This window comes from Ammospiza caudacuta, chromosome 13 (genome assembly GCF_027887145.1).
Source record: "Ammospiza caudacuta isolate bAmmCau1 chromosome 13, bAmmCau1.pri, whole genome shotgun sequence".
NCBI classification, from domain to species: Eukaryota; Metazoa; Chordata; class Aves; order Passeriformes; family Passerellidae; genus Ammospiza; species Ammospiza caudacuta.
Genome location: NC_080605.1, coordinates 20105793 through 20166740, shown reverse-complemented (window position 1 = coordinate 20166740; position 60948 = coordinate 20105793). Strand labels below are relative to the sequence as shown.

The following is a 60948-nucleotide window of genomic DNA, read 5'->3' as shown; positions in this document are numbered from 1 at the left end:
AGCAGACCCAGGGAATTTAGCTTTGGGGTTTTTATCAGAACTGTGGGATTTTATCAGAGTTTTGGGGTTTTATCAGAGCTTTGGGGTTTTCATCAGAGCATTGGAGTTTTCATCAGAACTTTGGGTTTTTATCAGAACTTTGGGTTTTTCATCAGAGTTTTGGGGTTTTAAGCAGAACTTTGGGGTTTTTATTAAATGTGGGATGGAATGGGGATAATGTGTTCATTCCCTGAGCAGACCCAGGGAATTTAGCTTCGGGGTTTTCATCGGAGTTTTAGGGTTTTCATCAGAGTTTTGGGGTTTTCATCGGAACTGTGGGGTTTTCATCGGAACTTTGGGGTTTTCATCAGAGCTTTGGGGTTTTCATGGGAGCTTTGGGGTTTTTTATCATAGTTTTGAGGTTTTATAATAACTTTGGGGTTTTCATCAGAGTTTTGGGGTTTTTATTAGAACTTGGGGGTTTACATTAGAACTTTGGGGTTTTTATCAGAACCTTGGGGTTTTCATCAGAGCTTTGGGATTTTTTTATCAGAACTTTGATGTTTTATCAGAGTTTTGGCGTTTTCATCAGAAATTTGGGGCTGAGATAGGTTCGTGTTCCTCTTTGGGCTGCGGGATGCGTTCCCCCGTGTCCCCATCCCCTTGCCGTGCTCAGGGTGTGTGTGACAGCCCCGGAGGCGGTGACAGCAGCCCTGCTGGCCCGTGCCACACCCGTGCCACACCCGTGCCACACCTTTCCCGTGGGTGCCGTGCCCGGCGGCCCCGCAGGAGCCCGGACAGGTCCTTCCAGTCCCGCCGGAGCTGCGGGCGGCGCCCGGGGCCGGGGAAAGCAGCGAGCGGGGACAGCCCGGACAAACTCGCCTTGTTTGGCTTTCGCTTTGTCACCCGGAGCTGGAATTAATCATTGCTCGGCGGCAGGGCCGGCAGGAGTGTCCGTGCGTCTGTCCGTGCGTCTGTCCGTGCGTCTGTCCGTGTGTCTATCTGTGCGTCTGTCCGTGTGTCTATCTGTGCGTCTGTCCGTGCGTCTGTCCGTGTGTCTGTCCGTGTGTCTGTCCGTGCGTCTGTCCGTGTGTCTATCTGTGCGTCTGTCCGTGTGTCTATCTGTGCGTCTGTCCGTGCGTCTGTCCGTGCGTCTGTCCGTGTGTCTGTCCGTGTGTCTATCTGTGCGTCTGTCCGTGTGTCTGTCCGTGTGTCTGTCCGTGCGTCTGTCCGTGCGTCTGTCCGTGTGTCCGTCCCTGTCCGTGTGTCTGTCCCTCTCTCTGTCCCTGTCCCGCATCGCCGATGGAAGGAGCAGCCCCAGGGCCAGGAGGTAAAAAGAGAATTTTGGGGTCCCCCCGGGGCGGGCTGAGCTGCTGGGAGGGAATATCGGGGGCTGGGCTGCAGCAGGGAATGGCAAAAAGTTGTGAAATTTGCGGGTTTTGCACTGTTTTGGGTGGTGAGGAGGGCGAGCCTCAGAGATCCCAAATTGTGGCATCCCTGCTGCAATCGGCAATGGCAAAAAGTTGGAGTGGCAAAAGTTGGGAAATTTGCTGTAGTTTGGAAATTTTTTTGCATCACTTTGTGTGGCGAGGAGGGCAAACCTCAGTGAGCAGAGATCCTAAATTGTGGAATATCTGCTGCTCCTCTCCAGGGGCTCATCCATGGCCCTGTGTGACACATCCACGGCCCTGAGTGTCACATCCATGGCCCTGTGTGACACATCCATGGCCCTGAGTGTCACATCCATGGCACTGAGTGTCACATTCATGGCCCTGTGTGACACATCCACGGCCCTGAGTGTCACATCCATGGCCCTGTGTGACACATCCATGGCCCTGAGTGTCACATCCATGGCACTGAGTGTCACATTCATGGCCCTGAGTGTCACATCCACGGCCCTGAGTGTCACATCCATGGCCCTGTGTGACACATCCACGGCCCTGAGTGTCACATCCATGGCCCTGTGTGTCACATCCACGGCCCTGAGTGTCACATCCATGGCCCTGTGTGTCACATCCACGGCCCTGAGTGTCACATCCATGGCCCTGTGTGTCACATCCATGGCCCTGAGTGTCACATCCACGGCCCTGAGTGTCACATCCATGGCCCTGTGTGACACATCCATGGCCCTGTGTGTCACATCCACGGCCCTGAGTGTCACATCCATGGCACTGAGTGTCACATCCATGGCCCTGTGTGACACATCCATGGCCCTGTGTGACACATCCACGGCCCTGAGTGTCACATCCACGGCCCTGAGTGTCACATCCACGGCCCTGAGTGTCACATCCACGGCCCTGAGTGTCACATCCATCCCCTGCATTGTCCCTGCACTGCCTGGCTCCTGCTCTCGCAGATGGCTGCAGTGGCAATTGCTGCCTCCAAGGATGAGTTTGGGAATTCCTGGTTGGGGTTTTACCCAGCGTGGGGTGGAGTTTTACACACACACACACACAGAGAGCTCCAGGAGTCACTGCTGGGGCTGGAAGGGAAATTACAGCACACAAACACTGCAGAGAGCCCGGGGGCCTGGCCAGGGGAGCAGCTTGGGGTGTGAAATCAGAGAGTCATGGAATGGTTTGGGTTAGAAGGGACCTCAAAGAGCATCTTGTTCCACATCTCAGCTCAAAATGAGCTTGGTTTGGGTAGATTTGGGTGTGTGTTAAAAAGTAGTCATTTGGGGTGACTGGCACTGATATCCCATCCCATCCCATCCCATCCCATCCCATCCCATCCCATCCCTCTGATCCCACTGCAAGGAGCTCACCCCATCACAGAGCTGCAAGACCCTGAGCTGCTTTCCATGCCTGGAGTGAATTCAGTTATTTTGCTGTTATTTTTATTATTCTTGTTTATTTGCTCATGAATTTGGAAGGTCTTTGTGCAAACCAGTGAGGGATGGGATTCCCTGGGGATGAAGTCATTCCCTGCATGGAGGTTCTTCTCTCCTCCCTGTCCCTGTCCCTGTTCCTTGGTGATGCTGAATCCCTTGGGACTGCAGAGGTGACACCTCAGCAGGGGATGGGTCAGGTGGATCCAATCTTTGTCAGGATTTGGGAATAAAATCAGGAAAAGGACATTGATTGGATCCCGCTGGGGCTGGTTTGGCACGGGTTGGATCCCTCTGCGGCTGGTTTGGCACGGGTTGGATCCTGCTGGGGCTGGTTTGGCACGGGTTGGATCCTTCTGGGGCTGGTTTGGCACGGGTTGGATCCCCCTGGGGCTGGTTTGGCACGGGTTGGATCCTGCTGGGGCTGGTTTGGCACGGGTTGGATCCCTCTGGGGCTGGTTTGGCACGGGTTGGATCCCCCTGGGGCTGGTTTGGCACGGGTTGGATCCCTCTGGGGCTGGTTTGGCGCGGGTTGGGTCCTTCTGGGGCTGGTTTGGCACGGGTTGGATCCCCCTGGGGCTGGTTTGGCACAGGTTGGATCCTTCTGGGGCTGGTTTGGCACGGGTTGGATCCTGCTGGGGCTCCTCCCCAGCTCCATGGGGACTTGCAGGGTGCAGATCTCTGAGGATGTTCCTGCACTGAGCTGGATGAATCCAAACAAGACCCAGGATTATTTGGAGGAGAGGAGCCCCATTCCCACTGCTCCAGCCTGTGCCAGCCTCTCCACCTGTGTCTCCCTCTGTAAATACATTCAGCTTTCCTTTTAGGAAAGATAAAACACATTTCCTCCTCTGTGTCAGGACTTTGCTGCAGATTCCAGGCAGGCTGAGGGTAATTGTAGCATTTCCATCCTCCTGGCTGAGCTGCTCTGCTCTGTCACAGTGTGGTGCCAGATGTTTGCTGGCCCTGGGGACACAGGGCAGGGTTTTCCCTCCCTGAAGCAATCAGCATCACAGAGGCTGTGACAGCCTGGGGCAAACCCACGATTCTGTGTCCTCCCCACGTGGGATCCATCTGTGGGATGGCCCCGGGGAGGGCAGAGCATCCCCAGCCATGGTTTGGGGTGGGAATGTGGCTCTGGCACCTTCTGTGGGAATATCACACCAAAATAATTTGGCCTGGGGCCATTTTCCTAACCTGGATCCCAGCTGGGCTTTGTGGGGGAAGCTGCAGGTCAGAGCAGGGTTTGTCTCCTCCTGCTCTTCCCTTCTGTTGGGGTAAGGAGGAGAAATCTCTGCTTTAAACCATGAGAACCGAGCAAAGAGAACCCCTGGCTGTGCCAGGCTGGCACAGGGGGAGGGTTCCCATGCCCAGGTGGCACTCAGGGGATGTGGAGCTGGGAGTGCAGGTCCCCGTCCCCAAACACCTCCAGACATGAGGAGAAGGAAGCTCTGGGGTGTGACAGTGTTCACAGGGGTCTGAGGATGAGGGAAGAGACGAGGCTCTGACTCCATGCTTCAGAACATGGAGTTTCAGAAGGATATTATATTATATTATATTATATTATATTATATTATATTATATTATATTATATTATTTATACATTATACATTATACATTATGCATTATACATTATACATTATATAATACATAGTATCTCTTATATAATATATAATATTATATATTGTATATTATATAATATTATTTATATAATATAATATTATATATAATATATAATATATTATATATAATAATATATAATAATATATTATATTAGTTATATTGAAACTATACTAAAAGAATAGAAGAAAGGATTTTATCAGAAGGCTTATTAAGAACAGAAAAAGAAGGAATTATAACAAACACTTGTGAGTCTCAGAGAGCCCAAGCCAGCTGGGCTGTGGTTGGCCATTAATTAGAAACAACTCCATGAGACCAATCACAGATGCACCTGTTGCATTCCACAGCAGCAGATAATCATTGTTTAAATTTTGTTCCTGAGGCCTCTCAGGAGGAAAAAATCCCAAGGAAAGGATTTTCCATAAAAGATGTCTGCGACACTGGTGCCTCCTGCATCAGATCCCCACCCAGCACTGAGAAAATCCCAGGATTTCCCCAAGTGTGGAGCAAACTGGAGTGTCCAGCATGGGAGGGTCCAGCTTAAAGCCACAAACAGGATTGGATTAGGAGGGATTTGCAGAGGGTCAGCGTGCAGGAGCAGCTTACTCAGGTTTGCAGCAGCTGTGTCACAACCAGCCCTGGTGTGGCAACGCTGGGGTTGCGTTGTGCTGCTCTGGGTGCTGGGTTTGAGGGGCCAGGAGCTCAGAGCAGCACCAGGAACCTGAGATCTTCCTTGTCTTGGGAGGCTGAGCCAAATCTCTGAGCCCTGACATGGTGGAGGGTGAGTTGTTTTGGGGGGCTTGGGTGGTTTCCTGCTATTAATGCAAATTAATTCATCCTGGTGCAAATGAATCCATCCTGGGGCTGTGGCTGGGTGCTGTTGGAGCCTCTGGTTGTCCCTGTCCCTCTCCAGGAGCTTTGGCTCTGCTGGCACAGCCCTGCCCGAGGAGCTGCCCCTCTTTGTGCACAGGGCAGCCTGGCCTGGGGTGTTACAGAGCCTGGCATTTGGGGTTTTCATCAGAGATTTGGGGTTTTCATCAGAGTTTTGGGGTTTTATCAGAGTTTTGGGGGTTTTTATCAGAGCTTTAGGATTTTATCAGAGGTTTGGGGTTTTTATAAGAAGTTTGGGGTTTTCATCAGAGTTTTGGGGGTTTTATCAGAGGGTTTGAGGTTTTTATCAGAGCTGCTATCTCATTCCTCACAGCAGCATTTTACAGGCTCACTCAGGGGCTGGATGACCCCTGGGGTCATTCCCAGCTCAGGACATTTTGTGGTTCCGGGACCCTTCTGCCACCAAAGCCCTTCCTGGGTCTGCAGCTCCTCCCCTGGCCTTGCTGCTCAGGGCTGGGAGGCAAAAAATTACCCAATGCTTCAGGAACTTCCACAAAATCTGCTTCCCCTGAACGGTGGGGTGTCACCCTGATGGGGACATCACCCTGTCCCTAATGGGGACATCACCCTGTCCCTAATGGGGACATCACCTTCTCCCTGATGGAGCTGTCACCCTGATGGGGACATCACCTGGTCCCTGATGGGGACATCACCCTGTCCCTGGTAGGGGCCTCTCCTCCCCTTGCTCAGGTGAAGAATCCCCAGGCAGGGCTGCGAGCTGAGGTGGAGGAGACACAAAACCTCACACAACCATGGGAATTTTAGGTTTAGTTTGGAAGGGACCTTAAAGCTCTTCCCATTCCAGCCCTTTCCAGCACCCCAGGCTGCTCCAAGCCCTGTCCAGCCGGGCCTGGAGCATCTCCAGGTGCCAGAGATGTGTGAGCTCCCAGGATTTCCACCTGCCATGCTGCAAACCCAGGGTGAGGAGCAGAATAAACAGAATAAAACCAACCAAACAACAAGGACTGGTGAGGAGGAGGCACCGAACCCTCCCGTGGTGCCCTGTCAGAACTGGGGGTGTTTTTTCCCCTGTCACTTGCAATTCCTGAAGTCTGCCTTAATTACAACAATCACCCAGGGCAGGCAGGCAATTAGGGATGCTCCTGGGTTCCTGCTGAGCTGTGTCACAGGGAGCTGCTCCCTCTGTGGGTGGTGATGATGATGATGACGATGATGGGTGCGCAGCATCCCCGGTTGGGGATGGAGGGGACAAAGAGCAGTTTCACGCTAATTCCATCCTTTGACGAGGATGCTCCGTGGCAGCAGTGACTCACCCGCCTCCAGAGCACTGAACGCCACCCAGCTGAGGCTTGGGGTTCATTTCCAGGGGTGCCCTTGGGCAGCAGAGCTCAGCTTTGGCCGGGCTGTGCCAGGGGTGCTGCATTCCCCACCCCAGCAGGGTTTCCCTGGGATCACAATTCCCTGCTCCACAGGGGGAGGTTTTTGCTGGCTGCTTTTTCCTCTTCTTGGGGACCAGAGTGGGACTGCAGGGTGTGCTGGGGCAGCAGCTCCTGTGCCCTGTCCACGGGGGATGCTCTGATGCACAGAAAAGGGCTCTGCTCAGCGTTGGGGTGATGCTGGCGTGGGGAGGATGAGCAGGAGCAGGGATCCTGTGCTGATATGGGGGTTTCCAGCCTCCTCTGCTCCCCCAAATCCTCAGGGAGACTCCTCTGGATGAATCCAGCAGTGCCAGGGTCCTTTTGGGAGAGCTGGCACAGGCTGGCAAGGGCAGAGCTCCTCTTGGTGGCCTCCTCTCTAAACTCGTTTGTTTCTCTTTGTGTCAGAGACTCCCCTTTGCTGAGAGCACCCCAAAATTGCCTGGCCCAGAACATCCCTCCTAGGGGCTCAGCCTTGCCCTGTCCCCATGTCTGCCCATGAAACCCCTGCAGTTTTCCTCCCAAGGCTCAGGGAGAAGCCAGACCTGTCCTGGTGCTGCTCCCACCCAGTTCCTCCTCCCCACCTCTGCTCTCACCTGAGCCTTTTCCCCCGGAGTGGCTCAGCTGGGCAGGGGCAGAGCAGATAATTCCCAATCCTCAGGGAGCTGAGTGCTGGGGAGGCCTGAAAACCAGCTAAAGGTGAGGGAAAGGGTGAAGAATTCCCCTTTGATGGGGATCCTGCTTATTATGGTTTAATATTCCAGTTGTCAGGGTGCAGAGGGGCTTGGACAAGGAGTTTTGGGCTGGAGAATCCCCCTTTTGTGGGAACCCCACCTCATTCTGGTTAATGGTTGGGATATCTGCATGTGCAGGTAGTTAGGCTGGTTTGGGCTGGAGAATCTCTCTTTAATGGGGACCTCACCTTATTTTAGTCAATATTTGGGATATCTGCATGTGGTGGAACTTAGGCTGGTTTGGGCTGGAGAATTTGTCTTTGATGTGGATGTCTTTCCTGAATATCCCAGATATCAGGGTGCACAGGGGCTTGGATGGGCTGGTTTGGGCTGGAGAATCCCCCTTTAGTGGGAACCCCACCTTATTCTGGTTAATATTTGGGATGTCTGCAAGTGCAGGTAGTAAGGTTGTTTGGGGCTGGAAAATCTCCCTTTTCTGGGAACCCCACCTTATTCTTTTAAGATATTGGGTTAATATTTGGGATATCTGCATGTGCCAGCACTTTAGGCTGGTTTGGGCTGGAGAATCCCTTTTTAATGAACACCCCACCTCATTTTCCTCAATATTTTTTCCCATCTGCACCTGCAGGGACTTAAGATAATTTTGGCCCCCTTTTAATGGGGACCCCACAATATTTTGGTCCATATTTTCCATATTTGCCTGTGCAGCTACTTTAGGCTGGACAACTCCTCTCTGATGGGGATCCCACTTAATTTTCCTTAATATTTCTCAACATAGGGCTCACAGGGGCTGGTTTTGGGGGAGAATGGGGAATCCCTCCCTGAGTGGGAATCTCTCCCCAGGCTGTGAGCTGTGGGAAGGGTTCTGGGGAGCCAGCACAGCGTGGAGAACTCCTCTCTGATGGGGATCCCCCCTGATTCTTCTTAATATAGGGCACACAGGGGCTGGTTTTGGGGGAGGATGGGGATTCCCTCTCTGGGTGGGGATCGCTCCCTGGGTGAAACGCTGGCTCTGGGCAGCCAGCACAGCGTGGAGAACTCCTCTCTGATGGGGATCCCACCTAATTTTCCTTAATATTTCTCAATATAGGGCGTACAAGGGCCGGTTTTGGGGGAGGATGGGGATTCCCTCTCTGGATGGGGATCGCTCCCCGGGTGAAATGCTGGCTGTGTGCCACGGGAAGGGCTCTGGGGATCCACCACAGCGTGGAGAACTCCTCTCTGATGGGGGGGTCCCACCTAATTTTTCTCGACATAGGGTGCACAGGGGCCGGTTTTGGGGGAGGATGGGGATTCCCTCTCCGGGTGGGGCTCCCTCCCTGGGCCGTGTGCCGCAGGAAGGGCTCCGTGAGCCAGCGCAGCGTGCCCGGGTGGCACCGGGAGCTGCTCCCGGCGCTGAGCGCGCAGCCGCGCGTGGGCACCGGGAGCGCCGGAGCTCCGCACGGAGAGAGGGAGAGAGGGAGGGAAGGAAGGAGGGACAGCAGCGTCCCCGCGTCCCTGCATCGCCCGTCCCCGGCCTGCCGGATGCTGCCGGGGCAGCGGCGAGCCGAGGCGCTGCGGGGCTCCCGGCTGCAGGTAAGGGAGGAGGGAGGATGAGGATGAGGATGGCGCCGTGACCCCGCCTGGGGACAGGCCTGCGCTCGGCTGGGCTTTAATCCGTTTTTCTGAGCCCATATCCCGCTCGGGAGGGGGACACCCCGCTTTTTTTGCCCCAGCTGGTTTTGGGTTCAGCATCCAGGGGGTGCAGCCATCGTGCCCGGGGGCTCCCGGTGTTCCTGGGCTCCGTTTGCAGCTCCGGCTCCATCCCGGATCCCCCTCCGGCGCTGGAAACAGAATTCCCCATTTCCCATGGGAATGGGGGGCTGAGGGTGGTCGGGGCAGGGAACCCCCCCCCTCCATCCCCGCGTGTGCTTTTTGGGGAGATCATTTCCAAAACACAGCCTGGTACGGCCCCCCTGGTACGGGAGGAATTTTAGCCCGGTAAAAATGGGAATTGCGGAATAAATCGCCCCGGTTTGGGGTTCCCTGGGGATGTGGCCGTGGCTGTGTGGGAGCTGCGAGGCTGCGGAGTGTGAAAGGAGAAACCGCAGCTCGCACAAAAGCCCGGCTTGCGCAGCTCGGGTTTATTAAAGGGACATTTAATTCTCCTCGCAAGGCGGACGGGGAGCTGCCATCTGGTGTCTGATGGCAGCGGGGGAAAGGGAAAGGCGCTCGGGGAAGGGAAGCAGGGCAAGCTGGGAGCTCGCCGGGCTCGGGTGGCCGGGAAGTGGCTCCGCTTCGAGGGCTGGGTGATGGTTTGGGAGCGCTCCGAGCGAGCCAAAGCCGGGCTTGGGGAGGGGAAGGATCCGCCTGGATCTCCCAGCGCTGGGGTTGGGAGAGGAGGTGATGATGGGGAATAGATGCTATAAACCTACAGGTATCGCACGCCAAAATCCTCCCTTGTCAGGGATTGGGGTCCCGGTGCGGCTCGGGACGGGCTGGGAGCGGACCCTGGCATGCACCGAGCGTGTGCGGTCTCTGCCCCGCCTGGCACCGCTCTCAGGTACCCCCTGGCATGCAGGGCATTATTTTAGGGGGTCTCAGGGCTGCAGCAGGGTTGTGCCTTGGCCAGGGCACAGCCGGAGCCTCCCCGATAAAGCCGGGAGCGCATCCCGGCCCCGGGATCTGTGCCCAGCCCAGCCAGGGGAATTTCGGCTCTGCAAAGCGCCAGGATGAGTTTAAACGAGGAGGTTTGTGTGTTTAAATCCAGCGGGGCGCTGGGAGCGGGGTAAGCGCGGTACCCCCGGGTCTCGGGCGCGTTTGGGGCTCTGGCACGGAACGGGTCCGTGCCCCCGTGCCGGTGTGTTCTGCCCGGGGCAGGGACACGGGAACAGGACTGACCAGTTCCCGGCGGGACACACGCTGTTCCCGGCCGGCACACCGAGTTTCCCTTGGCAGGCGCTCACTCAGCCGTGCCCAGGGTGCCCTGCAGGGCCGGGCTGGCGCAGCGCGGGGCAGAGCGGCTGTCCCCGGCAGTGCCACTCCCGTGCCAGACCCGTGCCAGGGCACTGCGAGCCCCCGGGGTGGATGGGCCAAGGGAGGGTTTCCAGGGAGGGCCGCAGCGTGGAGAGATGCCAGCAGCGAGCAGTGGCGCTCTGCCAGCCCCCGAGCAGCGGTGACACCAAAAATCCCTCCCGGCCTGTCCCCGGGACTGCCTCCTCTGCAGGCATCAGCGTTCTGCCCCCTTTCCTGCAGGATGGGAAGGGTTTGTGCCTGGCACAGCTGGCACAGAGCCGTGAGATGCGTTGGCATCACCTGTGCAGCAGAACAGGGCACAAACCCTGCCCTGGCTGGGGCCGGGTGCTGCCCAGGTGAGCATCCCTCGCCCCCGCACAGCAGCGGGATGCAGGAACCCCTGGCATGGATACAGGAGCCCTGGCATGGATGCAGGAACCCCTGGCATGGATACAGGAACACTGGCATGGATGCAGGCAGCCCTTATCATGGACACAGTAGCAGGGCTCTCTGCAGAGCTCTGGCTCTGCCCAAACGAGCAGAGTTGTCCCGTCTGTGCTGCCAAATCGAGTCCTGCAGCAACATCAGTTGTGGATTTACCCCTTTCCATGAGCTGAGTGCCCACAGGGGCTCTCAGAGCTCCTGCACTCCGTGTCTGGGTGCCAGCCTGCAGGGATGAGGCCAGGAGGAGGCAGGCAGAGGTTTCTTTGCTTTAATTACAGTTTTTAGTCATCCCTGACAGCTCCAGTCTCCGTGCAGGATGCAGTGTGTGGGTTGGAGCAGTGTCACCGAGCTGATAACAGGGATTATTATCTCAGTTTGTCATCCAGCTCTGGGGACAGGCTGGGAGCAGAGCATTGGGCTGGAGAGAGAGGAGAGCTGGGGCACAGCTTGGCCAAGCCCTGCTCCCCACTGGGATTTCCATTGGATTGGATCCCAGTTCCCAGGTGTGAATCGCTGAGGCCCCACAGCAAACCTGACCTCAGCACCTGGAAAAATCCCCGAGGGGAAAACTTCAAACCTGACCTCAGCACCTGGAAAAAGCCCCCAGGGAAAACTCCATGCAGGGCTTAGGGATGCTGGGAGGTCCAGCCAGGAATGCCGGATTCAAGGGCAGGTCATGGATAAAAGCTGCTTGCACAATGTGCAGCTGTAGGTGAATCATTCACATTCACCCCAGCGTTCCTTTTTAGTAAAATCAGGCATTTCCCAAAGTTTCAGGGCACCATGGCTTTCCTGTGGCATTCACAGCATGGCTTCAGCACATTCATGGATTTTATTCCTGAGCTGATGCCTCCACTTGTCTGGTTGAGCTTCATGGTTAAAGTCAGAACTGCTGAATTTCAGGATGATGCTGGAGCTCATGATGTTGTATCAAGGCTGCCAAGCAGCCTAAAAATCCCTTTTTATTCCAGAGCCCTCATTTACTGTCAGACTTGACCCAGCCAGGCATGGAACCCCCTGGGCTGTGCTGGGATGTGCAGCTGAGCTGAGTCCATGAGTGCCAGCTGTGGGATCTGAGGCTCTCCTTTGGAATTTTGGCTACTCCTCCCCTGGATTTGTCCTGCTGGAGCAATGAGGTTGGGGAGTGGGGACAGGGCTGGTTCTACAGCTGGTTTTGGGTTTGAAGCTCTTCTGGGCTCTGTGCTGAGAACTTTTGGGGGAACCTGGGCGGCTGCCAACACCTTGGGACACCTTGGTGGCCTTCACTCAAGGGCAGGGCTTTAACATGAGCTGGGCAGTGAGGGGTTAAACCTTTCCCCTCCCCCTGTGAGCAGGATGCACTCCTGGGGCTGCTGGGCTGGACTCCAAGTCCTCCTTCCCATGTGCCAGGGCCTCACCACAAGAATTCCCTCCCAATGTCCCATCCAACCCTGTCCTCTGGCAGAGGGAGCCATTCCTTGTGTCCTGTCACTCCATGCCTTCATCCAAAATCTCTCTCCAGCTCTCCTGGAGCCCTTTAGGTACTGGAAGGGGCTCTGAGCTTTCCCTGGAACCTTCTCTCCATCAGTGCCAAAGGGACTTTGCAGCTGCTGTGGGAGTGGGAAGGGATGGAGGCGGATGGATGGATGGATGGATGGATGGATGGATGGATGGATGGATGGATGGATGGAGGGATGGATGGATGGATGGATGGAGGGATGGATGGAGGGAGGGAGGGAGGGAGGGAGGGAGGGAGGGAGGGAGGGAGGGAGGGAGGGAGGGAGGGAGGGATGGATGGATCCATGGATGGAGGGATGGATCCATGGATGGAGGGATGGATGGATCCATGGATGGAGGGATGGATCCATGGATGGATGGATGGATGCAGGTCCCTGCAGCTGGAGGGGTGCTTTGGGATTGGGTCACACTGCCAGGGCACGGAGCCAGGCTGCAGCTGGCTGGATCCCCATGGGAATGGGAACCCTGCCAGTCCCTGCTGTGCTGCAGCCTTGGGCTGCTCCTCTCCCAAGAGCCAAACTCTGCCCAGCTCCTGGGGCTCACCAGTGTCCCTGGGGCTCACCAGTGTCCCTGGGAGCAGCTTTAGGTGTGTGCCAGGGGCTCAGTGTGAGGGAAGCTGGCACAGAAGCTGCCAGCTGAGGTGGCTGCAGGGCTTCTGCCACCCCAGGTGACTTTTCTCTCTGTCCCTGCTGTCCCAGCCACTCAAGGAGCTGTGTTTCTCTCACTGTCCAGTGCCCACAGGGCCCCTGGAGGAGAGGAGGAGGGGGATGCTGCTGAAGAGCAGCTGCTCCTGCAGCCCAGGGGTTGTTTTCCCACTGTGCTGTGTTTGGTGAAACACGTCAGATCTGCTTTCAGCCTGATCTGTTTGTCTGATGAACTGGACATCGGTCCTTTGGGGGATTTCTGCTCTGGGGGTGCTTGCCTGTGTCCTGGGATCAGCTCCCTGGAAGGCATGGGGCTGTGTCTGTGCTGCTGTCGTGGTGCCCTGGGTTTGTCACTGTCACCTGTGCTGCTGTCCCTGCTCCTGTGCCCGGATGCTGCAGTGTGTGCTGGGTTTCAGACGCTACAATTCACCCCCTCCTGGGGCAGAAACACCCTCAGGGAGTTCTCTGTGACTCTCTGACACAGGGACAGCTTCAGGGTGGCCTCTTTTGCTGCAGCACTGTCCAGGATGGGCACATGCTGGAGCATCCCCATCCATCCCCATCCCCGTGCTCTCTGTACCTCCCTTGCAGGACCTTTGCAATCTGGGGTGTCAAACGCCTTAACTGCAGTCCAGAGCTTTGCATCCTCATCCCATTCCAGTTCCTGTGGTGTCCAACATCCCCCTTCCATTCCCAGCTCAATGTGTGTTAAATTCCAGGATGCTCCACCCCGGGATGATCCCATTTCCCAACGGGGTCAGACAGAGCCCTGAGCAGAGAGAGGCCGGGGACAGGAGGATGCCAGGGCTGCCCTGCAGAGCCACCAGTGTCCTGCCAGCTGCTGGCTCCTGCCAGCCCAGTTCTGCCCGTCAGGCCACGAGATGTCACATCCCAAATGTGACATGTGGAGCTGAGGCTCCGATTGTCCCTTTTCTGGGCTAAAGGATGGAAAACCCTCTCGAGCGGTGCCGGCAGCGTGTGAGCATTCCATGGGATTGCTGATTCACGTGGCTGCTGGAGAGGAGCCAGCTCTGTGTGTACCTCAGTGCTGGGGGACATCCTGGGGACACTGTGGGTGCTGGCCTTGCCCAAGCTCCATGGTGGTGGCTCCCCGGGGTCCTGTCCCCACTTTTGTCCCCCTTGTGCCTTTCAGATGTGCTGTGGTAACCCGTGCCCTGCCAGCAGCTCCTGCCTGCCTTAGCCAGCATCCTGCCAGCCATGGCCTCAACGCCCCAGTGAGGGACAAAAGGACGAGGAGAGAGTGTCCCCAACAGTGCCACATCCCCTGGGAGAGCCATGGAGGCCCCTCTGGATGTGCCTGTAGGGAACCTCATTGACTTTGACAGCGAAACGCCCGCCTGTGACCCCTCAGAGCCGGCTCCCGCTGCCCTCAGCGACAACGGCCACCGAGGGGATGACAACGGTGACACGGGGGATGACAATGGCCACCCGGGGGACACAGAGGACGTGGCTGCCGAGGAGAGCGATGCCACCGAGTCAGCAGACAGCGAGAACGACATGGGGGGCTCTCCCCAGCACTGGGGCGGCCCCCGGCGCTCCTCGTCCAACGAGTCCCTCTCGTCCGGCCAGAGCGCGGAGTCGGCGCCGCGGGACGAGCGCAGGGAGTTCATGCGGGGTTATGTGGAGAAGATCTTCACGGGGGGGTGAGTGAGCAGGGACAGGCACATCCCTCAGGACAGACAGGGATCTGGCTGCTGTCCCACCCCAGGAGCAGCAGTTTGTCCTTCCCCTTCATGGCTTTAGGGGGATGTGGTTTGTGATGGTGTTTGCAGGCGTCTGAGGATGAGGGAAGGGATGAGGATCTGACTCCATGTTTCAGAAGGCTTGATTTATTATTTTATGATATTTATTATATTAAAAGTATACTAAAAGAATAGAAGAAAGGGTTTCATCAGAAGGCTGGCTAAGAATAGAAAAAGAAGCAATGATAACAAAAGCTTCTGTCTTGGACAGAGAGCCCAAGCCAGCTGACTGTGATTGGCCATTAATTAGAAACAACTCCATGAGACCAATCACAGATGCACCTGTTGCATTCCACAGCAGCAGATAACCATTGTTTACATTTTGTTCCTGAGGCCTCTCAGCTTCTCAGGAGGAAAAATCCTAAGGAAAGAATTTTTCAGAAAATATCATGGCTGCAGTGGTTTTTGCCTTGCACTCCTCTCCTGGCCGCATCTCCCACCCCCAGCTTCCCTCCCTTCTCTGTCCCCATTCCCATGCCAGGGGCTCACTGTCCCCATCCCCTCTCCCCACTGATGCTCAGGGCAGTGCCAGTGGCCCACACGTGCCCAGGGACCCTGTGGCAGCCCCTGGCTGTGCCCCCAGCCCTGCATCCCTCAGCTCTCCGTGTCAGGCTGGATGCAGCAAATGGAGCGTGAGGAGCAGCAACAGGGCTTGGTTTTGCTCTGGGGCTCCCTGCCTGTCTCTGGAGCTCAGTTTCTGCTCACCCTGTCCTTGGCTCTTCCCTTCTCCCCCTGCCTTTGGTTTCCCTCCTGCCAGGGAGGGAGAAAAGAGCAGCACAAGGCGAGGGATGACAAAATGGATGCTGCTCTCCTCCTCTTCCCCTGCTTCCTCCAGCACCAGGATGCTGATGCCAAGGGGGGATACAGGTCACATCCTCGGCTTTAATGATGTTTTTTATTCTTTCCCTGTTGCAGAGAGGATCTGGACCAGGAGGAGAAGGCCAGGTTTGGGGAGCTGTGCAGCAGCGAGGACGGGAAGGGCAGGGAGTGGTTTGCGAGATACGTGAGCGCCCAGGTAAGGGGAGAACAGGGATCCTGCAACAGCCTCAGGGCAGGGGGATTGAATCATACCCCAGAGAAGTATTTTTGGAAGGCAGGAACTCAAGGAAAGTGAGGAACCACAGACAGGAGTGAATAAATGCATTTTGAGCAGTTAAATACACCCTTGGTGCAACGTGGGAGAGAATTCACTCGGTTTATTTAAAATTAAATCCCACCAGCACTCAGACACATCCCATTCCTTAAAAATAAATACCCCAAACCCAGACAGGCACAATGCTTAATCTGAGGGGAATCTCAGCCATGAGGGCTCTTTTCCCTGGCCATGGGGAGGGTCCTGGGCTCTGTCCCTGTGCTGTGTGATACCTGGGCTCTGTCCTGGGCTCTGTCCCTGCAGCGCTGCAACTCCAAGTGTGTCTCAGAGCAGACCTTCTACCGCCTGATGCAGTCCTTCGCCCTCGTGCTCTTTGAGTAAGTCCTGGGGTCACTCTGGGGCTTGGTGGGAACTGCAGACAAAACTGAAGGGTCCAAAAGGCCCTGAGGGCAGAGCTCTGTGGGCTCCCATCACGGGGCGTCCTCACTGAGGCCTCCCTCCGTGCCAGGTGTCACCAGATGGACGATTTCAGCCCTGCCAAGAACCTCATGACCATGTGCTTCACCTATTACTACATAGGTAAGGGAGCCTGCACCCCTGGGGAGGCTCTGCTGCTGTGAAATGTGTCCTGTGCATGGGAAAGGTGCTGGAGGGGTGGAAAAGAGCCCAGAATCCATGCAAACCTGGCAGAGCTCCTGCTGGGGTGGTGATGCTGCTTTGTGCTCACTTCCAGCCAGGAATATTTGTGTGTGACAGCCCCCAGGGTGGGATGTGAGCACCCCAGCCCAGAAACACCTTGGTTTATTGTTTGGTGTGCAATGGCTGCTCCTCCACAGGGGGGTTGGATTTTCTGTCCAAAATGGGAGTGGGGAGGATAAAAATAAAAACTTCCAGGAGCTGGGATGGGATCTGGGGTGTTCCCATCTCCTGGTGGTGCAGCCTGGAGCTGGATGCAGGTCCCCAGCAGCTGGCAGCACTCAGGGCCGTGTGCCCGCTGAGCTCCTGGCACATTTTCCCCAGGGAAGCCCCAGGCCCTGCCCCTGGAGGCCAAGGAGAAGCCCACGGGCAGCATCGACTCGTACCTGAAGTCAGCCAACACGTGGCTGGCTGAGAAGAAGGACATTGCAGAGAGGCTGCTGAAAAACACCTCAGCCAAGACAGAGAACGTCAAGGGCTTCTTCGGGGGCCTGGAGACCAAACTGAAGGGTCCTGGCAGCAAAAAGAGCGAGTGGGTACCACTCCCTTGGGGGGCTGGGCTGGCACCATGGGGTGTGAGGCCACCGTGGGGCTGCCATGGCCACCAGAGCCTGGTCCCGTCTTCAGTCACTGTCACCTCGTGGTCTGAGAGTCCTGCTTCCCTTGGCCATTGTCCTGATTGCTCCTGATTTGTCTCAAAACTGAGACAGCCACAGAATTATGTGGTTCCAAGCTTGTGCATCATCTCTGTGGTGAGGGGAGGGATGTCACTGTTTCACTGTCTCTTTGTCACTTTCTGGCCCTGGGGACGGTGGCATGGGATCAGGGGGTCTCTCAAATGAGGTTCCCACTGCCAGGGGGCCATGGGCTGTTGGGGGGGCAGGATTTTTGGGGCTGACATTGATTTCTTGTGCCACAGAGAAGGTGAAGACAAACCAAAGGAGAAGCTGAAGAAGACAGGTGAGTGCAGCCAGTGAAATAGGAATGGCCATGGCACCCCTGGGGAAGGAGAGAGGGGTGGAAAGGCTGGAATCCCTTGGGATTAGGTTTGAAATTCCAATCACAACTCTTGTCCTGTGAGGATCTTGTCCTCAGTGTCACAGGCTGCAGAGGTTTGGGCACCCACTGCCTTGAGCTTTGGTGGTGCAGCAGTCTCCCCCAGCACCTGTGAGTGCTCCCAAAGTGGTCCAGTCCCTCCAGGATCCTCCTGGGACATCCCTGCCATCCTCAGGGCTGATCCCTGCCCTCCAAGGGCACTCAGAGCTGCTCCCCCCATTGCAGGGATGTGTTTGGTTTGCAACCCATCCCATTGCTCAGCTACCAAACTGGGACAGAGCACAAAATCCACACGTGGGTGGGAAGCTGGGAGTCCCCCATGTGCTGGTGTGTGACTGTGTTGTCCCCACAGTGTCCCTGCAGAGCCCAGAGGAGGAGAAGAAAGGGGAGAAGATCTACCTGTACATGCACCTCAAGCAGCAGCCGATCTGGTAAAGCCCCTGGATGAGCTGGCCCTGCCTGGGGAGGGTCTGTCCTGCTGTCCATGTGTCCCCAGATGGTCACCAGTGCCCCTAACAGAGCTGGCCTTGGCTTTGGCACGTCCCTTGTGCTAATGAGAGAGCGTTTGCAGCCACCAAAGGGCTGGTGCAGAAATCTGCCAGGTTTGTTGGGCCCACCCTGACCCTTGGGAGGACTCAGGGACAGGATGGGTGAGACTGGGGAATCCTGGAGTGGTTTGGGTTAAATCCCATTATTCCATGCCATTATTCCATCCCATCCCATCCCACCCTGCCACGGCAGGGACACCTTCCACTGTCCCAGACTGCTCCAAACCTCATCCAGCCTGGCCTTGGGCACTGCCAGGGATGCAGGGGCAGCCACAGCTGCTCTGGGCACTCTGTGGTACCCAATTATCAATCCCAATTAGCCATTCCCAGCCTTCCCTCCCTCCCTGCAGGCACAACCTCCGTTTCTGGAACGCCGCCTTCTTCGACGCCGTGCACTGCGAGCGCAGGAAGAGATCCCCCACCACCAGGTAGGACACGTCCCTGTGGGAAAAGGACACCCTGTGTCCCCTCCAGCCCCTCAGGGAGCTCCCCCCAACAGCCCTGAGCTCGTCCAGCCCTGGGGAAATGCTCTGCTTTCCATCCCCACTGGAATCCTGCCGGGAGCACTGGGCAGTGCTGGTGAGATCTGCAGCCTGGCAGGGCTTTGGGAGCAGGAATGGGGTTTTTGCTTCTTGTGCAGCATTTCTGGGGGAACCAAACCCTAGAGATGTGCTCAGAAATCCCAGCCAGGGCTGAGGCTGCTGGTGCTGAGTTTGCCAGCAGGGAGGTGGCAAACTGGGTCTGGGAGGTGCTCGGTGCAGCCACCAGGATGGAGGGGATGTCCCAGCTGTCCCCAGCAGCAGCCAGCAAGGAGAGAAGCTGGGGAGCCCCCAAAACTGTGATAAACCTGCCAGGGATGGGGCTGCTCGCGTCAGGGGGTGCAGAAGTGGGTGAGACACTCACCAAGCTTGTGCCCATGTCTTGCTGCACCCGGAGCTGTGTGAGGGCTCCGGCCTCTCCCTCCTCTCCCGGCAGCAGTTTCCCACTCCCAGCCAGCCCCTCCTGCTGTCTGTGCAGTGCCTGAGGCTCTGAGCTCTCCCTGGAGCCCTGGAGCTGCCCCTTTCCCCACCTCAGAGCTCTGCCAGCCCCCTCTGTGTGCCCCAAACCCCGAGCTGAGCGCAGCAGCCCTGGCTCACGCCCCGGGATGCTGTGCCAGCCTCAGCTCTCGGATCAATCCCTGTTTTCCCCTTTATTGCTTTCCTTTTTCTCTCCCAAGCACGCAGGGAAGAGCCTGCAGAGCAGCAGCGTGGCCATAACTGCATTTGCTCTGATTAAGCCCCAAATTAGCAGCAGCAAGTGCCTCACAAGGACAGACGCCACCGGCAGCTGCTCCCTGCTCCCAGTGCCTCTCCCAATTAATCTGATGGCTGAGCTGGAGCAAGCCTGGCTGACAAAGGAGCTTTGGGAGCTGCAGCCTGGAGAATCCTGCGTGTCTCAGGGGGTTGGGAGGTGGTGGTGACCCCCCCGAGTCATTGGAGAGGATGCAGAGTCCTTACAGTGAGCTGAGGATTGAAATCCCTGCTGGGATTGGGGCTGGGTTTGGAATTCCAGATTTCCAGGTCGGAAATTGGCCGTGGCAGATGCCCAGAAGATCCATGAGGATGGGGCTGAGGCCACCTCTGTGCTGGGGTGGCCAGGACACCTCTGGGGTGGCCAGGACACCTCTGGGGTGCCCGAGCTTTGTCTTTTGCGAGACCTTTGGGGAGGATTTTCCTCCTCTGGGTGGGGAGGGCAGGGGAGGGGGGGAAGGAATCACAACTAAACTCCTCTTTTTTCTCTCTCTTTCCTCTCTCTCTCTCTGCCTCTAACAACCTTCTTCCATCTCCTCCTCTCTCCGTTCCCCCCGCCCCTGTGTCTTGCATGTCCTTTTCTCGCGCCACCTTTGTGGGCCCCGTTTCTGCCGCCGCTCCAGAGGGAACCCTGGGGAGGAAGAGGAGAAGAGGTGTGTCTGTCCCTGTCCTTCCTTAGTGTCCATGTGCTCCCTTCAGGTCCAGATCCTGCCCTGGGGACGGGGGGATGTGTTTTGGGGGGCTCTGCAAGGCCCTTTCTCCATGGAGGTTTGAGCGTGAGCATCGCCCTCCCCAAGGGCCTGAGGGGTTTAGATCGGCTCCTCTTTCATGTGGCTCTTAAAAAGGAGCCTGAATGGTTTCAAGCTGTGATATTTCTCTGGGAACATCCCTCTGGGCAGGTTTTTGGGCATGAACTGAGTCTCTTTGTGTAGAAAGCATCCCCCTCTCCTGTCCTTCCTGCTTGCTCCTGGCTTCTGCTGCCACTTAGAGGTGCTGGGGATCCTTTGCCAGCTGGAAAAGCTGCTCCTTTTCCATTTTTAATGCGCTTTTCTGCTGCCGTCCCTTAACAAAATTAAAACTGCAGATGGGGAGGGCTGCATGTCACAATTGGGAGCGTGTCCTTGGGGCCACGAGCTGGGAGCGGTCACTGCTCCCTTGGAGTGAGGGGAATGGGGCAAATCCCTCCAGGTGATGGCATCAGCAAGGGGATGAGGAGTTCTGGAAGCCTGGCAGTGAATTTTCTGTGTGGCTGAGGAATGTCCTGGCTGAGGGATGGTGTAAATGTCACTACTGGTGTTTGCTGCTGCTGCTGGAAGAGAAAGGAGTTGATGGAAACTTCTCAGCGCATCCAGGCACAGCAAGGCTTCCCTGGTACCCAAAATCAAACCCCACAGCCCAGGGGGTTCATCACCCCTGTTCCTGTCCTGCTGGTGAACATCAAAGGCTTTGAGTGGAGCCACATGTGGGTTTTCTCCCTTCCCAGGCATGTTACTCTCCAGTAATAAGCCAGAAACACGGCCAGATTTTTTGTTGAGTACTTTGATAATGTTTTTTCTCCCTTCTTCCTCCCTCCAAAACATAAAAAGGCAGGAAAAAAAGAGTTACAAACATGCCTCTTCTGTAAGTGAGCCAGTGGGGTCTGTGAAGTTCTGCTTCCAGATTTCAAAGCCCCTTAATTCAATTCTTCCCCTCTCCTTTCAGCCTCTGCATTTGGCTGTGTGTTTTATTTGTTATCCTAAGCTTTATCTGAGAGAAATTACACCTTCTTTTATTTAAAAAATTTCCCCTGAAACATGTTGTGTGCATTTCCAGAGCCCTGTAAACAATGAGCTGCTGGCTGCAGGCTCAGCTCAGCACTTTGCACATCTGGGTTGGGGTGATTTAGTGGGGACTGGTTCCCTTGGTGGGGTCAGCCTGTCTGACCACCCATTTTCTCCCAGTTCCAGGCCCACTGGGGCTGAGCCAGCCTCTCTGAATTTTGGGTGAGATCTCCTATATCTCAATTTCCCCCCCAGCACAGCTCTTTCCTTCTGCTTGCTGTTCTGGCCAGCTACAAGTGTCCCTTCTTCTCCTGGTGTTCTCCTCTTCCTTCTCCTCCATTTTTCTTCTGCCTGTCCCTGTTTCTCCTCACTTCTCCTCCTCCTATCCTTGGCTGTAACCTCACCTGGTTCTCGGGAAGGGGCTGCCTTCACATCCTGGAGCTGTAGATTCCCTGGCATGCGTGCACTGGGCCCTGCTGCCACCACCCCAGTGACATCCCTGTGGCACAGGCTTCATCCCCGGGGTGGGGACTCTGCCCCTGCCCAGAGCTGGCTGCAAACACCCAGAGCTTCAGCCCCCGCAGCCCTGAAGGTGCTGCTGCAGCTGCAGGGAGCCAGGGCAGCCTCAGGGCACTGCTGGCCTGCGGGGATGGGTGTGGGAGCTCCTGTCTGAGGGGGGGGTATGTTTGGGGAGCACCTTGGCAGGGATTTGGGGAGTTGGAGATGAGGGACAGCTGCCTGGTGTCCCCCTGTCACCATCCCAGGCTGGGGGGCTTCAGCAGAGCCATGCTGGGGTGGCCACCCCTGCTTCCTCCCCGTGGCCACGGTGAGCTCTGTGCTGGAGGGACCAATGCTCTTTTTAGCTCTTAATCAGGGCCTTTCCAGGCAAAGCCAAGGTTGGATAAGGTTTTTTTTTTCCCTGGGGCATCTCTTGCTTTGCTCCAGGGCAGGAGCTCTGCAGATGGATCCATGCTGTGAGCTCATCCAACACCCAGCACCTCACCCAGGGGCTCTCCCGTGCTCCAAGGGGCTCTTGGTGCCTTCCTGTCCTCCAGCAGCGTGGCCCAGGGTGGGAGGAAGCAGGCAGGGGGTGCTGAGGTGGCAGTGGTGCCAGAGTGGCCTGTTCCTTGCAGGGAGAAGTGGTGCCACATGACGCAGGAGGAGCGCGACGACAGCCTGCGCTTCAACGAGAACATCACCTTCGGGCAGCTGGGGTGAGCAGGGCATGGGGACCCCCCTGGGGACACCTCCAGCTGTTCCCCCTCTGGGCACATCCCTTATGGTGCAGAGCATCTTTGATGCTTCTCCCTGGGACCACTCCTGCCCTTTCTGTTGAACACCCAAAGGGACCAAGCCGAGCGTCATCCCATGCAAGGGGCTGTGGAGAGGAGGAGGAAGGTGGGGGGAAGAAGGGGCTTCCTGGCCATTCTCTCACCCAGAACCTCTCTCTCCTCCCTCAGCACCTTCATCCACAACATGCTGGCCTTTGGCCTCAACAAGAAGCTCTGCAGTGACTTCCTGAAGAAGCAGGCGACCATCGGCAACTTGGACGAAGGTAGGGCAGAGCCCGGGGCATGTGCAGCTGGAATTCCGGAATTCTGGGGGGATGCAGCATGGATGGGGTGGTTCAGCAGCCTCCCTGAGCCCTTCTCTCTCTCCTTCCCAGAGCAATACAAGCTGCTCAGTGACCACATCGAGCAGATGGCCCCGGAGTAGCTGCTGGGCAGAGGCGGAGACGGCGGCCGGCCAGGTGGGGAGGGAGAGGAGCCCACCCCGGGGCTACCTGAGACTGCAGCTGGGCTACCGGCAAACCAAACCACACCACGAGCTGCAATAAAACCTGCATGATCGTCCATCAAACTCTAGAGCTGCCCCAGGGCAGCCTGTAGACATAGGAGCCAAGCAGCCCCCGCCCTCGCCAGACCCTCCCGCCTCTGTTGTCGGAGTAGATGCTCCCAAAAGTGAATTTGGTTGGTTAAAAAGCAAAACAAAACACAAGGGGAAAGCAGGAAGAGCGTGGCAGTGCAGCCCCCAGGTGCTGAGTGAGCAGCACTCCCATGATGAGGGCTCTGGTGGTAAATCCAGAGGGATCCAAGGCTGCCTTTCCCTGCTGGAGCCCCCTCGCTGATGATGCTGGAGGTGATGGCAGGGACCACAGCCACCCCTCAGTCAGGTTCTGTGCTGTCTGCTGGGTGTCACCACTGCCTGGGGACATGGGCAGGGTGGCGCCTTGCTGGGGACAGAGGTGGGGATGGCAGAGCTCTGCTGCCACCCTCCCTGGGAGCTGGAGGGAAATCCTTCCCTTGGGAAGCCTTCACCGTGCTGCCCGTGTGGGTTTGCACCTCTGGGCAGAGGGACAGCACTTTGCTCCATATCATTAGCCTGGATCAGTAGGAAAAAAGCCATGGCCTTGGGCAGGATTGCAGGCAGAGGCAGAGGAGCTCTGCCTGCCTTGGGAGGAGATGACAAAACCTCATCCCTCTCCCTGCTGCCCTGTCAGGGCGGGGATGCTGCTGCATTGTGACATTTCCCAAAGCCTCCCGGCATCCTGTGGCAGTAGATTAATGTCCTCCTTCCCCAGGCTGCTCCTCTCTGCCCCCTCCTTTGCTCCAGCTGCTCATCCATCAAACCTGAAGCAGCCCTGTCCAAAGGACACCTCCTGCTCTGCTCCAGGGGCTGCAGATCTGTTTTATCCCTTGGACCTTGGCACGGTGTTTGCAGAGAGGCTGGGGACACGGGGACATCTCTGGGGACACAGGGACATCTCTGGGGACACAGGGACATCGCTGGGGACACAGGGACATCTCTGGGGACATCTCTGGGGACACAGGGACATTGCTGGGGACATCACTGCTCCCCTCTGCAAGGAGCAGAAACCCCCAGCCCTGCACAGCCAAGGGTCCAACAGTCTCACCCCAAAACCATCACCCTGAAACACGAGTCCAGGTTTCAAACAATCCCTTTTTCCCTGTGCTGCCAGCTGTATCCCATAGGAAATAGCATAAAAGGATAATTTTTCCACCTAGCTCTTGGCTTCTGGTGTCATTTCCAAGCATCAAAGTGATGCTTTTACCTAAGCTGGGCTTCCCTTGCTGCTGGGGATGGGATCTGTGCTGGGTCTTGTAGGAAGGACAAATCCAGCACCAATTTTAGCTTGGCCGTTCCCAAACCTGGGCAGAGTCACTGGAGAAGGGGTTTTGTTGGGATCAGGGGCTGATGTTGGTCCCTCATCCCAAAAACCCCTTCCTGCTGGATAAAATGTGCTGCACCATGAGCAGCTCCTGGAGCATCCCATCCCCGTGGCCTTCCCTGTCTCTGTCTCCACTCAGGTCTTTCCCAAATCCTCCTTCATTTCTTTATTATTATTATTATTTTTTTTTCCAACATGAAAAGAAATGTTCAGCGCTGAAGTATATATATATATTATTTGCATGTGTATTTTTCTATAAAAACAATTAAAATCCAATAAAAAATAGCCATAAACCCTCCCTGACTGGGACTGTGTGAAGGATGGGATGTGAGAGAGAGAGAGATTGGAATAAATTATCTTAGAAATGAATATTTTCTCTCAATTGTTGTTGTGTTTTTTAAGCAGATGGATTTTCTCTACATTGTTCAACCTCAGTGGTCCCTGGTGCCTCCACCAGCTTCTCCCTTTTGATGATCTATTTTTTAATAGAGAAAAATTGTTGTACCTTTTACGGAGATATTCACATTTGCCCCGGAGCCAGAGAGGCACTTGAAGGAGATTTCATTTTTATTTTCTTTTCCCTTGTGCTTTCCATCTCTGCCAGCAGCCTCGGAGCTGATGGCAGAGCTGGGATCCTGCTCTGGCCTTGGGACATTTGATTTCAGTGTATTTAAAAATCAATTACTCAGTATTATCTTATTAAAAGAAAAGCTGTTCCCTTAGGTTAGCAGGTGGGAATGTCACATTCCAGCCAGGATTCAGAGTCCACGTCCCCTCAGGTCTCTGTGTGGCCAAGCTGAGCCTGCTCCTTGTCCTGCAGGGCTGGTTTCTCTCTTGCTAGCCACGTTTTTCTTAGGAAGGAGCTTTCCCTGCTCCTTGTTTTTATTGAATTACCCCTGTGCAGGAGGGAAACCCACCAGCCCCAAGGCTTGGATGTTTTCCCTGGGCGTGGACTGCTCAGCTATGGAAAACAAAGAGCCTGGGATCAGTTCTGTTCCCTCCACCTGCTGAGTTCCTTATCAGCCGGCTGTGCCTGATAAGTTTGTGTGTATAGGAAGGGAGGGGCTTGTTCCTGGGGTATTTGCCCAGCTCCACGTGCCCTTTGCAGCAGGTGCCCCCTGGCACCTCCCTTTTCCTGGTTTTGCTGCCTGGGTGCTTAGAATTGTTTTGGGAGGCACTTTAGGAAGTGGGGATGAGATTTGGGGCTGCTGAATCCCAGCCTGGGAGGGTGGCAGATCCATGAATGACCAGTTACCCTGGAGCTGGGAGATCTGAGCTCTGGGAAGTGCCAAGGGACAGCATCCCTGTCCTGCTGGGGAAGTGCCAAGGGACGGTGTCCTGTCCTGCTTGTGAAGTGCCAAGGGACAGCGTCCTTGTCCTGCTCAGGTGGTGGCCATTGAGCCAATTTAGTCCTTACTGTTAAAAAGTTAAAAAAGTGGTGTCACCACACCCAAGAGGGTCAGCTGGAGCCAGCCTTGGTTTAAGTCCCTGCAGGTGGGCCAGGGCAGGTGGGAATGCAGGAGGAGCCCCTGGAGCAGGTACTGGATGTCACAGTAGGCACAGCCTGTCCCCTGTCCCCCTTCCCTGCACGGTGTTAATTACACCATTAATTACACCACGCAGCAGCTTTGGGAAAGCTGATCCAGCTCTGGGGTGATCCCACCCATCCGTTAAAGGCAGGGCCAGCCCAGAGGCTGCTGCAGCTCCGCTCCTTCGAGGCTGAGCCCAGGGAGCCGCTCCCAGCCCCTCTCCCTCCCTCGGGAGGGATCAAAGGACGGCTGCTCGCCCGGCTCTGGGGCTTTTATTGCCTCTCTATTAAAGCTGTTAAAAATCTTTCCATTGTGGCGGTGTCTGGGAGTGATAAGTATTCATAACAGAGGGGATTCAAGATGGGTTTGGTTGTAAAAACACCTCTAAGCTGGCTGGATTTATGGCTGTTAAATCATCCCTCCTCTCATCTGTCACAGCCTTTTCAGATGTTCATCACTGAACAATAGCGGAGCTGGGGCCATAATTTGTGCTGCAGTGTGGAGCAGGAGGAGGGGAGTCCTCTCCACCAGTAACTGCCTCAGGATTTATGGAGACTTCTCCCAATCTTTTTTTTTTTTTTTTTTTTCCCTCAGCAGAAGAGGCTTTTCCTCTCTTTCTGCTGTTGCCAGCTTGTTCAGCCAGCTGGAGCCAGGGAGGGCCGGGTGGATTTAGGGCCCTGCTGGGAGGGCTGGCAGCAGCTTGCAGGGAATTTGGGGCTGTGCCTCTGCTGTGGGGCTGCATCCTCCCATCCTCCCCAGTTTGGGGATGAAACTGGGAAAAAAACCCATTGATGCAGCCGGCAGAGAGTCCTGGGGTGGTTTAGGTGGGAAGGGAATTTAAAGATTTGCTGATTTTTGTAGGCTTGGAGGGGGCTGGTTCATCAGGCTGCAAAGCAGGGGTTCCCTGCCTGCTCTGGCAGGCTGGGGGGAAATTTCTGGCCAATGTCACATTCCTGGTGGTCCCACACACTGGGATTTGCTGGCTCGCTGGTACTGAGGTGAAAGTCTGGGCTTGGGGGGCTCATCAGGCTCTGTGCAGCTCCAGGCTGCAAACCAGGGGCTCCCTCCCTGCTCTGGCAGCCTCAAGGGAAATTTCTGGAGATCTGGGATGATATTTAGAGACCTTCTCACTCTCTGCACCTCCTGAAAGGCTGGAGCCAGCACAGCCCCCAAAATCAAGATGAGACAGAGCAGTCAGGGACGTCTCAGGGGTTTTGTCCCAGCAAAAAGCTTTGGCTTGGATATATTTTTATTTGGATTTTGCGAACATTTCCAGGAGTTGGGATTTATTTGGTCTGATACTTGCAAGGCTTTTTTAAATCTGTGTGAAAAATAAAGACTCCAAGCTGAGTTGAGGAGTTTGCTCCCACAAACAGAAGGCTGGGAAGGGAATTCCATAATCCCATGGAGGTTCCAATAGGATGCATTTACACCCCTGTGGCAGCTAATAATACATTGCTAAATGCCAATATTAATAAATCTACTTTATTATAAGAAATAATGATATAATATTAATACATTATATAACTATATATACTATATTAATATTATATAATTATTTTATGTAATATTGATTATAATATATAATATGTATAATATATAAAAAATAATATATATACTATATATAACTATGTATAATAATATATAAATATATATATAATTTTATAATAATATATTAATTTCTACAATACTTATATAATTTTTATAATATTAATAAATTTCTTTATTATAAAAATAATCACAGTTTTGGGTTGTAATAGGTGATTGTACTACTGGATCCTAAAAGATAATATTGCAAATAGAATTTAATAGATTTAATAGGTAATTTTTGATAATTTTAATAGATAATTTTTAGATAATAGATTTAATAGATAATTTAATAGATAATGTAATCTCAACAGTAGAATTTATTGATGATTGTATTAAGGGCTAACACCAATTCCATAGATGCTGCTGCTTACAGGAGATGATAATAAATACTAATACAATAAACAAATATTACTAATTAATAATAAATATTAATAAAGCTAATAACCAGCCTCTGTCAGAGAGGACAGAGGGCAGAGGATGGTGACATCACAGGCCATTGCTGTCACCTGAGCCCTTGGGGTCCCCTGGACTGGACTGGCACTGTTGGGTCCATTACACCAAAGTGTCCCTTCCCATTTGGCCACAGCTCAGAAGAATTAATCCCTGTGTCAACATTTGACCCCACAATCAATTAATGGGAACACAAATGACCCCAAGGAACCCCTGTGTCCACATTCGGACAACCAATTAATGGAGACACAAATCAATTAATGGAGACATAAATGACCTCAAGTAACCCCCAGATCAATTAAAAAAGACTCCAATGACCTCAAATGACCCCTGTGACCTGAAGTAACCCCGATCATGACCTCAAATGACCCCAGTGACCTCAAGTAACCCCAATCAGGGCCTCAAATGACCTCAAGTAACCCCAAAGAGGGACTCAAAATGACCTCAAGTAACCCCTGGATGAAGGAAAAATGATAAAATGACCTCAAGTAACCCCAATGACCTCAAATGACCCCTATGACCTGAAGTAACCTCAATCATGACCTCAAACGACCCCTATGACCTCAAGTAACCTCGACCATGACCTCAAATGACCCCTATGACCTAAAATAACCCTGATCAGGGCCTCAAATGACCCCAAGTAACCTCTGTGATCTCAGGAAAATATAACGAAGAGTTCAGTGCATAAAATCTCATTCCAGTGTTGTTGCTGAGGGAGGTTTGATAATAATTCTGCCATAAAGTCACTTTCTAGGCTGCCAAAGGGAGACCAGGTCCCTCCTTTCTCCAGCTTCTGCATTGGGCACTCCTCTGTAGAATTCCAAAGCAGTTCTTCCACGACAAAAGATGTGTTTTATTTGTTAGGATGCACCGGTGTTTTACTATTAAATCGAATGGGGAGTTTTGGGGGATCTTTATTTTCTGCAGACGCAGCCCACGTTTGCATTTCCAAACAGCAGACAAGCTGCCGAACAGCAGAGCCGGCAGCCTCTGGGTCCTGGCTGGGATTTGTTCTCGGGTTCTGCTCTCCAGGGAGGGCTCACCCTGCCCTGGGTCACCCTTCCAGGCAGGGGCAGCACCGGGGGTGAGCGGGGAAAACATCTGAGAAAAAACCGGCCCTGACCGGGACCGGGACTGCAGGCTCTGTATTGCAGGAGTAACACAAACCCTGCTGCTCGAGGGAGCAAACTCCGCAACACACCTTTGGACTCATACTTGATTTTCACTGGTTTTATTTTTGTATAGATTTAAAAAAAAATCACCCTTGCAAATATCAGACAAAAAACACCAACTCCTGGAAATGCAGACACACTGCAAGGAGTAACACTTAACCCTGGGCTTGACACTTAACACAGGCTGAGCTGTGCAGGGACAGGCTGAAGGCAGAGTGAGCTGGTCTTGGGCCTGGGGTCTTCAAGGAGAAATGAGCAGTTGTTGGTTGCCATAAAGTTGTTTATTGTAGGTTTTCTGTTTCTCCCGGCTGATTTATGACCGGAGATAGCTCAGGGATGCCACTTGTCGCTTTCTCGGCTGTTTAGGTGGCCTGGAAAGGCCCAGGGATGGCCTTGAAGAGCTGACGCTTCAAAGGACGAGGAGAGACTTCTGATCTCGTCTCGGTCTCGGTGTTTATTAATTGTTTATCTAAAAGATTTTCTTTCAGCCCGACAGAGGTCTGCACAGCAGCCAGCCATGAGCACACTGCGAGCCCCCGGGCGGTCACTTATCTTTATACCCAAAGTTACGTGTACAATATTTATCATTTTTCCCCAATACCTTCTACCCTTATTAACCGGTGCACTTCTAGTAATAACCAATCCCAAAGTGCCACCATCACCACAGAAGATGGAGGCCAAGAAGAAGAAGAACAGGACACGCCCCAATTCCTCCATCTTACTTCTTTAGACCCCCCTGTACCAAAATCCTAAACCCTGTGTTTTACACTCTAATTAACTTATCCCTTCACCATTCACCCAGTGAAACCTTCCCAGTCCTCATACGGGTGTCGTCTCCTGTGTAGGATCAAAGCCCAGCCACCAGACACTTCTGGCAACGTTCCAGGACTCCCGAGCCCCCCAAGGGTGATCTCGGCCACTCTGCACCTCCATCCTGAGGTGCTGAGATCCCACAGTTTATTATTAATTTTATATACTTATTTATTTATTTTAAATTTATTTTAATATACATATATACTTAATATATTATATATATTTATCTATATATAAAAAATATTACCTATATTATATGTATTATATACATTATATAATATATATTATAAATAAAGAATACATTATTATACATATATTTATATGCTTATTATTAATTCTATATTTATTTTAATATACATATATTATATATTTATATGTATAAATATAATATATATAATATATATATTAAGTAGTAAATAATATGTTACTATACATACACTTATATGTATATTATTAATTTTATATTTATTCATTTATTTTAAATTTATTTTAATATACATAAATATTTTTATGCATTATAGATTTATCTATATATAAAAATATTACATATAATACATGTATTGTATATAATAATATATATTATATAAGTAATATTCTATATAATTATATATTATTTAATTAATTTCTATATGTATATAAAATTTATTCTATAATATTTAATTTATTATGTAATATATATTTATATGTAATTTATATATTTTTTATATTGAAATTATTTTATATAATTTTATATATGTATATATTTTAGATATTATACAGTTCTATATTATTTATTATTTATTTTATTATACTATTTAATCTATTATATATTTATTATATATGAAGACAACAAGTTCTATGTTTAAAAGTCCATACTAAATATTAAAGTCTGTGCTAAAATCTTTCTGGCGTGGAGTCCCAAGCAGAAGCTGCAGCTGCAGCTGCTCTTTGCTGCAGAGCCCCAGGTTCTGTGAGGAGCAGCAGCAGAATTTATTCCCTGCACAGAGTCCAATGTCCTGAGCAGCAGCAGCAGGAACCACGGCCTTTTCTTCTCCTTTCTTCTTTGCTTCTTCTTGTTCCTCCATGCCAAACACCTCAATACACATAACAAACATAATTTATGCTTTTATTCATAAATTATCCAATAATCTAAAAGCACAATTCTAAAACATGCTTTCTAAACCAATCTAAATTAATTCTAATGTGCAAAAGTAATGTCAGTTCTTACCTAAAAACCTACATATAAAATTTTATCTATTTACACAAATATACTGTTTTCTTACTTAAAATTTCCATCTGTAAGTTTATCTATTCACGTGAACAGTTCTATTTAAACATACAGTTCTATCTATTCTAGAGAAACAAAGTTCTGCTATGTTTGTTAAGTCTGGAACTAAGTTACTGAACTTTAAACCAGGCCTTAGGGCCTTTCCTAGCTAACACTTAAGGCACTTAAAATGTATTTCTACTTACTTAAAACTATAACACACACTTCCACTTACTTCAAACTTAAACTTACACGTCTACTTCTTATCTATGTGGCTTAATATATCTTAATTTCTCTAAAGGCTTTAGTTCAACCCCTGCATTCATCCCTCTCTCTGAGGAACTCAGGCTGGCATTCCAACACTGAGGGAAGAACAAAAAACAGGGAATGAACAAACCCCCCCCTATGGACACCCCCTCTGCCCCTTTTCCACCCAAAAAAGACCTCACAAAAATCTCCAAATGCAAACCCACAAATGCTACCAACAAAATGCCTTTTGTTGTACCTCTACTCCAGTGCTGGATTCTGGAACTCCTGGAGCACCATGAAGAACCCACAATTTCTTTAAAAATTATGGATTGTAGGGGCAGGGTTTACCCCAGCCCAAGCAGCTGCATCACAAATCCTGGTGGAGTCACCAGGAACCAAAATATTTCCCCTGGTGCTAAAATTGTGAGCCAGACTGGGTTAGGTGATAAAAAGGGGTTCCCTCTGAAAGGATCCTTATGTGCACAACACACTGAACGAATATTTAAATATTTAAATATTAAATATTTAATATTTAAATATATGTAAATATTTACAATTTTGTATTTTTAGCAAATTAGCATGACTGACAAGAATCCCCAGTTAGTGAAAAAGGTGATGAGTTAATTCCTCTCTGGTTCTACCCTTTCTTGAAGTCCCTGAGAGGGGTTACTTGATGTCACAGGGGTTCTTTGAGGTCATTTCAGGCTCTGATCAAAAGACAATACAGGGTTAATAATTATGTGCCAAATGGTGCAATGGATCAAACACCACCAGTGCAGTCCAGGGGAGCCCAAGGCAGACAGAATTTGCTGTTAGGGGCAGGAAGGATGGGGAAGAATCTGAGCACTGTCCCCATCTGCATCCCCCAAAAGCTGTGGGGGATGAAAAATATTTACAATTTTGTATTTTTAGCAAATTAGCATGACTGACAAGAATCCCCAGTCAGTGATAAAGGTGATGAGTTAATTCCTCCCTGCTTCTGAAGTCCCAGAGAGGGGTTACTTGATGTCACTGGGTTCTTTCAGGTCATTTGCAGCTCTGATAATTGATCAATTAAAAGACAATAGAGGGTTAATAATTATGGGCCAAACAATAACAGGCACTTTGGTGTAATGGATCAAACAGCACCAGTGCAGTCCAGCGGAGCCCAAGGCAGGCAGAATTTGCTGCTAGGGGCAGGAAGGACGGGGAAGATTGGGCTGTCTGAGCACTGTCCCCATCTGCATCCCCCAAAGCTGTGGGGCAGAGCCTGTCCCGTGCCAGTGTCCCCATGACACCATGTCCCAGCCCAGCATCCCCAAAAGCTGAGGCAGAGCCTGTCCCATGTCCTGTGCCAGTGTCCCCAGGACACCGTGTCCCAGCCCAGCATCCCCAAAAGCTGAGCCTGTCTCATGTCCTGTGCCAGTGTCCCCATGACACCGTGTCCCAGCCCAGCATCCCCAAAAGCTGAGGCAGAGCCTGTCCCGTGCCAGTGTCCCCATGACACCGTGTCCCAGCAGCAGCATCCCCAAAAGCTGAGGCAGAGCCTGTCCCATGTCCTGTGCCAGTGTCCCCATGACACCGTGTCCCAGCCCAGCATCCCCCAAAGCTGTGGGGCAGAGCCTGTCCCATGCCAGTGTCCCCATGACACTGTGTCCCAGCAGCAGCATCCCCCAAAAGCTGAGGCAGAGCCATGTCCCATGCCAGTGTCCCCATGACACTGTGTCCCAGCCCAGCATCCCCAAAAACTGAGGCAGAGCCATGTCCCATGCCAGTGTCCCCAGGACACCGTGTCCCAGCAGCAGCATCCCCAAAAGCTGAGCCTGTCTCATGTCCTGTGCCAGTGTCCCCATGACACCGTGTCCCAGCAGCAGCATCCCCCAAAGCTGTGGGGCAGAGCCTGTCCCGTGCCAGTGTCCCCATGACACCGTGTCCCAGCCCAGCATCCCCCAAAGCTGAGGCAGATCCATGTCCCGTGCCAGTGTCCCCAGGACACCGTGTCCCAGCAGCAGCATCCCCAAAAGCTGAGCCTGTCTCATGTCCTGTGCCAGTGTCCCCATGACACCGTGTCCCAGCCCAGCATCCCCCAAAAGCTGAGGCAGAGCCTGTCCTGTGCCAGTGTCCCCATGACACCGTGTCCCAGCCCAGCATCCCCCAAAGCTGTGGGGCAGAGCCTGTCCCATGCCAGTGTCCCCATGACACCGTGTCCCAGCCCAGCATCCCCCAAAGCTGAGGCAGATCCATGTCCCGTGCCAGTGTCCCCAGGACACCGTGTCCCAGCCCAGCAGCAGTGGCAGCTCACTGTCACTCTGCTCTCAGCACCCACAGAGATCTCAGCATCCAGCCCAGGGGCTCAGGCCACTGACCCTGCTCCCAAAGAGGGCACAAAGCAACACACATGGTGCCCACACCAGCTGTCCCCAGGACGCCGTTGGGAGGCAGCACGTCCCTGAGCAGCACAGCACGGCACAGCCACGACTCCCAGGACACTGCACAAACCCCGATCCTGCTGCCCCAGCAGCCAAAGCCATCCCTGCAGCATTGCCATCCCTGCTGCTGCTCTGCTCCCTGCCCAGCTCTACCCACAGCACCCCTGGGAGCAGAGCTTGCCTGTCACCCTGTTCTTCTAAAGTTCCTCTGAGCCTCCTAATGTTTACACTTTTATAATGGAGTTTCTCACGCACTTTTCATGTAAATAATGATTGTTTTGCATTCCTTTCTGGAGGAAGGGAGAATTGACAGACTGTTAGCTTGATCCGTGTAGTTAGAGAAGTGGCAATTTCATCCTCCAATCCATAGTCACTTTTAGAATTCTAAACAATAAAATTCTAAAGAATAAAAATAATAATTCTAAATAATAAATTCTAAATAATAAAATTCTAAAAAATAAAACCAATAATTCTAAATAATAAAATTCTAAATAATAAAATTCTAAATAATAAATATCGAGGTCCAGAAATAAACACAATTTTTTGCCCTAGACATCGCAGTATGTGAGTGTCGTTCATTTCGTGTCCTGTTGTGACACTTGCCCATCCCTGCACCCCTTCCTCCCAGCCCAGCTGCCTGCAGCAGTAATGAAAGGATGGAAAGGAAATGGTTAATGATGCAGGACAGGGCACGGAGCAGCTTCCCAAGGGACTGGGGACAGAGCAGAGACAAGGGTGGCATCACAGCAAGGCTGGGAGTGTCGCTGCCACCCTCCCTGCCACAGCAAAGGGGCCTCTGCACACCCTGGGCTGGCACAGGGCCCTGCAGAGGGGACAGCTCTGTGTCCCCAAGCAACAGAGCCAGCCCAGCCGGGGGACACGAAGTGATTGCATCAACAAATCCCTGATAGCACCTGCTTGGTAACAGCCACCACTGAGACTTCAAAGGGCAGCGCCGTGCCCACAAAGTGCTCTCCGTTTGAGGGTTTGTGGTGGCACAATGCCAAAATACAGACAGGAGCCCTTCTGCCACAGCAAAGGCCCCAACTCGCAGGATCAGCCAGCTCAGAAGTCCCCAAACCCAGGTCCTGGCCCTCACCCATCCCCTCAGCACATTACAGCTGGCACCAAGCAAAGAGGGGTGAGCAAAGCACAGCACAGCAAAGAAGGTGCTGGAAAACCAGGTGAGAGTCTCAGAGATAAACACACAGCGTCCAACCTGGCCTCAGACACCTGCAGGGATCCAGCGGCAGCCACAGCTGCTCTGTGGGGCCACCCCACCCTCACAGGAAGGGTTTCTACCCGATATTCCATCTCACCCTGCCCTCTGACAATGCGAAGCCATTCCCTCTGGTCCTGCCACTCTGTGCCCTTGTACAAAGTCCTCGAAGAGCTGGGATTCAGGCAGGTGGGAGAAGGAAACTCACCTCACCTTGTCACTGCAGCAGAAATCTTCATCAGCGCTTTGCAAGGCAGGAACTCCCGCTCTCCCTTCCCATCTCCGTGCTCAGAACACGGAAAAGCTTTGGGAGGTGAAGCCCCCAGCTCTCCCCAGGTGCTGCCAGGTGCTCACTCAGCATCCCGGAGAGGAGGAGCCCCGATTGAAGGCACCTGGTGCCCGGCGCAGCGAGTGGTGCCAGCTGTGACCCGGCCAGCCTGGCACCCGCCAAGAGGGACCCCAAAACATCTGGCAGGGGCCGCGGTGCCCCCCGGCCGTGCCAGCTGTGCCGTGACCGGTTTCGCAGCCCCATCCAGCGTCTGCCAGGCGAACTGCACCGCTGGCCCCGGGGGCGTCACGGAGCCTGGGCTCCCGGGGCCGTCCAGGCCGGGATGTGGCTGGAAAAGCCGCCGGGCGATGTGGTCCAGCTGTTCTCCCTCCGGGAAAAGCACAGCTGGGAAGGGGGGTCTGGGCAGGGCTGTCACCCGTGTGTCCCTCGGTACCTGGTAAATAGTGCGGGTGAGTGTGCCAAAGGCTCTTTGGGGGCTGGTGTGGCAAGGGAGGCCCTTCCCAAGGTGGGGGAGCTGTGTTGGGGATCTCAGGAAGGGCCAGAAAGGATGAGCAGAACCCAGCTGGCTGCAGAGCTCCCCTCTTTACATCACCTGATGTCCAACACATGGTGGCTCTGCCTGGTCTCAGGGCTTTGGGGCTCTCTCCACTAAATGCTGCTGAGTTTCCTCAGGATTGCGGTAAGGAGATGTGCTGAAATCCCCCCATTCCTCCCTCCAGACATGGAACATCTCCAGATGTTTCCTCTTGTCCTGTGGGACGTGTCCAATAAAACCCAGGGGATTCCTCACTGGCCTTCCCACTGGGACTGGGGCATGTTTAGCTTTAAAGTCTCCAAAGAGATGAATCCTGCCACTAAAACATCTGATTTCATCCTTCTCTGAATGATTTACCACTGAAATTGGAAGATTCCCATGCAGAAACATAACTTTGATTTGTTTTCATTTATTTTTTCCCCTTCACAGGAGCCCGAACTCCCCAAATCAGTTTTGCTGCAGCAGAGGGAAGCTGCTGGGAAGGGCTGTGCTGTGGCTCCTTTAGGAAGGGCCTGCAGGCAAGGCTGAGTCACTGAGACAGAGCTGCAGAGAGGGGCTGGACAGTAATAAAACACATCTGTCCTCTGTGGCCACATCCCAGATGTGAGTCACATCCTCTCCTTCCTCGCTTCCAACTCCAGGCCGTGTTTGGACAAGGTCACTGCAGCTCCTTGTCCAGCTGGGAGACACAGGGGGTGTCTTGGCTGAGCTGGATTTTCCCCTGCTGGTTTCCCCAAAGGGCTCTGAGCTCATCTGCCAGCAGCCCTCAGCCAAATTTGCCCCTCCACGAGCAAAGAGGGATGGACAGCTCTGTAAACACAGGATAAGCTGGAAAATCCCAGGAAATCAGCATGATTCCTCTGCCTGCGGAGCTGGCTGGGGATGGAGCTCAGGGATGGAGCAGGATGCAGGACTGAGGGGCCCAAACCCACCAGGCAGTTCCCTTCTCTCCTGGTGCTGTTTCTGACAGCACTGCAGACGCTTTTTTGTGGTTTTATTCCAGCCCTCAGGCTTTTCCATGCACTGTGACTTCCCAAGGAAGAGGAGGAATGCTGAGCTGGCTGCCTGGGGACCAGCAGGCTCTGGAGGCACCACCAGCAAGAAATGCCAGCCCTGATCCTGGGCAGCTCCTGCAAAAGGTGAAAGCCTTGTGTGTGTGTGTGTCCTTGCTGGGAATGGAGGCTGAAGGGAGATTTTCCTCCTCCTTTTCCAGCCAGGATGGAGGCAGGTGTGTTTTCCCTCAGAGCACGCTGTCTTCACCTGGCAGCTGATCTGCTCAGCTGCACCCCCGAGCTTGTGCTTTATGAGCCATTTCTGCACTTTCTCCACGAAATGGGACATTTTTGGCTGCAGCCCTGGGATAAAAATCCCATGGGGCGAGGTGGGACATGAATTCTCTTGTGTCACCTCTGCTCAAGGTCACCTTCTCCAGCCTTTAGCTTTTAATGAGGGACGAACACCTTTCCTTCTCCCTGGGGATTGGGCATTCAGGGTGTGAGCATCCCTTTCAGCAAGAAACCCAGGGATGTGGCTCAAAAATAAAGGCAAAGGCTGAGGTTCTCAGGGGATTGCTGTGGGGCTGGCAGCCAGCAAAGCTCCTTCCCTGCCGAAGGGAGGCAAAATTGAGCAGTTTTCCTTGGCTGGCCTCTGCTGCCGCTGCGTGTGCCGCTTCCAGGCAGGATGCTCGGGGACACGAGGGGACAGCAGGGCCACTGCTTGCTTCCCGCAGGCTCCCAGCTTCGCTGTCACTCAGGCTGTGCTGGAAGTGGGTCTGAAATGACCTTTTCCTGCTGCAGCCCCGTGGGTTGTTGCTTTAGCCTGTGGGTTTTGGCATCCAGCCCCTCCATCCCTCACAGAGGGGATGCCTGATGGAAGAGGAGCCGGTCCCTGGAGCAGGCGAGCAAAAGGATGCTGGAGCTGCTTAGCTGGGAGGTCAAGTTTCCCAAGATGGCACTGTGGTGGCTTTTTTGAAGCTGTCACTGCCAGCAGAAAGGAAAAAAAAAAACCCTCCTGGATAACGTGGGTCTGTGCAGGGCAAATATTTGACGTGCTGAATAAATGAGCAGGGGGGAGACGTCAGGGAGAGCAGGGAGCTGTGACTCATGTTCCCACTGCACAGACACCTTCCCGGCAGGCAGCTGCCAACTGTCCCTGTCCCTGCAGCATGGCAGGCACAGGAGAGCGTTCCCACAGCCCTGCTGGCAGCCAGGGATCTTTGCAGATCTCCAGGGGTGCTGTGGCTACCCCCAAATGGGCTGGGACAGCCCCAGGAGTGATGCAGAGGCAGCAGCAAGGGGGTGTCTGGGATTTTGTGCTGGCCCTGCTGGTTCTGCTCCCCCTTCCCTCCCTTTCTTGGGGGTGCTGAGTGCAATCCAGCCCTGTTCCCACTCAGGATGCTCCTGTTGAACAAACAGCCTGGGGATGCTGCGGCCATTTCACTGTCAGCGTGATGGGCTTCACCTCCTGGCTCCACCGCAGCTTTGGGGTGAAAATAGTGGCCAATTTCCTCCCTCCCAACATGCAATTTAAGCATGTGGTGAAGCAGCAGCAGCGTTTCTCTGGCTGGAAAGCTGCTCGGTGCGAGCGTTAGAGTAGAGCTCTGTGGTTTTCCTGCCTGTCCGCCTGCAGCTGCAGGGGAAAAGCGGAAGATCTCGGCTGAACTCTCGCTTCCCATCAGGGCAGCGCTTGTGCACAGCGGGGAGGGCCAACCTGCAATTCAATCTCCAGCTCTGGGGACAATACAGCCTGTGTCCTGCTGCTGACAGCCATCCTGTGCAGGGACAGCCTGTCCCAGCCTCGTGCTCACGCTGGTGGCACCGGTGCCTGCAGGGACAGCTTGTGCCTCTGAGGACACGGAGTGTTTGTGATGTGAGTCGGCTCTGCTGCCTGTGTGTGACTGGGAAACGCTCTCTCCCCCACCGGCTGCGTCCTGAGGTTTGTGGATATGAAAGTCCACATGCCTCTTTCTTCTTTTTAATTGCTATAATTTGTCTGCCTCTTACCCGTGGTCAGGAGCAAGGCTTGGCTCTGAGCTCCCTCCGCGGATTTATTTTGGTTTCGATGCTGGGCAAAAAAAACCAAACCACCCCAGCCCCTCGCCCGGTGCCCTGGGTGTGCATCCCGTGCCCGGGTAATTTTCCTCGCTGGAGTAATTTCCTTGCCCCCAGTGGGACTTCTCTTGTGAATAAAGCTATGCGGGATAAGAGGCTGAAACCCACAGCCTGGGAAATTTATGCAGAGGAGGGAAGGAGGGAGATTGTTCCTAGCAGGCGAGCGGTGGCTCTGATTGCTGTTCTCATGGCAGGCGGAGCGGGCTGGGGCTCATTAGCAGGCGGCGGGAGGCAGGGCAGGGTTCGGAGCTCACAAATTGCCTCGGGGCAGAGGTTGGTGCCTCCTGCCCTGGATGCAGCGAGGATGGGTGCCCATGGGGACGAGGGTGGGCTGGGAGTGCTCCCCTGTACCTGTGCCAGGTGTGGGGTGCTCGGTCGTGCCCCCATCTTCCAGCAGCCTGGAGTCTGTGATGCTGTTTCCTCTCTGGAGCAGGAGGGGAGCCTGGATGTGCTGCAGTTCTGGGGCTCTCTGTTTGTGGTGTCCAGGGTGGGGCGAAAACAAGGGCTTGAAAGATCGGGAAAGGGAATAGTTGAGAAAAAAACAGCGGGTCCCAAGCTGAGAGAGGTGAAATTTGAAGTATCATGGGCAGGAAAAGGTAAATGCTGACGTTTTTCATGGGGAGAGTGCCAGGGCTGAGCAGAGGACATGGAGCAGGGCAAGGGCAGAGCTGTGATGGGACGCATCCCCTGGGATGTGTCTCATGGTCCTTCTCCTGCAGACACAAGCAATGTCCCCATCCCTGTGGGATCTCCCAGGAACAGCTCCCACACCTGCACCCATCCCTGTGCACCGGGTGCCCCCAGCCCCTTGGCAGAGGAGATCAGCACGATCCCCCCAGACCCTGCTGTCACAGCGAGCTGCGTGTCCCCACGCCGGCACTGCCGCCCCAGGTGGCCTTGTTTTCCTCGGCAAAGGCGGATGGGAGCCACCATCTTCTGAGCAAAGAGCATTTTTAATCTCCTGCTCCCGCTCCATGCAATTAACTTGATTCCCTCCCCTCGTTTCCTGCAGAGGTTTAATTAAAATGCATTGTTCGCCTCGCCAATTATTTGCTCTGTCCCCCGGATAACCTCTGTGCAGCGGCTGCTTCTTGGGGCTTTTTTATTTTTTTCCCTTCCTTTCTTTCTCTCTTTTTTTTTTTTTTTTTTTCCCTTGCTGTTATTTCTCTCCGCTCCCCCCTCGGCAGCTCCAGCAGGGTTTACCTGCCCTGAGAGCGGGATGGGGAATGGTGGAAGCGCCGGGGCGAGCGGGGGCCGCCGCATCCCCGCGGAGCCGGGCGGGGGCAGCGGGCGCACGGAGCTCCGTGCCCCGAGCAGCTGAAACAACAAGACCTTGTTGACTCGCTCCGAGTTCCCGGCACTCGGCAGCTGCTGCTCCAGCAGGTGATAATTGAAATCGGGAGCGAACCTGGATGGCGGCAGGGGTTGAGATGTAGTTCAGCCTTCATCCCTCCCTCTCCATCCTCGCCCTGGATTCGCACAGGGGGCGGTGGGTGACGGTCCCTAAGGAGAGGGTGGTGCTGGAGCAGGGAGCGAGCGGCTGCAGCTCCGCAAGGTCATCCCTGGAGGAGCCGTTTGGGAGAAGGGGTGTTCAGCGCTTTCTAAAAATAACCCCGGAGCAGGACCGAAATAACAAGCTGCTCCCGAGCGGTGCCGGGCTTGAAGGCGGGCCAAGGCAGCTGCAGCCGGGCCGGCGGCGGCCCCTCGGGTGTGCCGTGCAGCTGGGCCGGAGGGGGGGCACGGGAGTCCCCCACACCGGCCAGGGGGCGAGCATCGCATACGGGATGGCTCCGAGAGACGCTGATGCTCAGGCTGAAAGTGCGGGAGGAAGGGCAGGGTCTGCTCGTGGGAAGGTCCCTTAGGAAATTGGGTTGATCCCCCCGGAGGAGCTGGGTGTTGGAGGACAGACACGGCCATGTGGTTTCCTCCTTTTCCACGGGGTCCAGTTTGGACAGCAGGACTCGTGTCTGGGTCTGTTGGAAAACGCTGGGTGTCTGCAAATTGTCAGCATCATCTCCTCCTGCAAAGTCTCCTTAATGTGTCCCCAAAGGCTTCCCTGCTCCTGCCTTTTGCAGATCCTGCCCCAGTTCTTGGCTTTCCTTGCAGGGACTCTGGCAAATGTCACATTCCTGGTGGTCCCACACACTGGGATTTGCTGGCTCGCTGGTACTGAGGTGAAAGTCTGGGCTTGGGGGGCTCATCAGGCTCTGTGCAGCTCCAGGCTGCAAACCAGGGGCTCCCTGCCTGCTCTGGCAGCCTCAAGGGAAATTTCTGGAGATCTGAGATGATATTTAGGGACCTTCTCACTCTCTGCACCTCCTGAAAGGCTGGAGCCAGGTGGGGACGGTCTCTCCTCTCAAGGACAAGGAATTGTGAGATGCTGGAGCTGGGGAGGCCAGGCTGTGTTTTCTTGCTCCCTGGGATGATTTTGGGGACCAGCACTGCTCTTCCCTTGGTGCTGGGGTTTATTGGGATGTACGAGGGGTTGCTGGGGATGGGATTCAGCTGTTCATGGACCTCTGCTCCTTGAAGTTCCAACCCAGCAGGCTGGCTGGATCTCAGAGAGCCATCCCTGAGAGATGCAGGTGGAAATTCCTCCTACAGGACATTGGGGTGAGCTGCTCTTGGGGCTCCAGGCCGAGCAGACATCCCTCAGGGGGTGTTGGCTAGGCACTGCATTCAAGCCTAGCAGTGCCAAGCTCCTCTCTTCTCCCACCCACCTTTCCAAATCCATTGATGAAACTTGGAGCAGTTTCCAGTCTAACTGCAGCTTCGGAGTGGGAATCCCCAGCCCTTCAGGGAGGATAAATCCTCTTTTATCCCTCTGGAAGAGGGTATAGCAATAGCCTGGGGAAGGCAGCCCCACTCACGCATCCTTCTGGGGAAAGGTCCAAACCTGCCTCACGTTCCTGCCTCAATCCTGGCTCGAGTTCAGCCCTGGCAGCTCCCAGCCAGACCTGCAGGGCTGATTTTGGGGAGAGAAGGGCCCAGCTCTGTGTCACAAGCTGTTGGCACTGAGACTGGGACAAGCACATCCATGGGCTGACAGTGGTGGCCCTGCTCCACCCGGCCAAGCAGCAGCTGGTCCCTCCTGGGGCAGCGTGTCCTTCCCAGTGCCTCTCATTTTGTTTTTATTTTGATGTTTTTTAGGCTTCAAATCCATACTCCTGGCTGTTTCTGCCCTTATATGCAAGTGCTCTATAATTGAAAACTCTCAGTTGTGCGCTTCTCCCATGCAAAGCGAAGGCTTCAGAGCAGCAGGTGGAAATTGAGCCGATATCTTGGCTGCCAAAGTGAAAATTTGAATGAAAATTTAATTTTTCCTTCACAAAGCAGGGAATTGGGTTCCTGGGGCCCTGGCCAGAAGCCTGATGTGACCCTGACTTGCAGGGGCAGTGAGGGGAGCAAACCCCAGCTCTGTCCCAGGGATACGGGAGATGCAGTGAAGGAGATTTTTCTGGAAATTCTTTTGGCCAGATGGAGTTTCACCTTCTGTGAACAATAATGTGATTTCCTGGTGGTTTTATGGGTTTAGTGGGGTGAAGAGAGGGGACTGAGCATCTCCTGGGTTTTGAGCATCACCTGTGGGGACCAGTCCTTTCCTACAAGAACACTCAGCAGCCTCGGAGCCTGTTGATGGCATTGAGTGGTGCTCCCAGACTCCAGGTGTGCTTCCTCCAGGTGCTTTTCTCCAACATCCAGCTGTCCCCCATCCTCTCTGGCACGCTGCTTTTCATCCCCACCCACCTGGTGGCCCAGGACCCTGTCCTTTCCGCCGTTGTCCCCTGCAGAAAGCAGCGATGACACCGGCATTGTGCAGGAGGTAAAACACCCCCACGAGCATCTCCTCCTGGGCTGGGGGCAGCCAAAGCCTGCTGGGGGGTGCCAGGGGCTGGATCCACTGCGGAGGGTGCAGGGCAGGAGCTCCCCATGCCCACATTTGGGGACCGGAGGGATGGCAGGAGGGAGGGAAGAGAGCAGGGGGAATGTGCCGGAGCTGGAGCTGTGTCTCTGCGAGGGAGGAGTGTTCCCCCGGGGGCCGGGGGCTTTCAGGGGGGCGTGTGGCCCCTTAGGAGCGTTCTCTCCATCCCACGTGGATTTGATTTCCCAGCCCGCGGATTCCTTTGGGCTGAGGAAAGCCGGCGGGGCCGCAGCGGGCGGGTCCCTCCCGGCTCTTGTTTTGTGTTTGTTTTTAATTGAAAGACAAAAGGCCGCGTGCTAGAGGCAGCCTGCCTCTCCCTTTGTCCTGCGTCTTCACGGGATGAGGAGAGGGAGGCGAAGGGAGCGCGGCAGTCGCGATGTTATCCATTCCTGTTCCAGCATTCCCTGTTCCCATGGGACCCCCGGACCCCAGCGAGCAGCAGCTGCCCCTTTCCCGGGGCTGAAGGGGGAGCAGCTGCGGGGTGATGCCACAGGCAGGTGTGTCCATCGCTCCTGCTCTCCTGGGCTTTAGTCCTTTCTTCTTTTTTTTTTTTTTTTTTTCCCTTTTAATCCCTGGAAACAAAGCCAGAGGGCAGCTGCGCCTGGCAGCACACCCCGCTGCAGGCAGCGCCGGGGCTCTGCTCGCCTGCGGGTCTCGGTTTGCAGGTGATTCCCGAAAATCCCTTTGCCAAAGGGAACCCTCTGCCTGCCGGGGGGTCGGGCAGGTCAGGGTGTTGGATGGAGCAGGGATATTTGGGAGTCAGGAGAGGAGCCCACCTCGCAGCACCAGGGCTGCCCAGTGAAGGGGTGGCTATTTCTGGGCTACAAAAGGAAAATTGTCCAACTGCTGAAATTGGCAGTGAACCCCAGGACTATAATAAACAACTTCCCGGCCAAGGTCCCTGGCTATTTTCTCTCTGTTTTGGCTTGGAGAGGAAGATTTATTTTGTTTGCTGCTTGGAATTTTTTTCCCCTGTCTTTTTTTCCCCTCTTCCTTTGGAGGTATTTAAAGCCAACAACCCCCCCGAGGCCAGGCTGGGGTTGCTGCTCTCCTGGATGTCCCTGGGTCCATGGAGGTGTCAGTGCCACCAGCTCCCACGGTGGCACTCCAAGCAGAACTTTTTGGGATGTGTTCAAAGCCCATCCCTTACAGACCTGCAGGGCATTTGTAGCCTCCAGATGGGCCTTGATAGTAAAAAAAAAAAAAAAAAAGAAATCATAAAAACCAAAGAAACGAGCAGAAAATAATTCCACTGGCTTCCAGGAAGGGTTTTCCTGGCTGTGGGACTGACCAGTCAAGCAGGGAGATGGATTCCCTGCGCAACCTTTTCCATCCTCATTCTCCTTGGGGAGGTGTGGGCTGCCAAACCTGCTTTGGGAGCTCCCACACGGCTGTGCAGTCCCTGGGTGCCCCTTTCCCCATGCTGCAGAGAGCTCCCAGCTGCCACAGCTCATTCCTGTGGGATGCAAAGGGCATCAAGCTGGATAAATCATGCATTGGTGACGGGGTGTGCAGCATCTCTGCAGGGTGACAGCTCCAGTGGTGCTGCAGCTTCCCAATCCCTGTGCCTGCAGCAGGCTGGGGCACTGCAGGTGGGATATCAGGAGTTCAGATCCATGTTTTGGGACAGCCCTGGCTTTGCACAAGTGATGGAGCAGCGAAGGGAGGCACCACCGGCACCCAAACCCTCTGGGAACAGGGGGAGCTCTTGGCACAGGGCTTCCTTTGCAGGTGGAGGGGGAGGATGCAGTTGGAAGTTTGTTGTGGATGGGGTTTGGTAAGAGGCTGCTCCCCTCTGTTTATTGATGTAAACTCTCTTGGAATGACGTTTTCCCCCTCAGTTTTCCTGAGGCAGGACTCACTTTGCTCTCCAGCCAGGAGCAGGGTAAGTCCAGCTGTGTTTTCCCTGATACTGAGTCCTCAAGGTGCTGCCAAGGACGTGAGGATTTGGGCAGAGTGTGATGCTTCAGCCAGCTCTGGTCCCACAAAGCTGTGGCAGAGGGGACTCCCAGGAGGGATCCTTTAGGATTTTGCATGGAATTCTTCCTTTTCCCACAGAGCCAAGCTGGCTGGTTGTTGTCAAGCTGAGTGTGGGCATATCTAAGTTCTCTTCCCAAGGGAGGAGCAGTGTTTGGCCACCAATTCTGTTCCTCTGTGATGTCTGGGCTGGTGCATCCTGGATTTACTGGGGGTCATTCCCCACTGGAGGGGAAGGGCAGGGCAGGATGGGGCAGGTGGGGTTGGCAGCACTCCCACGGGTGCAGCACCTCCCTGCAGAGGCCCTGTGGAATATGAGGTGCTATCCACAGCAGGGTCTGTTGGCATGAGCCACATCTGGCAGGAATTTCTGGGATGCTGGGAGCCAGCTGGGAGATACAGAGTGGGGCCAGGATGGAGCTGTGTAGAGCACATGGAATAAGGGGCCAGGTCTGAGCACAACCATGGGAAAGGCTCCTGAGGCAGAACTTTCGGAGCTGGGTGAGCTCAGAGCTCTGTTTTCACCTCTATTCCAAGTGGATTTGCTGTATTTATATGGACAACTATCCCTCAGCACCCCAATAGTGTATCTTCTATCCCTATAGCTGGAACTGGGAAATGGATGGGGATCTTGGATGGATTTCCACTAGGGGTGAATGGGGGACTCCCCTCATGGGAGCGGGATGAGAGCTGGGGCTTGGCTGTGCCCTTGCTGCCTTTTCCCAATGAAAAGGAGGTGCTGCCCTATCCTGACCCCACATGCCTGTGTCTGTGTGACCTGGGGAGGCTTTGCAGCACCTCCTGGGCGAGCTGCAGCCCCGGGAGCTGACGCTGACACGAGCCAGATTTCGGAGCCGGGCGCAGGAGGCTGGCGAGGCCTCGCCTCGGCAGAGCAGCCAGGGGAACAGCTTGTGACAGCCTCTCTCCCTCTCCGAGCGCCTGCTGGGGTGCGTTCCCTAACCTTTCCTGCCTCGTTCCACTCCTGTGTTTCTCTCTCTCTCCTCTTTTTTTTTTTTTTTTTTTCTCCCTTCCCTTTCCCCTAACTGTAAATGCGCCATAAAAATGGATCAAATTGCTTAAATCACTGTCATTAAATCAGTGTGAGTCCCCCCTCCGCCCCTGTGCTCGAAGCCTGGCAGAGAACATTTGTTCCAAAGGCTGAACAGCCGTCTTATTGCTCTGAAAGCATATTTGCTGCTTGATGGAAGGAGGAGAGGAGGAGAAAAACAGCCTGCAAGGGAAGGAGGGGGGGTGAAACCACCGGGGGCTGGCTCTCCTTGGACACAGAGGGGGGAGCAGGGGCTGTATCCTGCAGGCTGGGCCCATGGGAGGTGATGGGGTGACAGAGATGAGGGCACTGGGGCACCCCTGAGGTTGGCTTTGATGGTGAAGTTGGGGTTTAATGGTACAGGGGTGGTGTGGATCCCAGTGCCGGCACAGACCACACAGCCCCATCCTGCAATCCTCCAGAATGCTCTCCAGTGAAGCCCAGCAGTGATGCTGTGGAACAGCTCGCCCTGGTGCAGCACAGGAGAGCAATGAATTCCCAGTAAACAGGGCAGGCTGGGCTGGTGAACCTTCCTGAGGCCCTGGGTTGATAAAGCCCTGCCAGTCCCAGCTTAAAGAGCGGCTTTAGACCCGCTGGTGTTTGCACATCCGAATAAAAAGCTTTTGCAAACGCTCACCACAGGCCCAGGGGAGCTGGGGAAAAGTGATTGCTCTGTGAATTCGGAGTATTTTGGGAGCCTGGGTTTTGGCACGGCAGCGATGGAGGCAGAGACAAGGCTGGCTCCAGGAGCTGACGCCGGCACGGGGCCACACGGGGGAATGCAGGAATGCTCCTACCCAGGTGGTCTGGAAAATCCCTAGAGAGAGCAACGCGAACGCCGGGGAGAGCCGGGAGCTGGAGGCGGATCAAAGGGCTGGGGAAGGGGCTGCCACAGGTGGCAGGTGCTGGCAGGGAGAGCACATCCCAAAGGCACCGCTGTGCCGAGCCCTCCTGCTTTTCCAGAGCTCTGGGCTCTTGCAAAACCTTGCACTCACCAGCGGCTTTCTGGTGCTCTGTCCCCAGGAGGGTTCCTCAGAAGAAGCTGGTTAGGGTTCCTCAGAGGATGCTGGTTAGGGTTCCTCAGGGGATGCTGGTTAGGGTTCCTCAGGGGATGCTGGTTAGGGTTTCTCAGGGGATGCTGGTTAGGGTTCCTCAGGGGATGCTGGTTAGGGTTCCTCAGGGGATGCTGGTTAGGGTTCCTCAGGGGATGCTGGTTAGGGTTCCTCATGGGATGCTGGTTAGGGTTTCTCAGGGGATGCTGGTTAGGGTTCCTCATGGGATGCTGGTTAGGGTTCCTCAGGGGATGCTGGTTAGGGTTCCTCAGAGGATGCTGGTTAGGGTTCCTCAGAGGATGCTGGTTAGGGTTCTTCAGGGGATGCTGGTTAGGGTTCCTCAGGGGATGCTGGTTAGGGTTCCTCAGGGGATGCTGGTTAGGGTTTCTCAGGGGATGCTGGTTAGGGTTCCTCAGGGGATGCTGGTTAGGGTTCCTCAGAGGAAGCTGCTTCCCCCTGCATCCATGAGCCAGGACATCACCTCCTGCCCTGGAGCTGCCTCTGGGCTCTGCCTGAGCACTGAGGATGGGACTGAAGTTGTCTCCAGGACCAAAACCTGACCCCGGGGGTGCTGTGCTGCCCATGGACCACGGCAGGGCTGGTTGTAACCTCCTGCTGCAGCGATCCCAGCTCCAAAGCCCTGAGGAAAGCAGGAAGATCATTTATACCAATGAGATGTGCTGGAGCAGATCCCCTTGTGTGGGGCAGAGCTGGGGGGCACAGCCCTGCTCCTGCCTCTGCCCTGGGTGCAGGAGCTACAAACCAAACTGCACAAGAGCTCTGAGGGCTGGAGAGCTGCCTGAATTTCCACAGATTAAAAACGCACCAGCTCGGAAAGGCTGCCCTGAGGCTGGGGAAAGGCTCAGCACGCTGGGGATGCCTCTGGGCACTGCTTTAGGGAGCCAAGGTGGCCCTGCCCAGCCCTTTGGATGTTCCAGGCTGGCAGGGACTCCCATGCCCTTGAAGACCCCGCGGATGGTGAGCAGGGACCCCCTACCACGAGATGGGATCTGACTGGAACCTTTCCAGGCTCCCCCTTGGAAATGGGAGCACGGAGAGGGCAACGCAGCCGTTCCCTCCTCGTGAGCTTTGCAGATTAATTATTCCCAGGGTAAGGAGCTGCTTAATGGCTCTCCCCCTCCACCCCCCCTTCCCATGGGAAACGGCAGGGACAGCTTCTCCTTGTCCCTCAGGGGTGATGCATGTCAGGCTTAATCCCTGAGCATCCTGCTGCTTTACTGGGGACACTCAGAGCTGATCCTTGGCCCTGGTCTGAATCAGGAACAGCTCCCTTAAGGGCAGCAGCAGTGGGTTAGCATCTCCTGATGCTGTGGAACAGGAATGCTCCATGGAGGAAAGCAGGATTGATTGGAATAATCAGGTTTTGTTTAACCATATTGAACTTTAGGGTGAGGGGCAACTCCCCCGTTCCCAGCTTTTGGTCTTTACTTTGGTTTCTGAGTGCCTGAGGGCAGCAAATCTGTCTTGATAGAAGTGCTAATGGAGAAAAAAATGGATATTAATTCAGGGGAAGTGTTTCCAGACAGGGATTCATCTTTGTAAGCACCACTGAAGCTGCTCTGCTCAAAGCAGGAGCAATGATTTTTTCCAGCTGCATCCCACAAGGATGCTGAGGGACAAAGCTCATTTTGGGCTCTTTTGGACCAGATACAGACCTGGGGATCTCACAGCTGGTGGTGGCAGACCATCCAAAAATCCACTTTACCTCCAGGTTATACATGCCATGAGGCAGTACAGAGGAGAGGGGGTGACTTTCCTTCTTTCCTCCCCAAAAACCCTCTGAGAAGCAGAGATGTGTCATCACCCCAGGCATGGTCCAGCCCTTGGCTTGATTTCTTTCAGCCAGGCATCCCAGGATCAGGAATTTCTGCCCAGGGATGGAGGGGAGGAGGGAGCAGATCCCTCCTGGCAAAGGCAGTGGCTGTCATGGAGCCCTCACAGCTCCCTTCAGACCAGGTGTGTGTTCATTGCTTCCTGCTGGGAAGGGCGACAGCTGGGATCTGTTTGCTCAGGAACTTGTCAGGACCTTGTGGGCTCAGCCACCCTCTGCCCCTGCCTGCCTGGAACCCTGCAGAAGGGATAAATCCCGGCAAACCTGGCCTGGCACAGGGCTGTGAGCTGCTTCACCAGGAGATCCACCTTGTTCTGGGGGCTGGTCACCTTCTGAGGTTAGGAAGCCATCAAAGACCTCTTTGCATTGGCCAAACACTCAAAGAAATTCATCCAGATGTGCCTAGGAGTGACTAGAATTGCCAACGATGGCCTGAAAAATTGAGCCATGATGTTCCTCAACATAGAGAACCAACTTTCTCACCTCCTCAATGGCTGGACTGTCTTTCTCCTTGAGCATTGTTTTAAAAATTGAACCATGATGTTCCTCAACATAAAGAACCCCCTTTCTCACCTCCTCAATGGCTGGACTGTCCTTCTCCTTGAGCACTTGTTTTCTGTTGGGAGTTAGGATTTTTCCTTCTCTCGTGGAATTTTGTCCCATCTGTTGCTAAGAGAAAATAACGACCGGTATTTAAGAGACAAAGGAAATGGCCAAGATGGGTGAAGGGTGCAGCTGGCTACTCTCTTACCTGAGTGGTTTTCTCTTTGGAAGGGCAAAGATACCTCGAGATTTTGGTGGGGGCTGAGGGGCTGGACTTGGCTCCTCTTGCTCTTGGCATCTGAGGGGAGACAGGCAGGGGTTGCTATTGGGAGAATTCACCACCATTGCAGGGTTCTGTCTCCTGCTGCAAACGAAGTTCTGCTCATGGGAGCAACCATTGCACTGGGACTTTATAACACTCAACCTCAGTGGGAGGTGCCCTCACCATCTTTATGGTGAGGGGCAACTACCCCGTTCCCAGCTTTTGGTCTTTGGTTTCTGAGTGCCTGAGGGCAGCAAATCTATCTTGACAGAAGTTTGTGCCTTAGGGGAGAACCCAGAACCCTGGGCCCTTTCCCCCTCCAGACGAGCCTATTTCAGCCGCGTTCCCAACCCGGCTGCCGCTGCCCTGAGTTTTTTGCTACACTGCCTGCCGGGACACCCTGTGGCTCATTCTACGTTTGCAGAGTTTCAGATACATCTTTAACTCCTGTGGGATCTGCTCCTCCCTGCCCCTCCAGCTGCCGTTCCTGCTGCGGCCTGCCCTTGCCATCTATCCTGCCCGCCAGCCCCGCGTGAGGGAGCCCTGCGGCACCACAGCGCCCCTGGCGGCTCGGAGGAACCCGCGCCACAGCGCCCCTGGTGGCTCGGAGGAACCAGCGCCACAGCGCCCCGGTGGCTCGGAGGAACCGCACCACAGCGCCCCTGGCGGCTCGGAGGAACCAGCGCCACAGCGCCCCTGGTGGCTGGGAGGAACCCGCGCCACCGCCCCGGTGGCTCGGAGGAACCAGCGCCACAGCGCCCCTGGTGGCTCGGAGGAACCGCACCACAGCGCCCCTGGCGGCTCGGAGGAACCAGCGCCACAGCGCCCCTGGCGGCTCGGAGGAACCCGCGCCACAGCGCCCCGGTGGCTCGGAGGAACCGCGCTCACCCTGCCCGGCCGGCAGCCAGCAGCGCCCCTGGTGGCCGTGCTGGGAACTGCAGTGCAGGGGACGTGCCCCCTGGCGGGAGAGGCGGCGCTTGGGTTTTTGCTTTTTTTGTTGTTTGTTTGCCTTTTTATACATCCTATCAAAGCAATGTTGTTCTTTTCCCCTTAATGTCACCTGAAAGCATCTTAATTTCAAAGTTATAATAATTTGGAGGGAAGGGGGTCATATTTTTTTGCCGTTCCAAGGGTGGTTCCCGCCTTCCTTGGCAGACACCTGTCTTTCAAACCAAGATGCTTTTCCAGGAGTGGTGTCCACCTGTCAGATGGACCCCGAGGCCAAGAATCTGGCAGAACACAGCTAGACAAGGCTGGCGGGAGCTGTGCTTGCTCCTCCAGCCTCTCCGTGGTTCCTGCCCTTCCCAGTGCTGGTGGTGCTGGTGGGCTCTGGGTTGATATCTGGGAGCACCTTGAGTTTCTCTGCTCCAGTGAACTTCTGCTTCCCACTCCTCTGCCAAAACCAAAGCATTTCCAAGCCACTCTGGTGCTCCTAAGCCATGTGGGGTCACATCTATTCCTTCACCCTAATGAGAGAAGGGAACTGGGACCAGTAAGGAAAAAATGGGAAGAGCTGACATGAAAGTGAAGAGTGAGGGAAAGCTGTGAGGGCTGAGGACACATCTGGGGATGCTTTTCTCCAGACACAAAGAGGATGCTGGGTGGATTGGGATGCACAGCTTGAATCCATGGACTCTTGGGAACACCAGATCTACCTGGGAGGTGGGACAGTGGTGGGAATGAAAGGGACGTCTCTGCTGGGAGGAACACCTGGGGCAGGGAGGAGGATGCAGCCTGGTTGTAGCTGCCTGGGAACCTCTTGAGCTCTGGAGCTTTTTCCTGAGGAGGCCCCACAAATCCCACGGTGGGATCTTGGCTCGGATTGCACAGAACAGCGTATGGATCCAATAGAGCACAACCCCTGCTTGTCAGAGCTGCCGCCGAGCTCCAGCAGATGCAAAGTTTCGAGGAAATTGTGGTTTCTCCATGTGTCTCTGAACCAAACAGGATCCAAACAGGGTCCTTCTCCTCCACCTCCTGCTCTCGCTGGGAGGTAGCAGGACAGCAGGATGCTTCTCTCCCTGCTTTCCTCTCCTGAAGGGATGCAGGAGGGGATGTGATTCCCTGCACATGGCTTTCCCTGGGGAGCTGTGCTGGTGGAAGAATAATCCCTTATGTATTTGGAGAGCAAAGCTGTTGGTGGCAGCCTGCTCCAGCATCCCCACGCAGGTAACAGCGCCCAGGCGTCATTGCTGGGCTCGTTTTCAATTAAAAACTGATTTGCTACAGCACTTTGCTGACCTTCAGCCTGGCAGGCTGCTGCTCTGCAGGAGAAATCAGCCCCACTCCCCACCTCCCTCCCTCCCTCCCTCCCTCCCTCCCTGCTCTTGTTTCCTTCCCCCATGCCCGAGATAACTCTCTGTCTTGCTCTGTCATCATGTCTTTATCTTAACCCTACAGATTTTTCCCTTCCCCAGCGAGCTGGATGATTTCTTAATGCTTATTGACAGGGGTTTGTGAGCATGATATAGGACCGGGGAGCAGGACACAGAGGAACCTGGGGGAGGTCCGTGCTCCTGGTGCCAGGAGGGGCTACGCTCAGACAACACCCTCGGCTCGCCTGACAGACCCATGGCTGTGCCCACACCCTGCAGCTGATGCTGCTGCATAACCAGGATCCCACTGGATTCTCCTTCCCCAGGGTGCTGAGACATCTCCCATCCCAAATTTGTGCCAGCACTGCTGCTGCATAACCAGGATCCCAAGGAATTCTCCGTCCCCAGGGTCCTGAGACATCTCCCATCCCCAATTTGTGCCTGATACTGCTGCATAACCAGGCTCCCACGAGATTCCCTTTTCCTGGGCCTCTTGAGGCACCTCCCCACTGCTCACAGAGCACCATCCCTCCCTCCTCCCCGTGTGCCTTGGAGCTTTCAAGGCCGTGCTGTGGGCAGGAATTGCCAGGCAGGCTCTGGCTCAGCAGCTCTGGTGCCAAGCCTGGGGACCCGCAGGCAGGGCAGCTTTGGCCGGGCCCTCTGCCAGTGCTGGGACTGCAACGACAGCTTTGGATTTAGCAATCTGCAGACTTTGCCTTCCGGATGCCAGCCTCCCCGTACCTCCTGTGGATTTGCTTATGAGAGGGAAAATTACGGAGCTTTGGAGGGAGGGAGGAGGGAGTTACCTGTTGGGATGGGCACTTTTCTCCTGGGGATGGAGATGGGGGTGGGAGGAAGCGTGACTCCAGGGTAGGCTGCAATCCCCTGGGGGTGGAGATTGGATCTCTGCCCCGGGAGATTTGATTTATTTCCTGGAGATTTGATTTATTTCCTGCGTGGAAGGCATTGCCCAGCTCGGCTGAGTGTCTCTGCAGGCTCAGCTAGCAGCAGTGCCTGTAAGGAAAAGCCTTAAGTGAGAGATAACAGGGACATGGGACCAGAAGGGCTCTTTGCCAGCCAGGGGGGTGGCACAGGCACACTCTGCTTTGCCGAGGCGGTGGCAGCCGGGCTGAGCACGGGCACACTCAGCACACAGTGGCATCAAGGGACAGCGGTGACCCGGCCAGCCCGGGTGAGCCCCCGCGGTGGGAGCCGGGCTGTCCCCGCTCTCCCCGTCCCTGGACCAGCAGAGGGCAACAGTGACCTTTGCAACCGCCTTGTCCCCAAAAAATCCCCCTCCCTGCACCTGGGAGGCTCGGCCGGTGCATCCCGGCTGCGGGGGACACGGGGACCCTGGGTGGGCCCATGGTTCTGTCCTGAGAGCACTCAGCATCTGCTGTGCAGAGTGGTGGCACCTGGACTGGTGACCCCATCGGTGCAGTGACAGTTGCCACCTTGGAGCCCATCCATGGGAAGGAGTAATCACCCCAAAGTGGGAATGAGTGATCGTCTCAGTGATGGCTCCGAGGTGGGACTCGTCACCCCATCCATGACCCATTAATGAGCTCCAATGTGGGCTATAATCCAGGGAAAGCTGCTCTGAGCCCGAATTTTGGGCCTGAGCAGGGCCTGGAGCTGCCCCCAGGGGTGATGGGGTTACCAGCAGCAGAGCTGCAGTTTCCCAGCCTGTGAATCCTCCCCGTGGACACAATTTCAGGTAACAACCAGTCGACGAGAAGTGCTTGGATGCTTCCTTGAAGCCCGAGGAACATCCCTGGCGCTTTGGGAGGGAATGACTCGCGGGAAATGCGCCGGGATGGGCTGTGGGATGCGGATCTGGAGGAACGAGGCTGCAAAGTGCGAGATGGGCGCAGCCAGAGCCGGCTCAGCTGCAGCAGGACGAGCGCCGAGGGACCTGAAACCCAGACAAGATGTGAACCATCACCCGCAAGCCTCAGCGGCCAGCCCCTCCGCAATTAGCCTCCTGAACCAGCCAGCGGGCTGAAGCCGCAATTTTCTTTCTGCAACAGCTCTCTCCCTCGACCTGCGCCAAGGTCACCCCCAGAGCGGTCGTTAGCGCCGCATGGAGCTCCCATTAACGCCCCGAGGCACCGGCAGGGGCGGCGGGGCAGCCCCAGCCCTGCCGGCCCGAGGGGAGGGAAGGGGGCCCTTCGATCCTCCCGCAGCCGCCGTGGGAGTCGATCCATTTGCTGCAATGAATGGGAAACGCTTGAAAGGCTAAACCTCAAATGAGGTATTGACTATCTGCCGAGCCGGGCAGCGCTACCTGCCGCAAGCTGAGCCCCGCTCCCATCGCTCTGGGTGTGCCTAAATCCCCTGGACCCCTCCCCAGGCTGTGCCAAAGGGGCTGCTGGCATCCCAGCGCAGGGATGCTGGAGCGGGCATCACCTTGGCATCAGGTGTTCCAGTGCCCGCTCGCCAGGGAGCCGGAGCCTTCTGTGGGGCTGAGCTGCAAGGCGAGACAGTAGGGCTGAAATCCTGCCGTCACGCTTGGGTTAATATTAAACCATTAAATGTGCTCAGCTCTTAATAGAGGGGCTGGTTGGAGCCTTAACCCTGTGTTTGCTGGCAGTGTCCGCCTCTCCTCTGCCAGGGATGGCAGTCCTGGCCCTGCTTTGCACGTTCTGCCTGCCGAGGTGTTTGCTCTGCAGGCTGTTTTCTTCTATTTTATTTAATTTCATTTAATTTCATTTTCATTTCCACCCCCCCCCCCCTTCCAGATATTCTCCTGCCTCTTTTCCCGCTCCCAAATCCAAGGCCACCCCACCAAATATGTTTTTAAAAGTCTATTCATTCGAAATGCCGCGGTACTCTGCAAAAAAACGGTGTTTGAACAAACTCGAAATCATACTTTAAAGAAAACACAGCTGTTTAATTACAGCCTGCATGCAAAGCAGCCTCCATCATGTGAGTGGAGGAGCTGGGTGCTGACTGTGTGTTTGGCCTCTGATCCCCTTTAATCTCCGCAGTCAAAGGATTTTGGTTTGATTTCCTTTTATTTCCCCGCCCGCCTTGGAATCTGCAACCAATTTGTTGTTGTTGTTTGGGAAATAAACCCCAGGGAAAAGGTCTGGATCCGGCAGAGCCGGGCTCGCACCGGCTCTCGCCGTGCCGCCTCCCGGTTACCCCAGCGCCAAGAAAAAAATCTGTTTTCCCTTTGCCCATCCTGCTCTGCTGTTTTTGGCCCGTCTCTCTCCCGCCCCGAAGGAGCCGATGACTTTCGCATCTGCTGCTGCATCTGTTTTCCCCATCGGGTCCGAGAGCGCCGAGAGCTTCAGCTGGGAACGGGAACCACTGGGGGGGGAAACCTTCCTCCAAAGTGCCTCCTCCGCGAGGAATTGAGTGTGAAAAGCAGGGGTGTGTGCGAGCGGCTGGGTGTTCCATGGAGCCCTTCAGAGGTGGGAAATCCAGCCCCGAGTTTTGGGCAGTGACAAGAAGATGGGGATTCCAGTGGCACAGCCGCCCCCCCGCATCATATTTTTGGGATGGGGAGTTTTTTGGGGATGCTGAGGGCAGCAGCCTGTGTTTTTGGGGATGCTGAGGGCAGCAGGCTGTGTTTTGGGGGATGCTGAGGGCAGCAGGCTGTGTTTTTGGGGATGCTGAGGGCAGCAGGCTGTGTTTTTGGGGATGCTGAGGGTAGCAGCCTGTGTTTTTGGGGATGCTGAGGGTAGCAGCCTGTGTTTTTGGGGATGCTGAGGGTAGCAGGCTGTGTTTTTGGGGATGCTGAGGGCAGCAGGCTGTGTTTTTGGGGATGCTGAGGGTAGCAGGCTGTGTTTTTGGGGATGCTGAGGGCAGCAGGCTGCTTGGCGGGTGAGGACACACAGATGTTGCTGCAGGCTGCAGCTCCAGGTTCATCCTGGTACAAATCCAGCGCTTCCAGGCTCTGCCTGAGGGGGATCCAACAGCAGCGAGCAACAAGGCAAACAACCCCTGGCCCTGGATTAAAGCACAGAGCTCCAGGCCAGCCCTGGTTTGCATGGCTGGGGGGCGGCCGGGGGCTGTCCCCGAGCTGCAGGGGCAGGGTTGGTGTCCCAGGGGATTGCTGGCTGCAGAGCAGGACCACCAGGGCAGCAGGATGAGCTCCCTGGGCTCCGGCCGTCAGTTGTTCATCCAAACCAGATGTGGGCAAGGTGGGAGGGTGAGTGTCCTCATGGTGTCTGGGGTCACCAGCTGTTGGGGGCAGTGAGTGATGTCTCCTTGTTTCCCTGAGGTGACCCCGGGCTAACTTTGGCCAGGCTGCACACAATCCCAATCTTTCCCTGTGCCTCCCCTTGCCCTGCTGAGCTTTACCCCGTGCCTCCAGCCCTGCCAGCCCCTGCCTGGACCCCGCACCTTCCAAGGGCTCCAAGCTGTGCCCAGCTCCAGCCTCCAGCTTTGATTCCCCCTTGGAGGCTGCACCAGCCTTTCATTGCTCTCTGCTCCTCCGTGCCCGGTGCCTGTGCCATGAGCCTTTCCAGGCGAACATTAAAGCCTTTGTCTGCTTGGGAGTGCGGAGCAGACCATTTAGGAGGAATTAGTGGTTACATTGAAAGGGGAAAATAAGGGCTCCTGGGTTAAATGCACTTTAAATGTCTTAATAATTGCAATTGGCCGACTCGTTCCTCCCCGGAGCCAAAAGCCTGTAATATGGGAAGCTTTGCTCTAATCAAGAGCAGCGCCGATACCTTATGTAGGAAGCCACATAGGATGGAGGGAATTATTTCCCAGCGCTGCCCGTCTGTCATCCCCGGGCTGCCGGCCGGCCCCTCGGAACCCGCCGGTCACAGAGGTGGCTTTGGGGCGGCTCCGAGCCCCAGGGATTGCAGCCACGCTCCGTGCTCCTAGCCGGGGTGGCCTTGCTTGTGGCAGTGCCTTGCTTGTGGCAGTGCCACCCCGGCGCTGTGCCCCTGTCAGTGCCATCCAGGTGGCTGGCGGAGCCCCCGAGCACACACGGCCCGGCTCCCTGGCTCCAGCCGCCGCACAACCACGTCATCCATCAGCGATGACAAGCTCCTTTTGCAAGGAGCCTTTGTTGGCACCCGGTGCCGAGCCAGGCGAGGGGGGAACGCGGGGCTGGCTCGGCTTGCGGCAGACCTCCAAGGCGAGAGCGCCGGCCCCGGGTGAGGAGCAGCCCCCTCCCTGCCTGCCAGCAGCCGGGGGAGGGAGGTTAAAAGGTGCAGCTTGGAGGAGGTTAAAAGCAAAGCAGCTTTTAATTTATAACGTGGCCGAAAGAGAAATGGTAGCCAAAAAAGATAAAGATGCTGAAATAGCTGGAATTCTCCAGCCGCCGCGACTCCGAAGGGTAAAGCCGCTGGAATGTGTGTGTGTGTGTGGAGGGTGGGGGTTCTGCTCTGTCCCCCCCGGGGTGTCCCCCACATCCCCCCTGGCAGAGACAGGAGGTGGTGATGCCCAAGGATGCCCTGGTACCCATGCAACCCCACCAGTGACTGTGGGGTGCAAGTCTGCCCCTGCTCCCACCCCCTTGGCTGATTTTGCAGCAGAATTGGACCTGCTGCCCCCCGGCCTGGGTGAGGGCAGGCTCGGAGGTGCTCCCAGGGCAGGGCTGGGGGCCAAAGCGCCTCCGTGCTTGGGCTCAGGGCTGGGCTCGGGCTTTCCGAGCTCAAACTGAACGGCTGCCCGAGGAGGAGGAGGAGGAGGAGGCTGCTCCTGCCCTGGAAAGCAGAATGAGCAGAGCTGCCCCCCCAGCTGGGTGCACCCCCACGGCAAGGTGGGTGGCAGAGAAGGGGTGCAAGCCAGAAGGGAGGTCTGCTCTTCCAGACGGGCCATAAGGCCGGGTCTGCCCTTCTCCAAGGTCCTTTGCAGCTCGGGTTTCTCAGATCTGGGTAACCTTCAAGCAAGGCCGGCCTTTAGCACCTGGCTGCATCGCTCAGGGCTCGGCCACCGGCCCGTGACGGGGACCAGCCCGCTCCCCATCTGCTCCCTTCCCTCTCCCCATGCACTCACAATAGCCCATTCACAAACCCATCCCGGCTCTTGGAGAGAGGAGGAGGAGGGAAAGAGCCATCAAACCCTGTCTAGATGGGGAAACACCCCCAAAAATGAGTGGGAGTGATCCATCCACTCACTGCCACACTTGCAGGGATGGGGCAAAACTCATCCCAGCTCCAGGGGTGAAATGCCTCTGTCAGGGGGGCTTGAGATGGAGCTGGTGATGCCTGTGTTGACTTCCCGTGCTGTGCTCCATGCTGGGTAAGCCGGCTGGAGCTCTATTTTGGGGTCCGGGAGAGGAGAGATGCCCCAGAGCAGCCCTGCCCTGAGGATGCTCGGTGGGAGCTGTGCGTGTCCTGGCGCCCTGCTGGAGAATCCAGCGCTCTCCCCGGGCTGGCAGCACCTCCAGACACGGGTCAGGGGGAGAAAGAAGGAGCTGCTGGAGCTCTGCAAAGTGCAGGGCCCGGCTGTGGGTTGGCCTCGCAGGGCCTGGCAGAACAAGGTGTCCCTGTGTGGCTCTGGCAGCGCGCCGGGCGCGGCTCGGCCGCAGACACCGCTCGTGTGTCTGCCAGAGCTGCTGCCTGAGCTGGGCTGGGTGTGCACACACACTCCTGATCTGAGCTGGGCTGAGTGTGCACACACACACCCCTGATCTGCTCTGAGCTGGGCTGGGTGTGCACACACACTCCTGATCTGAGCTGGGCTGGGTGTGCACACACACTCCTGATCTGAGCTGAGCTGGGCTGGGTGTGCACACACACCCCTGCTCTGAGCTGGGCTGGGTGTGCACACACACACCCCTGATCTGAGCTGGGCTGGGTGTGCACACACACTCCTGATCTGAGCTGGGCTGGGCTGGGTGTGCACACACACTCCTGATCTGAGCTGAGCTGGGCTGGGTGTGCACACACACCCCTGATCTGAGCTGAGCAGGGCTGGGTGTGCACACACACCCCTGATCTGAGCTGGGCTGGGTGTGCACACACACCCCTGATCTGAGCTGGGCTGGGTGTGCACACACACACCCCTGCTCTGAGCTGGGCTGGGTGTGCACACACACCCCTGATCTGAGCTGGGCTGGGTGTGCACACACACACTCCTGATCTGAGCTGGGCTGGGTGTGCACACACACACTCCTGATCTGAGCTGGGCTGGGTGTGCACACACACACTCCTGATCTGAGCTGGGCTGGGTGTGCACACACACACTCCTGATCTGAGCTGGGCTGGGTGTGCACACACACCCCTGATCTGAGCTGGGCTGGGTGTGCACACACACCCCTGATCTGAGCTGGGCTGGGTGTGCACACACACCCCTGATCTGAGCTGGGCTGGGTGTGCACACACACACTCCTGATCTGAGCTGGGCTGAGTGTGCACACACACACCCCTGATCTGAGCTGGGCTGGACATCCATACCCAGTCCTGTGCTCTGGAGCTGGGCTGGATGTGCACACACGTCCCTCTGCTCTGGAGCTGGACATCCACACCCAGCCCCTGCTCTGCAGCCTGGATCTCGGCTGCATGTGCACACCCAGCCCTGTGCTCTGGAGCTGAGGTGGACATCCATACCCAGCCTGTGTTCTGGAGCCTGGAGCTGGGCTGGAGGCTGGACATCCACACCCAACCCATGCACTGGGGCCCAGAGCTGGATGTGCACACCCAACCCATGCTCTGGAACCTGGAGCTGGGCTGGACATCCACACACAGCCCCCTGCTCTGATTCTGGGCTGGATGTGCACACACAGCCCCTGCTCTGATTCTGGGCTGGATGTGCACACACAGCCCCTGCTCTGGAGCCTGGAGCTGGACGTGCACACCAAGCCCTGTTCTCTGGAAGCTGGAGCTGGATGTACACCCAGCCCTGGTGCATCTCTGGAGCTGGGCTGGATACCCACACCCAGCCCTGCTCTCTGGAGCCAGGGCAGGTCAGAGCCTCCTGTCCCAGCCTCACCAGCCCTGCCTGCACGGATGGATGCTCTGACCCAGTTATTGGCTCTTTGCTATTGCAAACTCCAGCCAGGCATGAAAACCAGGGCTGGGCCTGCCTGCATGGATGTGGGGGAACTTTTGGGATTTTTTTTGCCTTCCCAGCCCTTCCCCAAACAGCACAAAACCACCCAGGGCATCCTGGGTGGTGTCAGCAGAGCCAGGCTGAGTTGCTGACACTCATTTCAACTCCCTGGTTTCTCCTCTCCATGGTTCATTTTCCTGCTCTTCATCTGGGAGATGGGACAAGAGGCTCCCTTGATTTTTTCCATGGTGTTTGTAACAGCAAATCCTGTGTCTGTGGTTGTTTAATGGGAACAGTGTTAAAGCACTGGAGTTTATTTGTTGCAGCACCCCCAGGCTGCCAGGCATCCCTTCCCAATGGGATTGGAAGCAAAATCCAGGATAGGCAGCCAAATTATCCATGTTTTGTTTGTGTGGCAAGAGGCAACAGCTCTTGGGATGGCACAGCCCTGCTGTTGGGGTGGAAAAGCCTGGGATGCTTCCCCTCTAGGATGAAAAAATCCCATTTTCTCGTGTCTGCAGGGAAATCTGAGGACATGGGTGTGTATTTCCCCCCCTTCTCTTCCACACTTGCACAGACACAGCTTCCAGCATCCCTTTGGCCAGAGAGGAGCCCCATCCCATCTCCCATCCAGATCCCAGCTGAGGTCTGCCTGGCTGCTTTTATCCCAGGCTTTAATACAGATAATATCATTACCAGGAGCTAATGGAGCAAGAGTGCCTCAACTTCCCCGCTCCTTGCTGCACCTTCCTTATTCACTTTGAGTTATTTAGAGGGAAAAAGAAGTAAAACCAGGGCTGAGCCCTTCCCCATCCCCACTGCTACAGCAAACCCCTTAATGCCATCCCTGGAACAGGAATAGCTCCAGCTGCTGGCCTGGGAAACAAAAGGGGATTTTTTCCCCCCATGGCTTTATTATTATGGGAATACCCAGTGCCCTGCTCAAAGCCATCTCAGGCAGATGTTCTCATCCTGAAAATCCCACCTCCTGAGATCCCTCTTCCCTAGTGCTCCTCAGCCCTGGTGCATGGGATGAGGAC

The 60948-nt window shown here is 55.0% G+C and overlaps 1 protein-coding gene across 3 annotated transcripts; it reads left to right on the top strand.

Annotated features, from left to right (window-relative positions):
• Nucleotides 1–1138: 1138 nt before the first annotated feature.
• Nucleotides 1139–24691, top strand: KIAA0513 (KIAA0513 ortholog). 3 transcript variants are annotated; one of them, XM_058813516.1, is made up of 13 exons: nt 1139–1309; nt 14124–14634; nt 15649–15748; nt 16130–16203; nt 16335–16405; nt 16847–17054; nt 17442–17482; nt 17931–18009; nt 18477–18554; nt 20039–20068; nt 22309–22389; nt 22636–22730; nt 22842–24691. In XM_058813516.1, the coding sequence occupies exons 2-13, from the start codon at nt 14267–14269 to the stop codon at nt 22889–22891; spliced, it is 1275 nt and encodes a 424-aa protein (XP_058669499.1). In that variant the 5' UTR covers nt 1139–1309; nt 14124–14266; the 3' UTR covers nt 22892–24691. The 3 variants fall into 3 exon arrangements, with proteins under 3 accessions (XP_058669499.1, XP_058669498.1, XP_058669500.1); XM_058813515.1 differs by lacking the exon at nt 1139–1309 and adding an exon at nt 8860–8966; XM_058813517.1 differs by lacking the exons at nt 1139–1309; nt 20039–20068 and adding an exon at nt 8860–8966.
• Nucleotides 24692–60948: the final 36257 nt, after the last annotated feature.

Coding starts and splice junctions, on each gene's coding strand:
- KIAA0513 (XM_058813516.1), top strand. CDS start 14,267: ATGGAGGCCCCTCTGGATGTGCCTGTAGGGAACCTCATTGACTTTGAC. Junction 18,555..20,038: donor AAGAGATCCCCCACCACCAG/GTAGGACACGTC, acceptor CCGCCGCTCCAG/AGGGAACCCTGGGGAGGAAG. Junction 22,731..22,841: donor CATCGGCAACTTGGACGAAG/GTAGGGCAGAGC, acceptor TCTCCTTCCCAG/AGCAATACAAGCTGCTCAGT.